Genomic DNA, 72,089 nt, shown 5'->3' on the forward strand with positions numbered 1-72,089 from the left:
TGGAACTACTGTAAACAAAACTCAAAGGAAAAAAGATTGTTTAAGTGGCAGCTTGTCTTTTTACTCTCATTTTGGCTTGTATTGTTTGCACCACTTTTCCCCACATAATTTTATATAAATCAATTATAAAGAATTTGAGATGGCCAATTTCTGTAAATACAGGTGGCCTGTGACACTGTGAATTGCATCCGCTGTTCCTAACTTTACTAGGTTCTCCAGTGCCACCCCCAACAGGCATTTCAAGATGAGCTTCATGCCCAGTGGATGCATGTTCACAAGTGTCAGACTGAGCCTGTTTCGTCCACATGACTCTGTTCTGTTCACTGAGGGCAGGACTTTGTTGTTGTTGTTATGTGCTTTCAAGTCGATTACAACTTATGGTGACCCTATGAATCAGTGACCTCCAAGAGCATCTGTCATGAACCACCCTGTTCAGACCTTGTAAGTTCAGGTCTGTGGCTTCCTTTATGGAATCAATCCATCTCTTGTTTGGCCTTCCTCTTTTTCTACTCCCTTCTGTTTTTCCCAGCATTATTTTCTTTTCTAGTGAATCAAGTCTTCTCATTATGTGTCCAAAGTATAATAACCTCAATTTCATCATTTTAGCTTCTAGTGACAGTTCTGGTTTAATCTGTTCTAACACCCAATTATTTTTCTTTCTTGCAGTCCATGGTATGTGCAAAGCTCTCCTCCAACACATTTCAAATGAGTTGATTTTTCTCTTACCCGCATTTTTCACTGTCCAATTTTCACATCCATACATAAAAATCAGAAATACCATGGTCTGAATGATCCTGACTTTAGTGTTCAGTAATACATCTTTGCATTTTAGGATCTTTTCTAGTTCTCTCATAGTTGCCCTCCGCAGTCCTAGCCTTCTTGACTATTGTCTCCATTTTGGTTAATGACTGTGCCGAGGTATTGATAATCCTTGACAAGTTCAATGTCCTCATTGTCAACTTTAAAGTTACATAAATCTTCTATTGTCATTACTTTAGTCTTTTTGACGTTGAGCTGTAGTCCTGCTTTTGTGCCTTCCTCTTTAACTTTCATCAGCATTTGTTTTAAATCATTACTGGTTTCTGCTAGTAGTATGGTATCGTCTGCATATCTTAAATTATTGATATTTCTCCCTCCAATTTTCACACCGCCTTCATCTTGGTCCAATCCCGCTTTCCGTATGATATGTTCTGCATACAGATTAAACAAATACGGTGATAAAATACACCCGTCTCGCACCTTTTCCGATGTGGAACCAATCGGTTTCTCCATATTCTGTCCTTACAGTAGCCTCTTGTCCAGAGTATAGGTTGCGCATCAGGACAATCAGATGCTGTGGCACCCCCATTTCTTTTAAAGCATTCCATAGTTTTTCATGATCTACACATTCAAAGGCTTTGCTGTAATCTATAGAGCACAGGGTGATTTTCTTCTGAAATTCCTTGCTCCGTTGCATTATCCAACGTATGTTTGCGATACGATCTCTGGTGCCTCTTCTCTTTCTAAATCCAGCTTGGACGTCTGGCATTTCTCGCTCCATATATGATAAGAGCCTTTGTTGCAGAATTTTGAGCATTATGGCGCAAACGATTTCGGATATTTGTGATGTTTGTGGGGTGTGTGAAACGGTAGACCATACCCTATGGGATTGTTCACAATATAGAGACGAAAGGCAGGTTTTTATTAGTTTGCTAGCTGATAGAGGAGCTCCGGTGGGGGACTTGGGAGTCCTTCTCAGGGACTGTAATGTGCCGACTTTAGTGTTACAGTATCTGCCATTTGGTGATTTATGCAAGAATGTAGATTGGTTCGTTTATTGCGATTAGTTTTTGTGTGTGTGTTTTCCTTCTGTCGTCAGTAGGTGGCGGTAATAGGGCCTTTTCGGCTTTGCTTCGATATAAAACCCCATAGGAAGATAAGAGCAGGCGCAGTGCAAAGCGGAAGAAGTCCCATTTCCCCCCATAGAGATAAGAACGTTAAGTTGATAGTTTCTTCTTGGGCTGAAAAATTAGACTCACGCTCAGGGTTCTTTTAAACTTGTTTCTTTCCTTTGAGGGAAAGTCCATTTTCTATACGACTTACTGCTACACTTACAGAGGAGCAACTGCCTTTCACTGCTCCGGACATCAACGCGTCCGCGCGCAGCTGAATAGCGCGCAAAGCTTCTGCATGGCCCGTTGAATGTTCTCCGGGAAGGGCGGCTCACCTCCTTTCCCTCCAGCCTTCCTGCGCGCGAATTATGAATTGATGGCCGACTGAAGACTTGCCCAGTACGATGGCGCCGTCAGCGCGGAGGTGAGTGTGTTAATTGCGCCACGTTTTCTTGTGTCGGAGGAAGAGGAGAAAGTTTTGAAAAACGAGGTAACTTTGTTACGTTTGTGGAGGAACGAAGCAAAGAGAAGACAGTAATGGATAGAATTCCTTTCGGAAGAAATTGCTTTGTAAGCGTTGTTTTTCAGCTGTGAAGCCCTAAACCGCCTAGGCTCAGGATAGCTGGTTGCCAAACTATTGAGATCTTTAGTGGGTCTGCTTACAGAATCCTCACTTTTTTTCAAGTGTAGTAGGCGGGAGCAGGGCTTCTTTCCGTGGCCGTGCCTTCTTTCTGGAAATGCATCCCCTTATTCATTCGCCAAATCACTTAGCTGTTGCTTTCTAAAAAACTTAAATCTACTGCCTTCAAGTCGATTCCGACTTATGGCGACCCTATGAATAGGGTTTTCATGAGGCTGAGAGGCAGTGACTGGCCCAAGGTCACCCAGTGCGCTTCACGGCTGTGTGGGGATTCGAACCCTGTTCTCCCTGGTCGTAGTCCAACACCTTAACCACTACACGACACTGGCTGGAAGTAGAAAAAGAGGAAGGCCGAACCAGAGATGAATTGATTCCATAAAGGAAGCCACAGACCTGAACTTACAAGATCTGAACAGGGTGGTACATGACAGAGGCTGTTCATGGACTGCCTTTGAGTCAATTCCGACTTATGGTGACCCTATGAATAGGGGTTTCATGGTAAGCAGTATTCAGAGGGGGTTTACCATTGCCTTCCTCTGAGGCTGAGAGGCAGTGACTAGCCCAAGGTCACCCAGTGAGCTTCATGGCTGTGTGGGGATTCGAACCCTGGTCTCCCAGGTCGTAGTCCAACACCTTAACCACTACACCACACTATAGGACACCACTTTTCTTTGCCTGTTTTTGTGCCTTTAGCCACCATCTTAGATTGCACTGAGGGCAATTTTTAAATAAGGGTTTAAGGGGGGGGGGGAACTGATTTTGCAGATGCCTGAAGGTGCTCTGATAGCTAATGAGTTGAGGGCTTATTGTTTGTGAGTCTTACCAGGAAAGTGCTGTTTTCATTGATAAGGCCGAGCGTGATATTGAGCTGCCGCTTTAAGCTTCTATCCTGACTCACATGCACACACACACCAGGGTTGTTGTTGTTTTGCTAAACTTGTAGTTCCATGGTCAGACAAAAACTGATGCCTATTGTGTGTTTGTATGTTTTATTCTCCCAGGAATAAGAAAGCAGTTGATTATTCTCAGTTTGGCAGTGCAGATGATGATGGTAAGTCATTCATGGTTCCATTCCTTCATGCCAAAAAGGGACAGATTTCATTTTCAATAATTATGTAATGTGGAACTCAGTGCCAAAAAAACCAGGAAGCTAGCTAAGAAGTTTAAAACAGAAATAGAATAAAATTAGCTGAATAGTAAAAATAAATATCAAAATCAAATAAAAACCAGGTCTAGCAAGACTGAAACCATTGTTAAAGCAGTATCTAACAAGGTCTTCATCTGGGGCCTAAAAATAAATAAATGTTGATGCCAGTTGAGTCTCCCTAAGCAGACATTTCAAAGACAGGATCTTCATACAAACAAACTCACCACTTCATATCGCTACCTGCCTCACCTCCAATGGCAGGCTGACCCAAAGAAGGGCCTCTGGGAAAGTATCCAGGCAAGTTCAGTTGGGAACAATGGTTCCTTGAGATCTGAAACAGTTTGTTGTTATGTGCCTTCAAGTTAGGGTTGCCAGGTTCAGGGCCTGAGACTGATCCTGTATCTTTAGGAGAAAAGAAAGTCAGCCAAATGCAGGTGTTCTTGCAACCCTGTAATGGGAAAAACCACAAGGTGGAATTCTTCCTTCCCCTTGCACAACTTTTAAAGATACAGAAGACCTCTTGGTTGCCAGGCCCAGCCTCCAAGAGGTCTTCTGTATCTTTCTACATTTGGGTGCCCTTCTCATCTATGTTCAACTTGTGTCTGAGGACAAACTTGAAATTTAAGTTAATAAAGGAGTTAATAACATGCACATAATAAAATTGTATCCAGGGCCTGGCAACCAAGAGGTCTTCTGTATCTTTAAAAGTTGTGGAGGGGGAAGGGAGAATTCCACCTTGCGGTTTTTCCCATTACAGAGTTGCAAGAACACCTGCACTTGGCTGACTTTCTCTTCTCCTAAAGATACAGGGTCAGCCTCAGGCCATGAACCTGGCAACCCTACTTCAAGTCGACTACGACTTATGGCGACCCTATGAATCAGAGATCTCCATCAGCATCTGAAGCTGTAAAGACCTTTAAAAGTCAACACCAGTACTTTGAATTGGGCTCAGAAGCATGCCAGAAGCCAGTGCAGTTGTCCAGTCAGCGTAGATGTTACTGAGGTAGATGAACCAATGGTCCTTCTCAGTATAAGGCAGCCTCCTATGCTTCTAGTGCTGTATGTCTGCTTGATACTGTGGAGGACTAGAGACACACAATAGTTTTAATAATTCTTTGTTTTACTGTAATGTTGATGGTTTATCCAGTTTTTAATTGTCTTATGCCTGCTCCTCCAAAACTGAAGAAATGCTACATACGTTAGCAGCTTATAGCTTCATTTGTAACACTTTTTTTAAAAAAATTAAGAAGTAAAAATTCAGTCATTATTGTCTGAATAAACTGTACGTTTAATACAAAAATGAAAAAATGGACTGCTCAAAGTCGATTCCGACTTATGGCGACCCTTTGAATAGGGTTTTCATGGTAAATGGTATTCAGAGGTTATTTCACCATTGTCTTCCTCTGAGGCTAAGAGGCAGTGACTGGCCCAAGGTCACCCAGTCAGCTTCATGGCTGTGTGGGGATTCGAACCCTGTTCTCCCAGGTCGTAGTCCAACACTGACCCAGGAAAAGGGCAGGGAGTGGGAGGGGAGGAGATTGGGTGGGTGGGCACTGGGCAGAAGGGAAGCCCCTTTCCTTTGCAAAAGGAAAACATTGTAAACAGAATCATTCTTTTCCAGGCTTTCCCCCACCTTTTTATTCTACAGCAGGCACATGTAGCCTCCCACCTAAATTTAAATTTTTCCCTGGCCACATCCACACCAGGCCTTTATTTCACTTTGGACAGTCATGGCTTCTCTCAAAGAATCCTGGGAAGTGTAGTTAGTGAAGGGTGCTGAGAGTTGCTAGGAGACGCCCTGTTCCCCTCACAGACCTTCAATCAGAGTGGCTGACTGTTAAACCAGTCTGGCCGCTGGAGCTCTGTCAGTGGAATAGGAGTCTCCTCTCAGCACCCTTCATAAACTACACTTCCCAGGATTCTTTGAGGGAGCCATGACTGTCTCAAGTGAAATCAAGGTCTGGTGTGGGCGTAGCCCCCTGATTAGGCAAGCCCAGTGAGCTTCATGGCTGTGTGGGGATTCGAACCCTGGTCTCCCAGGTCGTAGTCCAACACTCTAACCACTATACAAAACATGAATCTAATATACAAAACCAAGTTATACATCCTATGTTTTATGTTCCCAAAGTAACAAAGTGACTTTCAATCTGTAAAGGATGCTTAAAAAACATTTTTCAATTTCTCCCTAAATTTCCATATTTTTCCTCCATGGCTTCAATATTTCTGGAAATTTGACCTCTCTTGTGAAAAGCAAGTCTGCCGCTTTAGAAGGCTTTTTCCTGATGCACAATGAAAGCTAGCAGGGCTTGAAAAATTAGCTGGGTAGATGAGAGATATTAATAAAAATAAATGGCAAAAGAACATAGTTGGCCAGTGGCTCCTCCTTCCCAGTGAGTCATTGCCAGTTAGGAGGGATTTTTCAAAGTTCTGAACAGGTATTGCTAGACTGCTTTATGTGAGATAACCTGGCTTCTGAATTTGGGATGTTGGAGAGATGGAGTTCGTAACTCTGGGTGCAGCAAGCTTCCCCCTTTCTCCTCCCTCAGCTGAAAAGTTGCAAGGGAAGGAGGCAACACCCCATTTCAGTGTCTTTCACTCACACCTTGTAGTGGGTGCCTCTTGGGAAAGAGTAATTTCAAGTAGAGGAGTGTGTTCCTCATTCCTTTGTGCTTGTCCTTGCTCTGCCATGAATGTGATAATAATGCCTCCCTGTATTTTATTTTCAGTCATACTGGATTACTGTAGAAGATCTAAAGCTCTAGAATAGGGGTAGGGAACCTTTTTGGCTCCATGGGCCAGATCTTTATCAGGATTGGCCTCATGGCCCCAAATTGATGGATGAGCGGGGCTACCTACCTGTCAATCATGTGATGTCATTATAACATCACATGATTGCCGTGTGAGGTGTCTCACCCACCTATCAAAATCCCTGGCTGGCAGGTGCTTGGGAACCTCGGCACAAGGGCCATCGCTCAGTGTTTGGGGAAGTACTGAGTATGGGATTGGCAAAGCGTTTCTTTTTCCTCTTGGGGAGGTGGGGAGAAAGAAGCTTGTATTTAAAAAGGTTTTCTTTGGTTGTGTATGGCAAACTGAATAGGATTTAGCTTCACTCATCAGTTGACAAGTAAGGGCTAAATTATGCTCAGTTTGGCTGGGTGCACCTGTTCCCATTACAGTATGGTGTAGTGGTTAGAGTGTTGAACCAAAACCTGGGAGACCAGGGTTCGAATCCCCACTCAGCCATGAAGCTGACTGGGTGACCTTGGGCCAGTCACTGCCTCTCAGCCTCAGAGGAAGGCAATAAACCCCCTCTCAATACCACTTACCATGAAAACCCTATTCATAGGGTCGACATAAGTCGGGATCGACTTGAAGGCAGCCCATTTCCATTTTCACATGATTACTGACTGATTTTCTCTCCACATTGGACACTAATCTCAGTTTATGGAAGTCCATTTGCTTTCCTTCCTATTTTGAGGAATCTTTTTGCTCTTTTTACTTGGTAAAAAAAAATATCTGCATGTGTTAGGGAGTCACTGTCTGTGGGTGTACCAGTCAAAGAGGGTCCACACATTTTGCTGTCAGAGGGAGCAAATTGGGGCCCTGCAGAGGGTGAGGAGAATCGACTTGAAGGCAGTACATTTACATTTAGGCAAAGAAAGCCTTTTAAATGCTGGCTTCTTTCTTCCTCCTTCCCCCACCCCAGGGAAAAATTAGTCCTTTGGGAAGTGTCACTCATAGGACTTGCAAAGTGCTTTTTTTCTGCCCTCCCCTGGGGAGGGGGAGGGAGAAAGAACCCTGCATGTAGCAGGCTTTCTTTGGCTGTGCATGCCTGTTCCCTGCAGCCAGCCAAATTAAGCAGAATTTGATAGTCTCTAATCAGCTGATTGACATGTGGGGGTAGCTGGGGGAAATGGTCTCGCAGGTGAAATTGAACCACCTGGTGGGTCAAGATTGGCCCATGGGCCAGAGGTTCCCTTCTCAGCAGTACGACATGTGAGAAGGCTCTTGGGATTGTCGTTGATCACAAGCTGTATGTGAGCCAACAGTGTGAAGTGGCTGCAAAAAAGGCAAATGCTATATTAGGCTGCATTCCTTACAATACATGAACAGTACATATTATGAAAGTGTTGGATTCCTAATGGCTGAGCGTGCACTGTTGAAGTTTGTGTCTAATGTGCTTCTGCTATGCAGATGATGATTTTGCAGATGCAGCTATACCTTCAAGCAAAAAATCAAAGAGGGTATGTTCTGGGTCAATGAAAGAGAAAACGGTACAGCAAAAGAAGCCCTCCAAAGAGGAGATTCAGTTACAGAAGGCAACACCCAACAAAAGGTAAGACAAAGGAAGACAAAATTGAGAATAAGTCCATTGTGACTCTTCCTAGCATTCAAAGTAACAAAGAAATAGAATGTGGTCTGATACGAGTTCATTTTACATGTGCTTATGTGTTTGATTGTGACTCACAGGGCCAGTTCAGACACAATACTGGTTCCCTCGTAGCTTACGTTAAGAAACGGGTACCAAACCTCAGGGATGCAAGCTCCTTCCCATCAGTGGAGTGAATTTCCCTTGCCTGTCTTAACTGCTGTTCTCTGGCACTGATCTTAACCATTGGGACGGTTATAAAATCTAGAACCAGAATTTAAAGTTGGTTTCAGATCCTGAATTAGTTTTTTTTTTTTTTTTATTGGTACTGGGGTTAATAAACTTACATATGGATAATGTGTTTTCCAAAATTGGTTTTCAAATTATTTCAGAGTTGCCTTGGATCACAGACTTTATCAGAGAGACTTGGAGGTCGCCTTAGCATTATCAGTGAATGAATCACCAGGAAGCAACCATGAAGTACAAGATTCACAGGGACAAGGTGATAACGACAGAAATGCTCCTCTCTAGTACTTCTTCCTTTTTTAAAAAATAGTTGACACTTCTGGATAGTGATGGTTTGTTCCATACCTAGGTTTGGGCTGCAGTCATAGAATCATAGAATAGTAAAGTTGGAAGGGGCCTATAAGGCCATCAAGTCTGACCCCCTGCTCAGTGCAGAAATCCAAATTAAAGCATTTTTGACAGATGGCTGTCCAGCTGCCTCTTGAATGCCTCCAGTGTTGGAGAGCTCACCACCTGCCTAGGTAGTTGGTTCCATTGTTGTAGCACCCTAACAGTTAGTAAACTTTTCCTGATGTTTATTTGAAATCTGGCTTCCTGCAACTTGAGCCCATTATTCCATGTCCTGCACTCTGGCATGATCGAGAAGATATCCTGGCCCTCCTCTGTGTGACAATCTTTCAAGTACTTGAAGAGTGCTATCATATCTCCCGTCAGGTTTCTCTTCTCCAGTCTAAGCATGCCCAGTTCTTTCAGTCTCTCCTCATAGGCTTTGTTTCCAGTCCCCTGATCATCTTTGTTGTCTTCCTCTGAACCTGTTCCAGTTTGTCTGCATCCTTCTTAAAGTGTGGAGACCAGAACTGGATGCACTACTCAAGCCGAGGCTTAACCAGTGCTGAATAGAGGGGAACTAGTACTTCACACTATTTGGAAACTATACTTCTGTTAATGCAGCCTAATAGAGCATTTGCCTTTTTTGCAGCCACATCACACTGTTGGCTCATATTCAGCTTGTGATGAACGACAATTCCAAGTTCCTTCTCACATGTAGTAGCACTGAGCTAACTATCCCCCATCATATAAGTGTGCACTAGAGATTTTTCCTGGATGTAGAACTTTGCACTTCTGCATGTTAAATTTCATTCTGTCTAGACCCCAATGTTCCAGCCTATCAAGATCACTTTGAATTTTGTTTCTGTCTTACAGGGTATTAGCTATCCCTCCCAATTTTGTATCATCTGCAAATTTGATAAGCATTCCCTGCACCTTTTCATTGAAGTCATTAATGAAAATATTGAAGAGCACTGGGCCCAGGACCGAGCCCTGTAGTACCCTGCTCCTTACCTCCCCAAAGTTTGAGAAGGAACCATTGATAAGCACTCTTTGAGTATGATTCTGGAGCCAACCGTGGATCCACCTGATCCATCCAGCCCACATTTAGCTAGCTTGCTAAGCAGAATATCATGGGGCACTTTGTCAAAAGCTTTGCTGAAGTCGAGATATATTATGTCCACAGCATTCCCACAGTCTACCAGGGAGGTTACTGGATCAGAAATGAGATAAGATTAGTCTGGCAGGGTTTGTTCTTGATAAATCCATGTTGGCTTCTAGTAATCATTGCATTGTTTTCAAGATGCTTACAGATTGACCGCTTACATGCCCTACAGTCCTACATGTACAGAAGACCAGAAATAAAAAGGATTTATATATTTTAATTTTATTTTTTTTACCAAGAATATTATTAGATGAAATATTGATGTTGAATGCAAATCACAAAATACAATGTGAGCTACTCCATAGTTGGTGCAACGCAGAAGTGGAAATTCTGAAATGTGCCATTTTAGCTACAGTGAAGTACCTTATTCAAAGTTCAGTTAATTATATTGATAACTATAAAAATTAAGATAGGCCCTGTCCTACATTACCTATTCTCTATCTTAAATATGTATGGTACTGCATCCTATCTATGATTTAGGTGCAAGTTCAGGAGCACATGCTTCTGATTAGACATGTATAGGATTGCCCTGTAAGTTACAGTCCTAAATACACTTACTAAGGAGTAAAGTACCCACAGTGGGATTGCCTTGTTAATACTTGCCAGCTATCACCATTAATTTCCATGCCATTTCTCATTTCAGCTGAAGAATCTGTGAGTGCTTCCAACCTCAGTGAAGATGATTGTGGTGAATTCATTGTAAAGAAGAAAGCTATAGAAAATAGGGGGAAAGGAAGGAAGTTAAATGCTGGGGCGGAAAAGCATTCCAAATCAAAAAAGAATGCGATAGGTAAGCAGGTTTAATTATTTCCTGAGTGCCGTTAAAATGCTAAGCTTTCCTGCCTCTGCTTTTAAGAGGTATGTGTGGTATAGGTAAAATATTACTTATTTTAAACCTAAGTGGTACTTTCTCTTTGTGCCCTCTTACACTAGTGCTATGTGAAATAGTAATCAACTTCCCACCCCCGTATTTCTCAAATTTAGCTTATTGTTTAACAAAAAGGTCATGACAACGTAAACTGTCATGTAGGGGAAGGCTTGATCTAGATGCATCTGGTAACAAAGTGCATTTGCAGGTGACACATTTCTTCTGATTTATGTCAGTGTTCCCGTTCTTGCTTTCAAGTCTCCAAATGATTGGATGTTTACTATTTAAATAGGAATTTATACACTACCTTTAATGAGTTCTCAGGACAGCTTACAAAGAGTCAAAATCAGAATAAGATCAATTTGCTGCTGACAAATTCTGGTGATTAAACGGTATACAGATAGCTTAAATAAATAAAATAAAATTGATGTGCTTTTCATTCATATGTCTTTCTATTATGTTCTGTTTTCCATGAACCAAGAGTATTACATGAAAAACTAACAATATAGTAATAAAAATAAAAATTTGATTTATATCCCGCCCTTCCAGCAGGAGCCCAACACTGAAAACATTAAAACGTCTTAAAAACAAACTTTAAAACACATTAAAACAAAACATCGTCAAAAACATGACTTAAAAAAAGCTTTCAAAACATCTTCTAAGATTAAAAACGTTTTTAAAAGCAAAGGTTAAGAACATATTAAAAAGCAGTTCCAACGCAGACTGAGATAGGTCTCTACTTAAAAGGCTTGTTGAAAGAGGAAGGTCTTCAAAAGGTGCCGAAAAGATAGCAGAGACGGCCCCTGCCTAATATTCAAGGGGAGGGAATTCATAGAATCATAGAGTTGGAAGGGGCCTTGTAGGCCATCGAGTCCAACCTCCTGCTCACAGCAGGAAATCCACAGCTAGAGCATCTCCCGCAGACAGCTGTCCAGCCTCTGCTTGAAGACATCCAGCGAAGGGGATCCCACCACCTCCCTAGGCAGTCGGTTCCATTGCCGAACTGCCCTTACTGTCAAGAAGTTCCTTCTAATGTCCAATCTGAATCTACGCTCCTGCAACTTAAAACCATTAGACCTAGTCCTACCCTCTGGGGCAGCAGTGAACAAATCTGTACCCTCCTCTATGTGACAGCCCTTCAGGTACTTAAAGAGTGCAATCATGTCACCCCTCAGCCTTCTCTTCACCAGACTCAACATGCCAAGTTCCTTCAACCTTTCCTCATAAGACTTGTTCTCCATACCAGCTTCCACAGGGTAGGTGCAGCCACACTAAAGGTTCGTTTCCTATGTTGTGCAGAACGGACCTCCTGATAAGATGGTATCTGCAGGAGGCCCTCACCTGCAGAGCACAGTGATCGACTGGGTATATAAGGGGTAAGATGGTTTTTCAGGTATCCTGGTCCCAAACTGTATAGGGCTTTGTACACCAAAATTAGAACCTTGAACTTGGCCTGGTAGCAAATGGGAAGCTTTAGCACGCAATCAGCTGTAGCATGGGGAGCTCCAGCTGCCGTGCTCCATCTGATAGGGATCTGTAGCTGATTGCGCGCTACAGTTGAGCAGCTGGGGCGCAAGATCAACTGTAGCGCGGGGAGCTCTTGCACTACAGCTGATCCCTGTCAGCTGGAACGCGGCGGCTGGAGCTCCCCGTGCTACAGCTGATCGCCCCACTGGCATCACCGTATTAGCGGAACGCTAAAAAGGGGGGTGCTGACAAGCGAGGCCCTACTGTATTTTCATTTTTAGGGAGTTTGTTCTATCTCCTAGGTTATTGAGAACATGGCTTAGCTTACATATTGCTTTTTTCTCTCACTCTGTTTTGAGATGGGCCTTTTTTTAAGGGAGGCTGCTACAACATCAGGTTCGATGAGGGCTGTAGGAACTTCGATATGTATGAGCAGAACTAGGTGGCATGCAGAGTCTTCCTTTAAAGTTTACAACACACTTACATTTGTATAGATAGATTAAATGTGTATTCTGAAGCGTCCTCTGGAGAGAAAAAATGAGCTCAAAGGAGAGTGTACTGAAGATGAGCTTGTGTGTTTACTTAAAGAGTTCACAAGTGAAAAGGAAACAAGGTATGAATGAGAGATGCTAGTCTACTTTTTCTTATTGTACTTTTTCAATCTTTTTAGCTCCATTTGGAAGCAGTACCAACCAGCTGAGCAGAGTACCTGTGAAATCACCCACTCAAGGTCTCAGGCTTGGCCTCTCTAGGTTAGCAAGAGTGAAACCCCTGCACCCAAATTTTGCAAGTACCCAAGTGCATGTGATGGCTTTAGAAGGTTGTAAATTGAAATTAAATACCTGGGGTGAGGTGGAGGATTTTTTTTAAAAAAGTGGGAAATCTGTTATAGGCAATATGTTTATAATTCTGAATGGGGAACTAATGCATCTTTTTTTTTAAAAAAAAATCCATGCTGAAGTGTAAGGTTACAAGCTACTGAGAGCGCTTAAAGTAATCTCCAATAATGTTAAGACCCCTCTTCTATGCTTGGCAAATTTATCCCAGTTTTGTAGTTCTGGCCCCATGAAATAATTTTGAGTTATGGCCCAGGCAAGATTCCTTAAATTCTGTGGTGTCTATCTAGAGGTTGCATTTTTAAACATTATAAACTCTCAGTGTTGACTTGTGTACCTTGGATTTAGCTAAAAACAATCTTGAAGTTATACCTTGGTATCTTCATCCTTTCGATAAAAAAAATGTGGTTTTCAGGAATTTATACTTTTGCCCTGCCTCAGACTGCCCCGTACTATTCCCCAGATATTTGTAACAACTATTATCTGATGTTGATAAAAGTATATTATGTATCATTGTGACTTTTAAGAACTGAAATAAAATATTTGTAGAAGAAGCAAAAAAGCTGCTTGTCTTTGCCATTTTAAGTCTTCCTTGGTTCACACCATTCATACACAAAATGACTGGTTCAGTTTCAGTTTGCTTTGAAGAAAAGTGATTGCTCCAGTACTTCTGTACTCCAGTTTGGATATATACTTGCAGCACATCATTCACTTGGGAGCTCCAAAACTTCTGAATAAAATGAGCTCTGGATGTAGCTTCACATGTTGCTTTTTATTTTTTAGGTTTTTCCTTTTTTTCTTTTTTATTGGGGGGCAGGGGAGTACAAAAGGTTGCATCGTAGGTGAATCGAGTTGGATTGAAGCTAGCCAAATGACGAGCAATCTACTTCAGAGTGCTAATGTGCTGGCATAAAAGTTCTTGAATTAAGTACAGGTCTTGTATTGACATTTATCATTTGCTTTAATGTTTCCAGGATCAGAAGTCCCATCTACTTCTCTGATCCTAAAATATTGAATCAGAAGCTTTCTCGTGTGGGTTCTTAGGCTTGCAGGCTGGGGAAATAGCACAGAAGGACCTAAGATTTCATTTTTCTATGTTAGGTATAAATGGTTAAGTAAATTATACAGCCACAAAAGTGAATTTTTCACATTCCGCAATGTTAAATGGAAAATACCCCCCAAGCCATTCTGAGGCTTCCCATAAGCTCATTTCAAAACAAAACCTTGCAAAACTTACAGTCCTGAACTCAGAAATGCTTGCTTAACAACCCTGTCAATTTTCATGGTGATACCCAAAACAGTCAGAGAGAATCAAGAGTTCAAAGTCTAAAAAGAGAAAAAAACCTCAGAGCCCTTTTGGACTTTTTTCTCTGAGAGTTCTCATAATCTGTTGAAATTCATTAAAAATCAGCCATGTTCACAGAGTATCTGTAATCCTAATACTGACCTTGCCCCATACTCTGACCTTCATCTTCTGCAGTTTAAAAGTTTAAAAAAAATTGCCTGGAAGCCAATTATAAAGGCAGGAATGCTCAGTAAGAACCAACTGTGAGTGTTCTACAAGCCTCACAGCTGCTGAGCTTAGCTAATTGGGGCCACACCCACACCAGACTGATTTCACTTGAGACAGTCATGGCTTCCCCCAGACAATCCTGGGAAGTGTAGTTTGTGAAGGGTGCTGAGAGGAGACTCCTATTCCACTGACAGAGCTCCAGTGGCCAGACTGGTTTAACAGTCAGCCACTCTGATTGAAGGTCTGTGAGGGGAACAGGGCGTCTCCTAGCAACTCTCAGCACCCTTCACTAACTACAGTTCCCAGGATTCTTTGAGACAAGCCATGACTGTCCAAAGTGAAATAAAGGCCTGGTGTGGATGTGGCCAGGGACAGCTTTGGTTTAAATTTGGGTAGGAGGCTACATGTGCCTGCTGTAGAATAAAAAGGTGGGGGAAAGGCAAAAAAAAATGATATTGTTCACAATGTTCTCCTTTTGGAAAGGAAAGGGTTTTCCCCTCTGCCCAGTGCCCACCCACCCAATCTCCTCCCACTCCCCTCCCCTCCACCGGGTCAGTGTTGGACTAGGACCTGGGAGACCAGGGTTCGAATCCCCACACAGCCATGAAGCTCACTGGACGACCTTGGGCCAGTCACTGCCTCTCAGCCTCAGAGGAAGGCAATGGTAAAACCACCTCTGAATACCATTTACCATGAAAAACCAATTCAAAGGGTCGCCATAAGTTCAGTCGACTTGAAGGCAATCCATTTCCATTTTCAAACATAAGTGCACAGAAATAAATCCCATTGAACTCAAAAAGTATGCAAATGATCAAACTGGGGTTGCCATGCCCAGCCTCCAAGAGGTCTTCTATATCTTTAAAAGTTGTGCAGGGGAAAGGGAGAATTTCACCTTGTGGTTTTTCCCATTAAAGCATTGCAAGAAAATCTGTACATGGCTGAATTTTCTCTTTTCTTAAAGATATAGAATCATTCTCATGCCCTGAGCCTGGCAACCCTAGATCAAACCCACCCTCCCGTCTCCCTCTTGCCCCTTCCCTCAGCCTTCCTTTGCCCCTCCCTACCCATCCCCTTCCAATTCCCCCCTTCCCCCTACTCTTCCTCCTTCCCATGGTCAGTTTTACCTATCTTAAGCATGATTGCAGGGAAATAAATACCATTGAACTCTATAAGCATGCAAATGATCAAACCTGCCCTCCCCCTTCCTTTGCCCCCTTCCAATACGCTCCTTCCCCCTCCCCCTCTGCCTGCCCCATGGCCGGTTTTTCCTATCCTAACCATGATTGCATAGGAGTAAATCCCATTGAACTCAATATGCATGCAAATGATCAGACCTGCTTTCCCCCTCTCCTCTCCCTTCCTCCTGCCCCCTCTTCCTTCCTCCTCCCCTGCCCACTCCAGCCCTCCCTCCCTCCCCCCCCGGTCAGTTTTACCTATCCTAAGCATGATTGCATGGGAGTAAATCACACTGAACTCAATAAATATGCAAATGATCAAACCTGTCCTCCTCCCCTCCGCCTCCTGCCCTCCACATCCCAGTCCTCCCCTCTGCCTTTCCTCCCCTCCTCTTCCTTCTCCTGCCCTCCACATCCCATGTGGTCAGTTTCACCTATCCTGAGCATGATTGCAGGGGAGTAAATCCCACTGAACTCAATAAGCATGCAAATGATCAATCCATTCTCAGCAAGCTTGCACAGGATCCCATTTCTTACCTCCCAGATTAAAAAGCAGGGAAATTCACTAATAGGCCAAAATACTTTGCAGTTTAAGAATGTACCTATAGCCCACAGCTATTTCTATCAAACTTTAAAATTGGGCAGCTACAGTGAATGCACCAGGGGAGCAGGAGATCTGAACTCCTCTCTGAGATATTGTACTGGCCTACAAATTGGTCAAAATGCAAACACAATTTGGGTTGGTCTTTCACAGTCCAATCCTCTTGCTGTGTAGCTTGCAAGAATTTGGTAACATGCCTCTGAGCATATGGTGAGTGGTGGCAACACCTGCCATCTCCAAAGATAGAGAATTAACCCATTCACACCTTAAAATAAAAAGTAGCTATGCAAAGGAAACTAAAAGAAAAGGGTGTGTGTGTGGAGCACACCACTTGGCATGAAATTCAGAGTCACTTGTTTTAAAGTCATACCATGAAAGGAGAGAGGGTCAGGAAGGGAGTCATCCCAGCATGCCCCACTGGGCAGGCTAACCCTCTTAGTCCAATATGTACCAAAGTGTAGTTGTTGGGGCTTCCTCTGTTGCAATTCCCAGCATACTGCCTCCAACAGTGGAGGCAGAACTGAGCAATTGTGGCTATTAGCCATTGATGGCATTCCATTCCATGAATTTGTCCAATCTTCTTTCAAAGCCATCCAAATTGGTGGTCCTCATGGCAAGATCTCAAAGTGACCTATTTATAGGGCCTGATAAATCCATAAACGCCCATGGTCAACTGCCCTGTTACCCCTTCCCCTTTCAGAGTATGGTGCATGTTGTTGTTGTTATGTGCCTTCAAGTCGATTACTACTTATGGCGACCCTATGAATCAGTGACCTCCAAGAGCATCTGTCATGAACCACCCAGTTCAGATCTTGTAAGTTCAGGTCTGTGGCTTCCTTTATGGAATCAATCCATCTCTTTTTGCCTTCCTCTTTTTCTACTCCCGTCTGTTTTTTCCAGCATTATTGTCTTTTCTAGTGAATCATGTCTTCTCATTATATGTCCAAAGTATGATAACCTCAGTTTCATTATTTTAGCTTCTAGTGACAGCTTTGATTTTATTTATTCTAACACCCAATTAAGCAAGCAAGCAAATAAGAAGAAAGGGGTTTTCAAGGAACCTCAGGTGCTTTTAATTCAAATTGTAAATAGAGTTGATCAAAGGGGGAGTGGCAAATCTCCTCCTCAGCCTTTAGAGAAACCTTTGAAACTGACGGTTACATTTTTTTAACATAAATTCATTTAATAGGAAATAGGTTAGCAAAATCAATAGCTCAATTGATTAACAAGAATAAATTAATCTAACTATTATCATCAACATCATCATTCTCCGTTTGTTTTTAGCCAAGTCCAATAATCCAATGATGTTCCAAATTCATTCATTTTAATTCAATGTTCCAAATTCATTCATTAAAAAAAATAACTTAAATTTGTGCTCAACCTAACATCCGTCTTAAAGAAAGACCTAATCTGCAAAGAAAGTAGTTACATTGCTATGCCTAATTTACTCAAAAATGTAATGGTAATAAATGTTTTCAGAGGGAAGAGAAGGAAAAAAGCAAGACGAAAAGGAAAAACTTCAATAAACATTTGCAATCAGCTGAATGCATCAGATTTTCAAAGAGTATGTTATTAAAAGAGTTTCTTCCCTTCTCCCAGGCTTCTTTTAATTAATTAATTAATTAATTTTATTTATTTATACTTGTATACCGCCCCGTAGCCGAAGCTCTCTGGGTGGTTTACAGTAACTAAATTCTTGTTTCCTTATGTAAGTGTTCCTGAAATTAAGTAGTCCAATGAGAGCCTTCCTTTCCAATGTGCTTAAGTAGTTTCCTAATGTGGGGACATGTTATATGAAATAACTGTCGGAGAGTTGCGATGCTGGGAACGGAGATTTCTGAGCGAGCTTATGTGTGTGTGTTTGAATCCTTGCTAAGATTCTACCTTCCCTGCAAATTAGTCAGACAGAGACTTTAAGCTTTAAAATAAGAAATAACTACTTTATTCTGGAAGTACATGCTTGATAGGAAAGAGTCCTATATCTAGCTAGCTAAACTGGAGGCACAAACACTGAGCCCAGTGCTTGCCCTCATGCTTGCAGGAGAGGGAGAGACAAAGGAAAAATGTCTGCTCCCCTCTCGAGAGAAAGAAGACTGGGAAGGAGGGAAGGAACTGGGATCAACATCCTTTGCATATCAGTCTAGCAGGAAGGGAGAGACAGCAGGAGATCAAAGGGATAGGTATAGCCTAGCAACCAAGAGGTCTAACCAAAAGCTACCCTTTTAACTCCATGTAACCTCAACCCACAAGTTGGAGTTGAACCACATATATTCCAACAATAACTGGGAATTGATCAAATCATCTCCAAAGAACAATACTACTCAAGTTTGACTAAAGAGATAACTCCACTGAATGAATAGCTAAGGAATAACCTGAAGTCGTTCCTTTCACATTTCCTCACCTTAAAAGGCACCCGATGCTGGAATAGTTCATATATTAAAAAAATAAAAATAAAGGAAGATTTTTAAAAGGTTATACTTAAAATAGTTCAAAGTCTTACACAGCTTCTTGTTGGCAGTGATGCTGGCAGTTGTCAGAGGGTGAAATGGAACGCTGCCTTCCAGTTGTTTTGTCCCCTGAGTACACCTGCCATCTAGTGGCGATTGCAGTGCAGTACATGCATACACAATTGCTTCACTTTAAGTACGTTTTCACTTTACATACACGCTCCGGTCCCATCGCGTATGTTAAAGCGGGGTATGCCTGTATGTCACTGAAAGGAAGCCCTTCATATTCTATGTTAATTAAGGCTGACTCACAATAAAGGCTGACTCCCTTGGCTGAGCTGCTCTCTTAAAATTACTTGATGGCTGGTACTCGGATTAACCTTGAGAAACGAACAAGAAAAGTTCAGCTAGAATTCTTGTAGAGGGGGGCTTATTTTGGAATGTACTAAATACATTTGGTTGCTTTGCAGAGCAAATTCACTTTCTTCAAGTGCTGAAGAGCATTTAGAATTACAGGTGAAGACAGCAGTTGCATCATCCAGACCAATGTTTGCCTGAGAAAGCTGGGAAGGCCCCCAAATGGGTTGGATGGAACAAATATCAGGTGGATCCACAGTTGACTACAGCATTGTACCCAAAGAGTGTTTATCAATGGTTCCTTCACAAAGTGGGGGGAGGTACTGCGAGGTATTGCAGGGCTTGGTCCTGGGCCCAGTGCTCTTCAAAATTTTTATTAACGATTTGGATGAGGAGGTACAGAGCAGGCTTATCAAATTTGCTGATGATACAAAATTGGGGGCACAGCTAATACACTGGAAGACAGAAACAAAATTCAAAGGGACCTTGATAGGCTGGAGCGCTGGGCTGAAAACAACAGTATGAAATTTGACAGTGATAAGTGCAAAGTTTGACACTTAGGAAAACCAAAACCAAATGCATACTTATAAGATGGAAGATACTTGGCTCATCAATCCTACATGCAAGAAGGATCTTGGATCTTGATCACAAGCTGAAATGAGCTAACAATGTGATGTGGCTGCAAAAAAGGCAAATGCTCTTTTAAGCTGCATTAACAGAAGTGTAGTTTCCAAATCGTGCAAAGTATTAGTTCCTCTCTATTCGGCACCGGTTAGGCCTTATCTTGAGTACTGCGTCCAGTTCTGGACATGGCACTTTAAGAAGGATCAGGGGACTGGAAACAATGCTCTATGAAGAGAGACTGAAAGAACTGGGCATGTTTCACCTGTAGAAGAGAAGACTGATTGGAGATATGATAGCACTCTTCAAGTACATGAAAGCTTGTCACATAGAGGGCCGGGATCTCTTCTCGATCGTCCCAGAGTGCAGGACACAGAATAATGGGCTCACGTTGCAGGAAGCCAGATTTCGACTAAACATTAAACACTTCCTAACTGCAAGAGCAGTACGACAATGGAACCAATTACCTAGGGAGACATTCAACAGGCAGCTGGACAGCCACCTGACGGGTATGCTTTACGTTGGATTCCTGCATTCACCAGGGGCTTGGACACAATGGCCTTGTAGGCCCCTTCTAACTCTACCATTCTATCATTTTATGAAATGCAACAGCAATACCTGCACCTTGCCACCTGCTGCTGCCTGCCTCAACCTCCTTATTGGAAATGATGGCTGCCATACCTGCAAAGTAGGATTCCCCTGTGTGCTCCTCCATTCATGTGACTTTTCCTTGCTTGCTTGGTCCACTGATACTGCCATGTGAAAATGGGGGAAGGGATGCAAATTACCAGATCCATCCCTGCCATGGCGTAGCCTCACAGAAGAGGGTGGAGGGAGAGCAGAGGGGCAGAAGTGCCACCACCCCAATCATCTGCCACCTGACTGCAGTGCTTCACTCTGCATCATCATTCCTGCGTCATCACCTTGCATTTCTTGACAATGAAATACTTCACCACTGAAAGAAAATTCTATTCTGGAAATGGCTGAAAATTACAATAATGTTCATAACTTTTCATTTGCTAACTCCAGCTGGGTTGTTTTTAACTGTTTTTATGTTTTTAAATGGTTGTAGGCGGGAAAGAGAGATGGGGTCCGGTGCTGAGTAGCTTTATTGTATGCTCGATGCGTTTTGCAATTTGTCCTTCTTCAGGAGCTAAAAACATAAAAACAAACTAAAATCATTGTCGTGAACAGGGCTGGTTCTAAAGGGTGGCCAGGTGCGGCACTGGCCCGATGGCCCATGGAGCTACAGGGGGGCTCTCAGTCGCCCCTCCACAGCCCCACCTACCTGTCTGCTGTCTTTTACCATTGCCCTTAACGAAGATAGCGGCCACGGTTTCCCTAAGGAACTGAAGCCCCTGCCGCCATCTTAGTTGACGGCAGAGATGCGCATGCGCAGCAAGCTCGAAACCCCAAAAGAGGCAGACTCCTCCACAGAATCGTTGTGGGTGGTGATACCATGCCCCAGGAGGGACTTAATACTGGGAACGATCTATCGTCCCCCTGATCAAAATGCTCAGGGAGACCTTGAGATGAGATATGAAATTGAGGAAGCATCCAAACTAGGAAATATGGTAGTAATGGGTGACTTCAACTACCCGGACATAGACTGGCTGCATATGTGTTCCAGTCATGACAAAGAAGCAAAGTTTCTAGATATTCTAAATGACTATTCCCTAGATCAGTTGGTCATGGAACCGACCAGAGGGACGGCAACCCTGGACTTAATCCTCAGTGGGGACCGGGACCTGGTGCGAGATGTAAGTGTTGTTGAACCAATTGGGAGCAGTGACCACAGTGCTATTAAATTAAACATACATGTAACTGGCCAATTGCCAAGAAAATCCAACACGGTCACATTTGACTTCAAAAGAGGAAACTTCACAAAAATGAGGGGATTGGTAAAAAGAAAGCTGAAAAACAAAGTCCAGAGGGTCACATCACTCGAAAATGCTTGGAAGTTGTTTAAAAACACTATATTAGAAGCTCAACTGGAGTGCATACCGCAGATCAGAAAAGGTACCGCCAGGGCCAAGAAGATGCCATCATGGTTAACGAGCAAAGTCAAGGAAGCTCTTAGAGGCAAAAAGTCTTCCTTCAAAAAATGGAAGTCTTGTCCAAATGAAGAAAATAAAAAAGAACACAAACTGTGGCAAAAGAAATGCAAGAAGACAATGAGGGATGCTAAAAAAGAATTTGAGGAGCACATTGCTAAGAACATAAAAACCAACAACAAAAAATTCTATAAATACATTCAAAGCAGGAGACCATCTAGGGAGACAATTGGACCCTTGGATGATAAGGGAGTCAAAGGTGTACTAAAGAACGATAAGGAGATTGCAGAGAAGCTAAATGAATTCTTTGCATCTGTCTTCACAGTGGAAGATATAGGGCAGATCCCTGAACCTGAACCTGAACTAACATTTGCAGGAAGGGATTCTGAGGAACTGAGACAAATAGTGGTAACGAGAGAGGAAGTTCTAAGTTTAATGGACAATATAAAAACTGACAAATCACCGGGCCCGGATGGCATCCACCCGAGAGTTCTCAAAGAACTCAAAGGTGAAATTGCTGATCTGCTAACTAAAATATGTAACTTGTCCCTTGGGTCCTCCTCCGTGCCTAAGGACTGGAAAGTGGCAAATGTAACGCCAATCTTCAAAAAGGGATCCAGAGGGGATCCCAGAAATTACAGGCCAGTTAGCTTAACTTCTGTCCCTGGAAAACTGGTAGAAAGTATGATTAAAGCTAGATTAACTAAGCACATAGAAGAACAAGCCTTGCTGAAGCAGAGCCAGCATGGCTTCTGCAAGGGAAAGTCCTGTCTCAGTAACCTATTAGAATTCTTTGAGAGTGTCAACAAGCATATAGATAGAGGTGATCCAGTGGACATAGTGTACTTAGACTTTCAAAAAGCGTTTGACAAGGTACCTCACCAAAGGCTTCTGAGGAAGCTTAGCAGTCATGGAATAAGAGGAGAGGTCCTCTTGTGGATAAGGCATTGGTTAAGAAGCAGAAAGCAGAGAGTAGGAATAAACGGACAGTTCTCCCAATGGAGGGCTGTAGAAAGTGGGGTCCCTCAAGGATCGGTATTGGGACCTGTACTTTTCCACTTGTTCATTAATGACCTAGAATTAGGAGTGAGCAGGGAAGTGGCCAAGTTTGCTGACGACACTAAATTGTTCAGGGTTGTTAAAACAAAAAGGGATTGCGAAGAGCTCCAAAAAGACCTCTCCAAACTGAGTGAATGGGCGGAAAAATGGCAAATGCAATTCAATATAAACAAGTGTAAAATTATGCATATTGGAGCAAAAAATCTTAATTTCACATATACGCTCATGGGGTCCGAACTGGCGGTGACCGACCAGGAGAGAGACCTCGGGGTTGTAGTGGACAGCACGATGAAAATGTCGACCCAGTGTGCGGCAGCTGTGAAAACGGCAAATTCCATGCTAGCGATAATTAGGAAAGGTATTGAAAATAAAACAGCCGATATCATAATGCCATTGTATAAATCTATGGTGCGGCCGCATTTGGAATACTGTGTACAGTTCTGGTCGCCTCATCTCAAAAAGGATATTATAGAGTTTGAAAAGGTTCAGAAGAGGGCAACCAGAATGATCAAGGGGATGGAGCGACTCCCTTACGAGGAAAGGTTGCAGCATTTGGGGCTTTTTAGTTTAGAGAAAAGGCGGGTCAGAGGAGACATGATAGAAGTGTATAAAATTATGCATGGCATTGAGAAAGTGGATAGAGAAAAGTTCTTCTCCCTCTCTCATAATACTAGAACTCGTGGACATTCAAAGAAGCTGAATGTTGGAAGATTCAGGACAGACAAAAGGAAGTACTTCTTTACTCAGCGCATAGTTAAACTATGGAATTTGCTCCCACAAGACGCAGTAATGGCCACCAGCTTGGATGGCTTTAAAAGAAGATTAGACAAATTCATGGAGGACAGGGCTATCAATGGCTACTAGCCATGATGGCTGTGCTCTGCCACCCTAGTCAGAGGCAGCATGCTTCTGAAAACCAGTTGCCGGAAGCCTCAGGAGGGGAGAGTGTTCTTGCACTCGGGTCCTGCTTGCGGGCTTCCCCCAGGCACCTGGTTGGCCACTGTGAGAACAGGATGCTGGACTAGATGGGCCACTGGCCTGATCCAGCAGGCTCTTCTTATGTTCTTATGCACTTGTGCCATCAACAAAGATGGCGGCGGAGGCGTCATCCCCTTAGAGAAACTGCAGCCGCCATCTTTGTTAAGGGCAATGGTAAAAGATAGCAGACAGGTAGGTGGGGGGGCCACGTGCACGCACACACACCAGGGCCCAGGGCAAGCTGATGCCCAAGGGCCCCAGCATTCCTGGAGCCGGCCCTGGTCGTGAAGACACCACCATGGTCTTATATATTAACAAAATACTTTTAAAGACCACATTCCATATGACTCACTTTACATACATATTAAAATGTAAAGAAAACAGATCTCCACTGGTCCGTATAGGCCATTATCTTCGCGTTTTTATGGGGAGAGTAAGAGAGTATTATGTTGTAGCTGGCTAGCACAAGAATTTGTTTGTGAGCTACACAGTACAGTTCCATAAGGTGTCAGTTTCATGTTAATGTTTAAGGATGCAACATAATGACAACATTTTAATATGTATGTAAAGTGAGCCATATGGAACGTGGTCTTTAAAAGTATTTTGTTAATATGTAAGACCGTGGTGTTGTCTTCACGACAATGATTTTAGTTTGTTTTTACGTTTTTAGCTCCTGAAGAAGGACAAATTCCGAAACGCATCAAGCATACAATAAATCTACTCAGCACCAGAGCCTGTCTCCCTTCCCTGCCTTCAGTTTGGCACTTTCCCCCTTTTGGTTCTGCCTTTAAATGGTTGTAACCTGCCCTGGGACCTTTGGGTGAAGGGTGGGTAATAAATTCAGATTTTAAAAAAAAAGATAATCCTTTAATTTTTATAACCAAGACGATTTTGTGATTTTATTTAAATATATCATACTTCTAAAAAGTTTTGTTTATCACATTTCATTCTTTATTACATATTACAGAACAAGTCCAACACTCTATTAAGCTTCAAGTCCACTTGGAAGGAAGTTGCAATGAGCTCACTGAATTAGCTTCTAAATCAGATCGGATGTTACAATATACACACGGCTGCAACTGAAAACAGGAGTAACATGTACAATTTCCTCCTCTCCCTTGATAATGTTTAGCACAACTTACTCATATTCTGAAACTCTGCATCTTGCCAGCAGTCAGTAGCAGTCGTTAACGATATGGAATAGAGGCAGGGAAATGCACAATGTCATGGTGTCTGGACACAGGTAAGTTGTACAAAACATTATGGGGGGTGGGGAGGCTATAGGCTACTGTTCCCAGGAGCAATCAGCCTACATGAGCTTAGGACTGCAACCTGTGTGCTGAAGCAAGTTGTAACCATTTCTACAACATAAAAACACAAAATGTCAACTGTCACCAAGACACTTATTAACACCAAGGTAAGCAGATCAATGTTATACAAGATGAAATATGAGAAAAAGTTTGTCAATAAATCCCATCTACAAAAAAGGACTGATCTCTTTTTGACAATTATATTTCTATACTCAAAAATATAATGCAGCATGATCTTCCATACAACACACTAGGCTTTTCAGCCCCTGCCTTTCCTACAACAGTTCTTTCTGTCCTTCTCCAGACTGTTTCCGAAGCTTCTCTCAGAACAGCATTCAATATGGTAGGAGGGACTGCATACAGAAGGTGGGGAGTCAACAAACCACCACTCCCTCTTGTGCAAGCATTAAAGTATCTTGCGTGTTAAACGGATGTCTTTGAATCCCATCTTTTAAAAGGAACTTGCACAACAATCACATTCAGGTCACCACTAACAAGGAGGTGCTTAATGTATTAAAAGGAATCCAGTGTTGCCTTCCTGTAGTTCCTTTTTGAGACCACTCAGTGTTTGGTTGTCAGAGTGAGTGTAGATGAGACACGGAAAATCTGTGGCAGCATATTACTCAGTTGATAAAACATTTCTTCAGAAATACTCTGTAAACAAGAAGAGACAAAGTAAGCATTTTCTTGTTCTCTATAGCTCATTCTGTGCTGTGGCACCCCCATTTCTTTTAAAGCATTCCATAGTTTTTCATGATCTACACAGTGAAAGGCTTTGCTGTAATCTATAAAGCTCTAGGATGCACACCTTAGCACGGTGAGGGGGTTTGAGAGTGTAGAAGAAGCTGAGAGCAATGCCGTCAGGAGTCTAGACCAAGAGGCTAGACTCCTAGCAGGGGCACCCAAAGTGGAATGGTCAAAGCTGAGACACCAGACTAAGATGCATCCAAACTCAGTGGAAGGCAATGGTATACCTCTTACCACAAAAACCCTATGAACAGAGTATCCAAAATGCAACACGAGATAGTGCTGGAAGATAACAGATGCTATCGGAGGTCACTGATTCATAGGTTGCCATAAGTCGAAATTGACTTAAAGGCACATCATAACAATAGCTCGTCCAGATTAAGCCTCTGAGCTTCTCTTACAAGTTATTTTTATTTAATTTATATCTTGCTCTTTCTCCCCAAGGAGTCCAGCAATATCCATGCATTAGCAGGATGTTTATTTATTAGAGACTCATTTTGTTATGTGCCTTCGAGCACTGAGTTTTGAGGGACGGCCTTTTCTTGGCAGTGCCTGGGTGGTGCGATGCAGCTTCCGCTTCCTGATTAGTGATCCAACTGTGCTCACTGGGATATACAAACACTTGGATATTAGTTTGTACCCTTTTCCTAATCTATGCATTTGTATTACATTATCTCTCACTTCTGTAGAATGCTCTTTGGTCTTCATTTTCCTTCCGATCCACAGCCTGACCAATGATCCTTCAACAGTGGGGTTTTTATCCTGACAGCATGACAGAAACTTTAATGGTTCACAGGTGGAGGCCAATGGTAAGGTAACTGTGTCCTCGATAGGGCAATTTCTTTCATCTGTGTTCATTTACACTAGGAGCTTCCACAGAATAGGGGTTGAGTATTTATGCAAGCAACATGTTTCAGGTTTGTTTTGTTTCTTACAAACATTTCTCAACATAAAACCAATGTCACCTTACAATAATTGATTTTGAGTTTCAGTGTTTCAAAATAAAATACCATACAGAAAGAAATTACAATGTGCCCTTTATATTTCAGTAACATGACAGCATTGGTCAGGGGTCTGATTACTTTTGCAAAGCACTGTATCTCATTTGTATAATGAAATAAAATCTATTGATTTCATACATACAGCTATTTCACAATAAAAATATGTGTGATTCAACGTCACGTGTATTTGCAAAGTTCTGCCTGCTAGTTAAAATAGCGCGCATATATATATATGATGCTCGTGCCCCATTTTATCCCTAGAATGACCCTGTGAGCTGGGAGATAAGCAGCTCAGGAGTTCCACAGCTGAATAAAGATTTGAATCAAGGGCAGACGCTACACTTCTACTTTATTTTAAATCAACAGTAACACCATGAGTCTGGGAGAATCCTTCAGGTATTGAGATTCACAATATTTTAATTTAAAAAAGGGGGGACAATCAATGATCCATTTCTATTCTAGATTATATCAAGAACTGAAGATTTTAAAACATTAACTTACCTGGGGTACTAGGAATTGAACAGTCCGAGAAATCCCTCCATCCCATGAAGCCATTTCCATCATGAATCCTGGAACGCAAGGTTTACTTCACTTAAGATGACACAGTAAGTCATCCTTTCTATATAGCACTTGCTGCTTAAGTTCCGTGACAGTTGGAGGTACTGAGCAAAGTCAGTTAAACACTCCTAATTTCTGACTGCAGCTTCACATTAGAAAAGACCCATCTGAGTCAACAGTATAAGTTATGTCAGAGTTCCACTACTGAGACCTAAAGGACTGTGAACTTTCAGTAGTTTTGCTAGTACAACTTAACATCGAATGGAACTGGAAAGAACATCACTGGAAGAGAATGCCCCACCTCCCTACCCTACACCTCAACCCCAGAAGCATGCTTCCTGCACCCCATTGTTTTTCATGTAAGGTTTGACTACGACTGGAGAACAGAGTGCACTTTTTCTCCTTATTCCTCCTGCCTCCCACTCACCTCCATATTCATAGTGCAGAGAAATAGGTTTACATTGCAAATTACTTGGGAAGATAGGCGGACTAATGTTAGCGTATTGGAAAAAGCAAAGACCACCAGTGCTGAAACAATGATCCTCCAACATCAACTTGGCTTGACCAGCCATGTTGTTCGAATGCCTGATCACCGTCTTCCAAAGCAGCTCCTTTACTCCCAACTTAAGGATGGAAAACGGAATATCGGTGGACAGCAAAAGAGATTTAAAGATGTTCTCAAACCTAATCTAAAAAAATGTAACATGAGCATCGAGAACTGGGAAGCCTTGGCCCATGAGCTTCCCAATTGGAGGCCGGCCATTATCAAAGGTGCTATGGACTTTGAAGAAGCACGAGTACAGGGCGAAAGGGACAAACGAGCTAAGCGGAAGGCACGTCAAGCAAATCCTCATGGTGACCATCTTCCATCTGGAAACCGATGTCCTCACTGTGGGAGGCTGTGTGGATCCAGAGTTGGCCTCCACGGTCACTTACAGACCCACCGCTAAAGACCTTATCTTGGAAGACAATCTTACTCGGCCACAAGTGATCGCAAATGAATGAATGACCCAATGTACTAATAGTACTTGGTATCGCAGACTCAGAAACTTAGATCAAACAAAATGTTTATATGTTTATGGTGTGGTCTATCTGCCTGATTTTGTTTAATCGAAGACTACTTATCAATGGGAACTCCCAAAGACTTTGTTGTGGACAAGACAAAGCTCTTAGCATACTGGATTTTTTCTAAATACTTCATAAACTACAAAAAGTGAGGAGAAAACACCAATTGGTTTTAGATAAGTGGCTCCCACCTGCAATTCCTATAATAGCAGCAAAAGACAGAGAACTAATGTGATAGATAATCCAGCCTCATTGATGTCTATTTATCTGAAATTATACCATACACAAGGCACTGATGTATTTCAGCAGGAATTCTTATTATAACTGTCAACAGCCATCTGAGAAGGAACTGGTTATTCCTTTTCCATGTGCAGCCCTAAATGCAATAATACAGCAACTAGTACATAGGGACAAAGAGAATTATTACAATAGTTATTGTATAGAAATAGAAGAGGACAACAAAAAGAGTAGAACAAGAGCCCTATTCCAAAAGATTAGAGAAATTAAAGGGAAATTTAAACCAAGAGTAGGGATATTGAATAATCTAGAGGGGAATACACTGACTGACCAAGATGAAATAAAAGGAAGATGGAAGCAATACACTGAAGAACTCCATAAAAGAAATGCAAGGATGACAGATTCATTCATGGAGGAACCGTATGATGAAGAACCAGAAATTTTAGAATGTGATGTGAAAGCTGAGATTAAAATACTTGGAAGAAACAAATCACCAGGAACAGATGGCATATCAGTAGGGTTGCTACAAGTTACTGAGACTGAATCTGTCCAAATTTTGACAAAGATTTGTCAACAAATATGGAAAATGAAACCATGGCCCACAGACTGGAAGTGTTCAATATATATCCCAATTCCAAAGAAAAAGGATCCCAGGGAATGCAGTAATTATCAAACTGTTACCTTAATATCCCAAGCAAGTAATGCTCAAGATTCTACAACAAAGGCTCTTACCATATATGGAGCAAGAAATGCCAGATGTCCAAGCTGGATTTAGGCAAGGAAGAGGTACCAGAGATCACATCACAAACATATGTTGGATAATGGAATGGACCAAGGAATTTCAGAAGAAAATCACCCTGTGCTTTATAGATTACAGCAAAGCCTTTGATTGTGTAGATCATGCTTTAAAATGCTTTAAAAGAAATGGAGGTGCCACAGCATCTGATTGTCCTGATGTTCAACCTATACTCTGGACAAGAGGCTACTGTAAGGACGGAATATGGAGAAACTGATTGGTTCCCCATCTGAAAGGGTGTGAGACAGGGGTGTATTTTATCACCCTATTTATTTAATCTATTTGCAGAACATATCATACGGAAAGCGGGATTGGACCAAGATGAAGGAGGTGTGAAAATTGGAGGGAGAAATATCAAAAATTTAAGATATGCAGATGATACCATACTACTAGCAGAAACCAGTAATGATTTAAAACAAATGCTGATGAAAGTTAAAGAGGAAAGCACAAAAGCAGGACTACAGCTGAACATCAAGAAGACTAACGTAATGATAACAGAAGATTTATGTAACTTTCAAGTTGACAACGAGGACATAGAACTTGTCAAGGATTATCAATATCTTGACACAGTCATTAACCAAAATGGAGACAATAGTCAAGAAATCAGAAGAAGGCTAGGACTGCAGAGGGCAGCTATGAGAGAACTAGAAAAGGTCCTCAAATGCAAAGATGTATCACTGAACACTAAAGTCAGGATCATTCAGACCATGGTATTCCCAATCTCTATGTATGGATGTGAAAGTTGGACAGTGAAAAAAGCTGATAAGAGAAAAATCAACTCATTTGAAATGTGGTGTTGGAGGAGAGCTTTGCGCATACCATGGACTGTGAAAAAGACAAATAATTGGGTGTTAGAACAAATTAAACCAGAACTGTCACTAGAAGCTAAAATGATGAAACTGAGGTTATCATACTTTGGACACATCATGAGAAGACATGATTTACTAGAAAAGACCATAATGCTGGAAAAAACAGAAGGGAGTAGAAAAAGAGGAAGGCCAAACAAGTGATGAATAGATTCCATAAAGGAAGCCACAGACCTGAACTTACAAGATCTGAATAGGGTATTTATAACAGACGCTATTGGAGGTCACTGATTCTTAGGGTCGCCTAAGTTGTAACTGAGTTGAAGGCACATAACAACAAATATGCCTATTTAAGCAACCAAGCATGTAAGAGACATGATGGCATTCATCAAGCTTTGCTTTGACAAGGCAGAGACGAGCAGAAACAGCCTTAGGAGAGCAGGATTTTCTGAATTTGGAAAGAAGAATTAATGTGAGAGAATTGTGCTTTTGGATACCACAGAGCAAGATTTTAGCAAGTCGCTCAGGGTAGTTTATACAATCTCCCCAATATTATTAGCTTCACACAGTCTTGGTAACTAACCCATCATGCAGTGACCTTCATGACTGAACTGGGATTTGAACCCAGGTCTCCCTGATCTAAACTCAACACTCTAAACTGGGTTGCTGAATGTCATGGTTCCCTGTAAATTCTCTGATTCATATCAGGAGTAGGAGGCACCTGAGGAAGACGAGGGGGAGGGAGCTATGCAGCAGTGCCATTTTGAAGAAGCCCCCCACTGCCCCCAGATGTGCCCAGACCTGACAACGTGGGATACCCAGGGGCTGCCCCTTGCCAGCCTGTGGAGGATGCATAGGGCTCAGAGACGCAGCCTGCTATAACCGAGCAGAGGTGTTCAGATGAGAGGACATGTCCAGAGGTATCTCCCAAGGAGAGGTGGCACATCAAGAGGAGACTCCACTCCCCATGGAGAAGCGCTTGAGTTGAGGCCACAAGGAGAGGATTCTCATAACTGAGCTTTCTCTGCCTCAAAAGCTTGGTAGGTAGCTGGAGAAACCTGTTGGAACCACTTTGCCACCTTGGAATTCTTATTAAGGGAGAGGGCCTTCTCGGTGGTGGGCCCCAAATTATGGAATGATCTCTGTGATGAGGCATGCCTGGCCCCAACACTGTTATCTTTTAGGCACCAAGTCAAGACTTTCCTCTTCTCCCAGGCATTTTAGCATGTGTTTTAACTGGTTTTTAAATATGTGTTTTTAAATTTTTAATTTGTTTTTAATGTTTTAATTGTTGTAAACCTCCCAGAGAGCTTCGGCTATGGGGCGGTATACAAATGTAGTAAATAAATAAATAAACTCATCTTGGACTTGTGAATCCTGGCCTGTGTACGTAGACCAGACTAATTCCTGCCAACCCTTCACCTTGTAAGAGCTCCTAAACTGTATCTGGCTTTCCCATGCCTCTAAATCTGTACCGTTAATCTGCTTTAATAAAGTACAACTTCCTTACTTATAAGTGCACCTGCTGTCATGTTTTGGGCATAAGCCAGGACACTGAACTACAATTCCCATCATCCATGGCCATTGGTCATGCTTCCTGGGGCTGATGGGAATTGTAGTTCAGCAACATCTGGCATGCCAAAGGTTCCCCACACCTGCTCTGAACATTATACCACTCTGGTTTTCAGAGTTCAGAAATGAAGTAAATTACTACTTCAGTTGAACATAGAAAGCTGCCCCATGTTGATTTAGACCAGCCTTTCCCAACTAGTGGGCCACCAGGTGTTGTTGGACCACAACTCCCATCAGCCTCAGCCAGCATTGCCAATGGTCAGGAATGATGGGAATTGTGGTCCAACAACATCTGGTGGCCCACTAGTTGGGAAAGGCTGATTTAGACCATTGGTTTAACTAGTTCAGTGCTGTGACAGCAGCTTCCAATTATTATTAGATTTGTTATTCATTATTTATTCATTTATTGCATTTGTGTACCGTCCCATAGCCAAAGCTCTCTGTTGGTCACTTGTTAGTCCAAGGTCTCAGATGGAGATCTTTCCTATCTTTACTATTTGACCTTTGTAACCACAGATGTCAAGGACTGAACCTGGGATCTTCTACATGCAATACGTGTGCTCCCATTCCCCTTGAACTGAAACTGGCATTTTCAAAAATTAATACAGAACGTAACAGATGCACTAACCTTTAACACACTTAAATACAAGCTCTGCCCTTTTCAGACACCAAGATATTGTCATTTCCTTTAAAAAGAAAATTGATTAAATAACAATTAAATATCAGCCTTTTAAACAGAAAAAGCAAAGCGAGAGATGCAGCAAAGGACTCAAATTAAGCCGTCACAACGAGTAACTGTTTTTTCTTTTTGGTTGCAATTTCTTCATTCCCCCTACTTTAATATCTCATAATTCTAGAGTGTACAGAGTTGACACAGTCACACATTCTCTTTCCCCACCCCCAAATTTATTTATATATGCCTCCTTTCGTTTATCAGTGAGACATTTGACTACGGGGCCAATTATCTAGAGGGGCTGTGGGTTCTTCCTTGATGGAGGTCTTCAAGAGGAGGCTGGACAGCTATCTTAGGGATGATCTAGCGCTGCATCAAGCAGTGGGTTGGACTAGATGGCCTAAAAAGTCCCCTCCAACTCTGATTCTAGCAGTCAAACTATAATTACATTTTATGCTAGCAAACTCTGTTTACATCTGCTATGTTCCCATGGCTCTGTTGCCATATTTCAATAATACATTAAGCATCCCAATCATTTCAGAAGGCTGCAAAGAAACGACTCCTGTGAATTCAGTCTTGGATGCTAAAAGCAAGCCCATTTTATTTATTTATTTATTATTTCATTTATATCAAAACAAAACTACGTTAAAAACATTTTTTGAAAAGCTTTAAAAACATCTTTTTTAAAAACAAAAAAGGGTTACAAACATATTATTAAAGACAACACATTAAAAGCAATTCCAACACAGACGCAGACTGGGATAGGCCTCAACTTAAAAGGCTTGTTGAAAGAGGAAAAGTCTTCAAAAGGAGCCGAAAAGATGGATAGATTTTAGCCAGCTAAAGAACTATTATAGAATAGACTACAGTGAAACTTACAGCATTAATACTATACATGTTTATTTAGAAATAAATCCCACAGGTTTCAAGTTAGTTTACTCCCAGATACATGGGTATAGGAATGCACTATTAAATAGTTGTAGCATTCTGGGACCAGTCTACCTGAAGGCCAATTTCCTCTTATATGAACCAGGTTTTAAGAACTTCTGTGTCCCACCAAAATCTGAGGCATATCTGGCTGAAACAGGAAAAAGGCTTTTTCAGTGGTTGTGTGTGCCTAGGCTTTGGACCTTACTTCCTATAGAGGCTCTCTATGGTTGGCCCCCATTCTATTCTCCTTTTGCCAGCAGGAAAAGACCTTACCACACAGGTCTTCAACCTGCCAAGACCACTGTCAGCAGCTATATGTTACTGAGTTAATTTTGTTCTTTTTTATCTGTGATTGATTCAATTTTAACTAATTAAAATTCCAATTAATAACAATTATTAATAATTCTAACTTATATTTTGGGAGTGTTTCCTTGGACGAGAACTGGACCAGTTCCTGGCCAATTGGTCAAACTGCTACTGAGTAACTTTTGAGGACTGTGTCTCAAAGAACAGAGAGCTTAACCAAGTTGGTTGGACTTTAGGAGTGGTGGCAGTGTTCTACCTTTCAGGTTGGTTTCTACCCTGGTAATTTCACACCTACTGCACCAAGCCTCTGGTTTTCCAGGTTTTGGGGCCAGCAGTTCTTGACACCTCCAACCTCATACTTACCCATGGGATTGTCAGCTATGTCCTGCTGGTCTTGATTGTGGAGAACAAACAATATTGATTACCACCCACCACCACACATGGAATGATGATGTTCTTGTCTAACAACAACAGGGAACATTCTCTTGTACCAGGGAAAATGTACAAGGGGACCACACCACATTCTTGCATGCACGCATGGCACACTCATGTACTCACCACACACATACAGACCACGTGCATCTTTGTCTCTTTCTCATTCACATACACACTCCTGTATACTTCAGATACAGACCCACAGATACAGATGCATACGTCTTCCTTTCTGCTCGGGAGCACCTCTCCCTCTCTCACACATACCTCTCCCTCTTTCGTTCTCTCTCACACACAGACACTCACCACATACAGATCTTTAGACCAATCCCTATATATATATATATATATATTGTATTTTATGTATTTTAATTGTATTTTATGTATTTTAATTTATTTTAATGTTTTTGTGATTTTACTGTTTACAATTTTATTATGTACATGTTTGATTTTATTTTTGTAAGCCGCCCTGGGTGCCCTATTATAGCGTAGAAGGGCGGGATAGAAATATTTTAAATAAATAAATAATAATAATAATTGTTGTTGTTGTTGTCTTTATCTATACCCCACCATCCTTCCAAAACTGGAACTCGCGGCGGCTTCCAAATAAAAAACACATATAATTAAAACATACAGTCTAGATTAAAATAAAATTAAACTAATTCCAATATTAAAACCATTCATACTTATAGCTAAAAGAGAATTAAAAAAACAGTTTAAAAATGGAGGAATTTGGCATTAGCAATAAATAAATCTCTCCCTCTCTGCCCAAGTGAACCTCTCTTCCTAGACCACACATACGTAACTCATGTCTTTCTCACATTCACAGACCCCATACATCACTCCCTCTCAGAGCTTGGAAAAGTTACTTTTTTGAACTACAACTCCCATCAGCCCCAGCCAGCATGGCCACTGGACTGGGCTGATAGGAGTTGTAGTTCAAAAAAGTAACTTTTCCAAGCTCTGCTCCCTCTCTCACATAAATCACACACACATCTCTAACACACGCACACACACTTTCAGCAAAGCCTCCCTTCAGAAAAGCTGCTCCATGAGACAAAGGCTGCAATCCTATAAAACGCTTATCTGGGAGTAAGTCTCACTATATTCAGCTGAACTTACTTCTGATAGACATTTGTAGGGTTGTTTCCTGTTTCACTGTCAAACTTATGAATGAACGGACAAACTGATTTTTTTGTATAACCCAAAGTAACAAGTCTCAATATTGACTGACGCTGTTTTATTTGTGAGCTGGTAACTCACACACCTGACTCATTTTAAAGAGGTAAAATAAGCACCTGAGACTAGATTAAATGAGATCCAATGTTTATGATTCTATGAGCTTCATTCTTTTTTTTTAATGGTTAGCTGTTTAGCCACATGAGGTGGTGTGTGTGTGCAATACACAGGAACAATTAACTTCAAAAGGACCCATGGCTACTGTGAGCGGCATTTAATCAGTCTAATTATACCCCCCTTATCATACCAGATTTCAAGGTGCTGAACAATGTAACATTAGAATAATCAAAATAGAATTCAACAATATTTGTCATTACAACAAAAATTACAAGGAAAGGAAAGGCAGCCTTTAAAATAGGCTTAAAACTACATTTAAAGCCACAGGCAAGCCAAACAATGCTAAAAAAAATTAAAGCACAGGATTCCTGATTCAAAATGCATGCTCAAATAAAATTGTTTTCACCTGGCATCAAAAATACACAAACGTTGGCACCAGATGCGAGATCATGAGCAAAAAAATCATGCACTTCCCCTCCACAAACATACAGCCCGGAAAACTGCTCAGAGAAGGCAGTACAGAAAACTGTTGGGTGTAAATCAGCATCTAGGTGGGACACCCTCACTCTGCATTATGACTCAAAAACAGATCCAAACGTGTTCAATGCATTTTAGGAAGGCATACTACATTCAAACAAATGTTTTTTGTAAGCCGCCTTGAAGGCCTTTTCGCCATAAGGCGGGGTATAAATTTGATAGATAGATAAAATAGATTAGATAGATTAGATAGATTAGATAGTACTGATTCTGTGTAGACAGTCTTGTGGTTTTGCAGAGACACAACATTTTACTGTTAAGAACAAGCTTGATTAGATTCAGATCTAATCTACTCATTACTTTTCAAACTTTCTACCTTTAAATGACACATCAGTTCATCTGCCACAGAACCTCTGCAGCACAGGGGATTCTGAGACACATGTCAGAGCACATTGTCAGTTCAAGGCCTCAACAGTGATCCACACAAACTGAATGCTTGCCCTAGAAGATGGCCCCATTCTGCTATGGTGTGCTGTGCAAGGGATTATTGGTACTGGTGCGCAAGCTATAATTCAGGAAAGCTCATAGGCAATAATGACCTTCTCATTAAAGAACATCTAACAAACTTCTAAGGAAGCAAAGAATTCCCAGAACACAGTTTGAAAACAGTTTGATCTAGACTGAGAGGCCCAACAATAATATTTTTAAACAGAAAAAAGCAATAATTGGCGATAAGGCGCTTACCTCAGACATATCATGTATCAGCAGAAGAGGAATACTAACTGTAGTAATGTCATGTGTACAACACACTTTGAGGATATTTCGGAGGCCCATTATTGCAGGATCCCGGGCAGAAATATTACCTGACCTCACATTATCATCCACACAGAGGTGAAAAGTAACATGAATTTCAGAGAGATTTGAATGGCGGGTGATGTAAAATTCTCCTAAGGGAAAAAATATTGTAACCGTTTACAATAAAACTAAACAAATGAAAGGAGTAAAATGTGAAAAATGTGTTTTAGCATTACGTCAGTTCTGAATAGATATTAAATGATAAAAAAAACTGTAGTTTGCCTTGTAATATTGCAAAACCCCCCCCCAAGAACTCAATGTAAAAATTACTATAAGATACACACCACGTAGGGGTACCAAAATTAGGGCCTATGTACGGAGTAAACGTAACAAAAACAGGAGGGAGGTACCACCCATTTCCTTTTACATCATCTAAATCTCATTCCTCACTCCCCATTACAGAAAGCCTGTGTAGTAGGATATGACAGAGCTAAAATAGGTGGTCGTGTATCTATAAATATTGTGTATTGTAGTTTGTTGTATATCGCCCAGAGTGGCAGATTAACCTCTGCCAGATGGGCGTCTAACAAATCTAATAAATAAATAAATGGCAAGGACTAGGGCCGGTTCTAAAGGGTGGCCAGGTGGGGCACTGGCCAAGGGCCCCTGGAGCACCTCTTCAGGCATAGCAGAGCAATCCACTCCGAAAGTGTGGCTACTGTCAACAAGGGAGGGTACAGCATCACGGTGATCAGAGTTACTGATAACAGGGGCCTGCAGGTCCTTCCCTGTGCTGTCCATGTGCTGGACTCAGTGAGTGCCCTGAGGCAGGAATGAACTGAGGCTTCAAAGGAAGAGTGAACTAGTAACTTCCTTTGAAATAACAGTGTTCCTGCTTTCAAGCAGTAGGTGGCACTCAAACCCAGCTGAGAACATCTTACACCCCAAGGGAGAAATAGGGATACTGCTAGGTATATAATCAATCCACAAAAATTAGGGTTTGCGGACTGCTCCTAGTCAAACCCTTTGTTGATGCCTTAATCCTATATACAGGAGGCAATGCCTGAATAAAGAAGCCACTACACTTAGTGGTGGGGGAGTTTGCCATGACTTGTTTCGTAATTAGCTCAGCCTTTCAAATCCTTCCTGCAGAACTCTTGATATAAGCTCAGTGGCTCAGTCCTCTCCCCCAGTTCCAGGAGTTCTATTTTGGCTCATAATACCAGTATTGGGAAGCTCGTTGCTAGCCTCTCCTGCTAGTTTCTTCCTCTTTTACCAGAATTTACCCTTGCAAACTGAGGGGAGGGGCAGCAGTGGTGGAGGCAGCAGTGAGGCCTCAACTTTAAATCTGCATTATGTTTCTTCTTCCTCAAATAATCACTGCCCAGTTCCCACCCCGACCATGTATGGATGCAGTTACTGAACAGAGCTTCTCAAATAGACAGTCAGTAGAGGCTCAGGGAAAAGACCACCCCCCACCCTGCAAATTAATAAGGAGTATCTCAAAGTAAGAGTACAATATAAATTCTAGCAAGGAACTTATTGAACTGAACCAGCTGCGCAACCAGAACGTACCAGGTAAAATATTTGATTGGTTTTGTTCTATATTCTTAGTCTTATCTTCATTGCCACTGTTTCTGTTTCCGGAATCTGTAGATGATAAAAATGTTAGGATATCATAATAAATAACGGAGACACATTTAGTTATATACGACATACAATGGAAGATCAAATCATATCCTACACAAAGAAGAACATGGAACATTTATAACTCAAGTAATAATAATAATAATAAAATAAAATTTTCTTTTTGAGTCGCCTATCTGGCCGAATTAACGGCCACTCTAGGCGACGTACAATAACAGGATAAAATACAATATAAAACCATAACAATAACGTTCAATAATTAAGCTACCCACTCTTACATGTAATCAGCAGCATTAAAAACTAACCCACCCCAGAAACCCCATAGGCCTGCCTGAACAGCCAGGTCTTCAAGGATCGGCGGAAAGCCATCAAGGAGGGGGCACGGCGGAGGTCTAAAGGAAGGGAGTTCCAGAGGGTGGGGGCCACAATCGAAAATGACCTCTCGATTAGCACGAACACTAAGGAATAATTGACATTTGAAAATGCACTTTTTAATTTTGTGTGCCTATTTTGGAACATAGCTGATTTTCAGGAGATTTTCACAACTCAGACTTTGGGCATCAACAAGAGGACATCTCACAGAGCGCACAATCAAACACTGGGATTAGGAAAAGAACAGAAATGCAGTGTGAATGTTCTTTGACAAAGCACATCCAGTTCATCAAGGTGGAGGGAGGAATGTTCCATCTTCCTCAGTATGCAAGAATCACCACTCAACACATACACACCAACCCTATTGAATATGGAGACTTTAGTAAGGAAAGGTTACTTACTTGTTACTGATGTTTTTTGACTAGTCAAAAAACTAAACTGGGCTCCTGCTGGGAGGAAGGGCAGGATATAAATAAATAAAATAAAATAAGTCATCTGTGCAATAAGACATGTGCAAAAACCTGTGAACAATATCTTCAGAATGTTCTAGACCTTTTTGACATCAGAGTATGACCCTAGGTCAAACGTGCATGCCCCAAAGGATGCACCCCATGACTTCCTGTTCAGTTCAAAAACTGCCACAGCAATACTGACATTGATTTGCAGCAGAGAGGCACGAGGGCTGTGTGATTGCACAACAATTCCTTAAACAACTTCAGTGACAGATAAGCAATGTGTTCTGCTCTGTGGTCCCTATGCAGACTGACTTGAAAAACTAAACAAGCTGTTAAGCTGCTGAGGCACTTGGAAACTGTGTGGCCGTGGCCAGCAGCAAAACTGGTAACAAAGCTCACTAAAGAATGAAGAGGCTATGGAGGACAGCTTACATCCTGTATGGTATCCTATAGAGGACATAAAGAGTTTAGAAGATTGCCTGAATACTTGGGTGAGCATGCAAGATACATATAGGGTATGAAGGGAGTATTCAGTATCATTCTGTGCTTCAGGAAGAATACAGGTAGGATATGATGCCTCGGATGGGAGGTCATGAACCAAGCCTTGCATAGTCAAAGCAGGATTACGAGGATGCAATCTGCATAATCTGATACGATCCTGACAAACACTTGAGATTAGAGGTATTGAAAGTTCTGGTTCTAAGGGTGGCCCCCTCAGCAAAAAAAGAGGCATATTTCACATTCTCTGATGTTGCAAAGAAATCTAGGGACTGGAATACCCCAGATTTTTCACCCCAGAGGTGTGGCAGATAGTGACCATTTGAAAGAGACTGCTTATACAAAAACAATGGATGGCAGGAAGACTGATTGCTTGCTTGATGTATCACTTTCAGATTGGAAGCGAGAAAGACGGGGAGGATTGTGATTCTGTGCAACCTTGTCTGGACAAGTAAATATTTGAATTATGACAGTGGGTGGAAAATCTTGAGTAGTGTGAAGCTGTGGGCTACGCTGCTTGCAACAACTTTTTTGGCTACTAGCAACCTACAATATGGCCCCGGCATTGCACATTCCAAATGGAAAAGGATGCTGCGGTGGTTACAGTGGGATCATATTCAGGAAGGGGCGGCTGCGAGCAGACTATGTCAGGAAAGCCACTAGAGAAGAGGCTGGCGAATTCCCAGCTGGGTAAAGAGACTTCATCTGTGTATCACAGGATACGTGAAACGTGCATAGGAACCTTCCCTGGAGGGACTTCTTATGAAGCCTGCCCAAAGGCAACTTAGCCATAGCGGCTGACATGACACTGAGAAGACAATAAATAGTTGTACCACCGGAGTTGAAGACTGTCAATGAACTGTATATGCTGAATGGGAACTTCTTGGAGCTGATACAGAGTACTAAGGAAATTGAAAGAGGAAGGCAATTGCACAATACGGCATGTGGCCACAAGATGGGAAAATGCAAGAGACAGAAAAACGCACACACAGGCCTAGGTCAATTGGTTGAAAAACAAGGTGGCACCTAGCAGGTCCTGCGCTGCTGACAGAATGCATCTATCAGCAGAATGGGGTTGGAGGTAACTTTCAGCAATTTGTCATCCACCCTGCAGCCTCCAACCCGAAAATCTACTCTGGAGGGTTTAATGAAGTCTCATTGTGTCATGTTGGATTTTAACAAGCTACTTCAGGAACCAATCTTCGTGAGATATACAAAATAGATTATTATTACTTGCTACTGACCCTGTCCTCTTGGAAACATAAAAGCATGTATTAGTAGCAACCTTATTCCCTAAATGACAAACCTAGAACAACCTATGATTTAAGCACAACTAGAGTCACATATAGATCTAATCCAAGGTTTGTGCTTTTGGTGTTCAGGACCAGCCAATGGAAATAAGTGGAAATTGCATGGTGCATTGCACTCTTGCACAACACTTCTGAAATATTTATTTGCCTTTGTTTTTACTGGCAAGGACTGCATCTCTCTCACACACACACACTCTCACACACATATCTATATTTCAAGGAGAGCAACTCAAGTTGGTACTGACCATGCAGTCTTTTGGAGTTATTGCTGTGTTGCACTCTGGCATAAAGTACAATCTGCTGAACAACTTCAAGTTGCTCTTGAATCCCAGAAAAGTGAAATTCTGTGCATTCCTGGCAAACTGTCGCAAAATCTGAAGAAGAAAAAAAAGGTCTCAGTTCTCGCTAGAGAAGAAACTATTTCTGCAATATTTAATTTCAGACTGAGACAGAAATTCACGTGATCAAAAGCTTTTCTATTCGAAAACATTCCCTTCAAATAGAAGATGTTGGAGGGAAAGGTCTTTCTGGCATAAAGGATTAATTAAAATCAGAGAGGTTTAAACCAGTGATTTAAATCAGCAAGAAAGAAAATGGAATAATGAATTTAAATCAAGTTTCCTGCTGATAATTCTTCATATATTTCCTAAAAAATAGTGCAAATCATGCCGGGCCTGGCAACCAAGAGGTCTTCTGTATCTTTAAAAGTTGTGGAGGGGGAAGGGAGAATTCCACCTTGTGGTTTTTCCCATTACAGGGTTGCAAGAACACCTGCACTTGGCTGACTTTCTCTTCTCTTAAAGATACAGGATTAGTCTCAGGCCTTGAACCTGGCAACCCTACTGCAGACTCATCAGAGAGAATCTACACAATGCTAGAGGTCAGGCTACGAGCTTTAGTTGTGCCACTCAAAATTGAACACCATAACAGGGATCTGCAATTAAGATAACAGATTTATTGCAAAATGTATTTAACATATAAGACTCTGTTGTTCCTCCTGCCACGCGCCTACCCCTCTGGATGTTGCCATTTATACATGAGAGCCCATACAGGAAGACTGATAGGCTGTTGTCAAATTATTATTTTTTAGATTAGGCAAAGAAGTGGTCTTATAACTTTTAATCCCAACTCAACTAGAAGAAATCCAGTTCAATGAGGATGACTTACCTTTCTTAATGCCACTGTATGAACTGATGCGATTATCCACCAACAAGACCAGGCCACAGAGGGAAGTTGAATAGAGTGACAGTGCAGTTTGAAGCCTGTGGAGTTTGACTCCACTGCGATGACTGCGCTTGTGCTTGCAGAAGTCCAGCATGTCTGCCCTCAGTAATCTCAGGTTATGCATGGTTTTCAATTGTGCTCCTAGGTAGGGTAAAAAAAAAAAGTGTAAGAGTGTGTGTGTGTGTGTGCGCGCGTGCGTGTACGAAGGACCAAAAGGAGCTGAATCACCTTAGGAAAAACTGAATTACACGTCTAGTGAATCTGACTTTACTGCTATGACTAACTGTGCTCTATATTATCAGAAGCTGATCCCACATAGAGAGGGAGCAATAGGAATGATCAGTACTACATGGCTCAGTTTAGAGACCTACTTGGATTAACTACTCTATCAGCTTCCGGTAACTAGTTGCACTCCCTCTAAGAACATAAGAAGAGCCTGCTGGATCAGGCCAGTGGCCCATCTAGTCCAACATCCTGTTCTCACAGTGGCCAACCAGGTGCCTGGGGGAAGCCCGCAAGCAGGACCTGAAGGAGCAGGTGTGCAGTTTGGGGGTACTCCTTGATCCATCTCTGTCACTAGAGGCTCAAGCGACCTCTGTGGCCAGGAGTGCTTTTTACCAGCTGGTACACCCACTGCAACTGTTTTGGACGGTGACAGCCTGATCACAGTGGTCCATGCGTTGGGAAGACTTGGCTACTGTAATGCACTTTATGTGGGGCTGCCCTTGTATACGGTCCAGAGGCTTCAACTAGTGCAGAACGCAGCAGCCAGACTGCTCATAGGAGCAGATAGCTGGCAACATGTCACTCCACTACTGAGAATTGCACTCTTTACTGATTTGCCACCAGACCAGGTTCAAGGTACTTGTGTTAATTCACGAAGCCCTAAACAACTTGGGCATCTTAAGGACTAGCTGATTCCTTATGCGTCACATCAATCGCTGAGATCTTCAGGTGGGACATCTTTGGCGGCGCCCCTCGCCTCTGAGGTCCGTTGGCTTTCAAGAGGGACTAGCCTTTGGTGTGGTGGGCCCTGCCCTGTGGAACTCCCTACCTGTGGAGGTTTGGCGGGAACCATCTCTCTTCTTTCAGACACCTTTTGAAAACTATATTGCTTAGACAGGCCTTTGCAGTTTGAATTTTCTCTTTTTAACCAATCTGTGTGTTTGATGTTTTTATGGTGGTTTTCACTGATTTCATTTTTATATGTTGTATTCAGCCTTGATATAGTCTTATGAAAGTGTGGATTATAAATATGTAAATAAATAGCAACCAACCACACACCTCCTTTACTCCAAACGGTTAACACATATACTCTTTCAGTAACCTGGGTGAAAGGCGAGAGATGTAAACAGATAGCGACATAAGCCTAGCACAATTTCCCCAGATCAGAACAGATTCAGTAACCGACTAAATGAAGTAGTGCCGGTGAAAGCAAAGCACACCAATCCAGAGAGACTTGTACAATAAACACTAACGCGGCAGTATGATAGTAACCAGAGCCATAACATTTGGTGTAAAAGATGCAAAAATATACAGAATACAACCAATCCGACTTTAGGAAAAATAAGGAAGTTAGCATCTGTCTGTTTATAAGAGATCTAGTTTTTGTTCATTTCAGTTTAGAAAATCAACTGGACTATCGGAGCAGTATATAATATTTGCATATCTTACTTATCTCTCATTGGCACAGTTTTTAAAGTTAACTAGCCGGTGTGGTGGTTAAGGTGTTGGACTGCAACCTGGGAGACCAGGGTTCGAATCCCCACACAGCCATGAAGCGCACTGGGTGACCTTGGGCCAGTCACTGCCTCTTAGCCTCAGAGGAAGACAATGGTGAAATAACCTCTGAATACCATTTACCATGAAAACCCTATTCAAAGGGTCGCCATAAGTCAGAATCAACTTGAAGGCAGTACACACACACACACACACATTTTCTGGTGCATGAGACTTGCTTTACACTAAGAAAATTTAGTGAGGACAAATCTGTACTTGGCACAACTTTTTAAATATGTTGTAACCACTACAAGCAGAATTTTTCAGTGAATTTTTACTCACTAAACGTAGGCTCCTAAATATATATATCTCAACATAATTTTAGATAACAACTTACTGCATGTTCCAATGTATGGCAATTTGTGGCCTGTATTCAATATGTATATCGAAGCCATTCAATATGTATATGCACACCATGTTCAATACACGGACTGGGTTTAAATACATTAACACATAGGTGTGAGAATAGGCTGTATGTGTTCAAACTTTCACTTACCCAAATGAATAGTGAAACTTTCTTCCAACTGTCTCTGGTCTTCAAAAAGTCTTCCATTGCTTTCTACGGATTCCCTCCACTGATTGGGTTGAACATTTATTTCATCACTGAAATCAAAAAAGGAAAGAAAATGAAGACAGCCAGCTTCCTGTCCTGTCCCCCCCCCCATATTTATTAAATTGACAAGAAGAGGAATTTTACTTAATCACATGAAACTTCAAAAGCTTCAAGGGTAAAACCATAGGGAGTCAGCCTGTCATTCCCAAAGCTATCTATGCCATAAGAACATAAGAACATAAGAAGAGCCTGCTGGATCAGGCCAGTGGCCCATCTAGTCCAGCATCCTGTTCTCACAGTGGCCAACCAGGTGCCTGGGGGAAGCCCGCAAGCAGGACCCGAGTGCAAGAACACTCTCCCCTCCTGAGGCTTCCGGCAACTGGTTTTCAGAAGCATGCTGCCTGACTAGGGTGGCAGAGCACAGCCATCATGGCTAGTAGCCATTGATAGCCCTGTCCTCCATGAATTTGTCTAATCTTCTTTTAAAGCCGTCCAAGCTGGTGGCCATTACTGCATCTTGTGGGAGCAAATTCCATAGTTTAACTATGCGCTGAGTAAAGAAGTACTTCCTTTTGTCTGTCCTGAATCTTCCAACATTCAGCTTCTTTGAATGTCCACGAGTTCTAGTATTATGAGAGAGGGAGAAGAACTTTTCTCTATCCACTTTCTCAATGCCATGCATAATTTTATACACTTCTATCATGTCTCCTCTGACCCGCCTTTTCTCTAAACTAAAAAGCCCCAAATGCTGCAACCTTTCCTCGTAAGGGAGTCGCTCCATCCCCTTGATCATTCTGGTTGCCCTCTTCTGAACCTTTTCCAACTCTATAATATCCTTTTTGAGATGAGGCAACCAGAACTGTACACAGTATTCCAAATGCGGCCGCACCATAGATTTATACAATGGCATTATGATATCGGCTGTTTTATTTTCAATACCTTTCCTAATTATCGCTAGCATGGAATTTGCCTTTTTCACAGCTGCCGCACACTGGGTCGACATTTTCATCGTGCTGTCCACTACAACCCCGAGGTCTCTCTCCTGGTCGGTCACCGCCAGTTCAGACCCCATGAGTGGGTATGTGAAATTAAGATTTTTTGCTCCAATATGCATAATTTTACACTTGTTTATATTGAATTGCATTTGCCATTTTTCTGCCCATTCACTCAGTTTGGAGAGGTCTTTTTGGAGCTCTTCGCAATCCCTTTTTGTTTTAACAACCCTGAACAATTTAGTGTCATCAGCAAACTTGGCCACTTCACTGCTCACTCCTAATTCTAGGTCATTAATGAACAAGTTGAAAAGTACAGGTCCCAATACCGATCCTTGAGGGACTCCACTTTCTACAGCCCTCCATTGGGAGAACTGTCCGTTGATTCCTACTCTCTGCTTTCTGCTTCTTAACCAATTTCTTATCCACAAGAGGACCTCTCCTCTTATTCCATGACTGCTAAGCTTCCTCAGAAGCCTTTGGTGAGGTACCTTGTCAAACGCTTTTTGAAAGTCTAAGTACACTATGTCCACTGGATCACCTCTATCTATATGCTTGTTGACACTCTCAAAGAATTCTAATAGGTTACTGAGACAGGACTTTCCCTTGCAGAAGCCATGCTGGCTCTGCTTCAGCAAGGCTTGTTCTTCTATGTGCTTGGTTAATCTAGCTTTAATCATACTTTCTACCAGTTTTCCAGGGACAGAAGTTAAGCTAACTGGCCTGTAATTTCCGGGATCCCCTCTGGATCCCTTTTTGAAGATTGGCGTTACATTGGCCACTTTCCAGTCCTCAGGCACGGAGGAGGACCCAAGGGACAAGTTACATATTTTAGTTAGCAGATCAGCAATTTCACCTTTGAGTTCTTTGAGAACTCTCGGGTGGATGCCATCCGGGCCCGGTGATTTGTCAGTTTTTATATTGTCCATTGTATATTGCCAGGGGCTTTGTGTCTTTTCAAGCACTTCATTGCCTCTTGATGCATGGTTTTTTTAAATAAAAGTTTTCACAGCCCATATTGTTGATTACATAGTTGATAAAATAAGAGCCCATATACATGTTTTATATAGTTGTGCTCTTTTTTCTGCAACACCCATGCAAGAAGGCAAGAATTCTCACTAAGTATTCAGCAATAAGTCTGGTTCCAAAGAATCATAGAATAGTAGAGTTGAAGGGGATCTATAACGGCATCAAGTCTGACCCGCTGCTCAACAGAGGAATCCAAGTTAAAGCATACCTGTGGGTGCTGGGTTGGTGACCCCCACAGTAACAGATATTGCAACATCCTATCCAGGTCTCTCCCTCCTCCCATATGTCTTCAGTCCACATACAATGTGGACTTTCTACTCATTGGCTGTACTGGAATAAAATAACAGTTGCATAAGTACCCCCATTCAACACTGAGAGAAGTAATGGGACATCTCCTTCCTCTCTCCCCCTCTAATCTGCTCTGGACAGTCCCCCTAATTAGTCACTAAGAGGTATAATCTCTATTATCATCATCATCGTTATTTGTATCCCGCCCTTTTTCCAAACTGGAACTCAAGGCAGTCCATTTCCATCTCTACTCAGCAATTAAGAAGTAAACAAAGAAAGACGGGTACCCAATAGTGGTATTGGGATTTTTCAGGTCCTCGTGAAGTTTTATCACCCATTCCCGATATTCCTGTTTCTGGATAGCTGCAGTTTGTTTCAGTTCATTGTTCCACTTGTTCTCCAACACCTAAAAGAAGATATCTACTCAGTCTATTGATGAACAACAAACTATTTGGCCAATTTATTCCAGTCGTGTAATTTTCCTTACCTGCTGGGAGTCAAAGTGCTGAGCTGCCAGCATGTTTATGTCTTGATCTGTTAATGACTTTCCTAGTTCTTGCATCATGTTATCCATCTCAGCACCTTGCCTAGAGCAAACAATCTAGTCAGGAATATATTTATAAAGATAGTTATGTATCATCTTTTGGCCCCGAGAAGGGCGCTCAATCGTAAATATACATACTAATATAATTAAAACTGAGAATAAAAATATTAAAAACAGTATAGTAAAAAAAAAAGCATTTAAAAGGATCAACACTAGAAACCCTTAACAGCTTGGTGGAATAAAAGATTGTTGTTGTTATGTGCTTTCAAGTCAATTTTGACTTAGGGCGACCCTATGAATCAGCGACCTCCACGAGCATCTGTCGTGAACCACCCTGTTCAGATCTTGTAAGTCTAGGTCTTGTAAGTTCAGGAATCTTTTTCTACTCCCTTCTGTTTTTCCCACCATTATTGTCTTTTCTAATGAATTCTGTGGATTTCCCCCCCCCCCCCAACTGAGCTCAGTAACATGCCCCTCCGTGTTGAATCGGGAGGGCCTCTGAAAGAAGATGCCCTTTTCTCTCCTAACTTTTGGCACTGCAAGGTCACAAACTGACATGGTTAATAGGGTCTGGTAAAAAACAAAAGTGCACATGCAATTATGGACTTGTCTGTATTTGAGCTGGAACTTCCTTGAAATCCATATTCCACCCTCCCCCCTCCGGTATAATGGAGTCTCTCTTAAAGCCTCTCCAGGCCAGAATCAAAACTTCCTTCTGAGGTACAGATTATCCATTTTTTGTTGTTGTTGCTGCTGTTATGTCCCTTCAAGTCGATTAGACTTATGGTGACCCTATGAATCAGTGACCTCCAAGAGCACCTGTTATGAACCACCCTGTTCAGATCTTGCAAGTTCAGGTCTGTGGCTTCCTCGATGGAATCAATCCATCTCTTGTTTGGCCTTCCTCTTTTTCTACTCCCTTCTGTTTTTCCCAGCATTATTGTCTTTTCTAGTGAGTCATGTCTTCTCATGTGTCCATTCCCCAACCCTGGTACTGTCTAGATGTTCGGAAATGCACCTAACATCAGCCCCAGCCAGCACGGCCATGCAGCAGAGCAGGGCACCAGGCTGGAGAAGGCTGCATCATATCTGCTAGATACAATTGTCATTACTTTTAATACAACTCCAATGCTAATCCATATTGTTTGTAAGTTGCTTGAAGACCTTCAGGTAACAAGCAACTAATCAAACTAAATAATGATAATAATGATAGATTTAAAAAGTGTATCTGCATAAAAAAACCTGTGGCAGAAAATATGTTTTGCACTCTGTTGTTGTTGTTATGTGCCTCCAAGTCGACTACGACTTACGGTGACCCTATGAATCAGCGACCTCCAAGAGCATCTGTCATGAACCACCCTGTTCAGGTCTTGTAAGTTCAGGTCTGTGGCTTCCTTTATAATATCAATCCATCTCTTGTTTGGCCTTCCTCTTTTTCTACTCCCTTCTGTTTGTCCCAGCATTATTGTCTTTTCTAATGAACCATGTCTTCTCATTATGGTTTTGCACTCTACATGCTGTAATATTAATTTAACATAGGCTTTCTACCAATATAATGAATCTTTTAGTTCTAACTATAAAACTTCATGATCTGCTCTCATGAAGTGTTTTAAGAAAATTCCACCCTACGTAACTAGAGGCTAAGATCCAAAGAACCATGATCCTAAAACTACTTTCATTAGCTTAGGGAAGCTTATTGAGACCCAGTATTTAATTGTTTTTATAGAACAGTGCCACACACACTCCACCAATCCCCATGGCAAAGGGAAATTTCAAAAACTGTTTGATGGGGACAGTTCATTAAGCGGGGGGGGGGGGGAATAAGTTATATAATGAGCCTATTAGATGGATTGATTCCATCAAGGAAGCCACAGACCTGAACTTACAAGATCTGAACAGGGTGGTTCATGACAGATGTTTTTGGAGGTCACTGATTCACAGGGTCGCCATAAGTCATAATCGACTTGAAGGCACATAACAACAAAGGTTGCTCTTTGGTTCCTGGTAGTATTTAAATCTCAGGTGGTCCTTGAAAAATATTATTTTATTTTCTTCTCTCTCTTTAAAATGATTTTATGATTAATGGAAAATGCCAGATTTTAAAACAGATTTCAAGAATACCTTTCTCGTAATTTTTTCAGCTCCACATCACTTTCACTAATTAATTCTGAGATGCTAACAAAATAATTGTGTTCCAAATTTAACAGGGTTTCAGAAGCAGGAGAATGGATAAGATTGTGATAGACATCTGCAAAATCTTCATCCCAGCTTGGGTCTTCTGGTCTTGCATGTTCCAACGTTGCCTGGAAAATAATAAAATTACACATGAAGACTATTTCATTTGAAAAGCCTTTTTTTATTGTTACACCGAATGGTTGTCCATGGAAAATTTTTGTTTTGATGTATTTTTTTTAATTTGAAGTTTGTGACACCATGGTCAGTGCCCTACCTGGCTACATGCTAGCACTGGGCCTGGTTAATGGCTTGGGATGTGGTTTATGTTCAAGTTAACCATCCTTGTTACTGCCAGAGAAGGCTGGAGGCAAATAACTGAACCACGGAAAAATGGAATAGAGAACTGATTCTCTAATTATGGATCCTTATGTAGCCAAAACAGCAGTAGTTGGCTCATACATTGGCTGCCCATTTGCTACCGGGCCAAGTTCAAGGTTCTAGTTTTGGTGTACAAAGCCCTGTACATCTCAGGACTAGGATACCTGAAAGACCATCTTATCCCTTACATACCCAGTCGATCACTGCGCTGTGCAGGTGAAGGCCTCCTGCAGATACCATCTTATCAGGAGGTTCATTCTGCACAATATAGGAAACGGACCTTTAGCGTGGCAGCACCTACCCTGTGGAATTCCCTCCCGTGAAATATTAGGCAGGCACCATCTCTGTTATCTTTTTGGCGCCTTTTGAAGACCTTCCTCCAACAAGCCTTTTAAGTTGAGACCTATCCTAGTCTGTGTCTGTGTTGTTGTGGTGGTGGTTGTTGTGGTTGGTTGTTGTTTGTTGTTGTTATTATTATTATTGATTGGATTTCTTAGTCGCCCATCTGGCTGGCTATCCAGCCACTCTGGGCGACGTACAAAATAAACATACAGATACAGTAAACATTAAAAATCTGGAAACAAGAATTGTTAGAATCTCTTGTTAATATGTTCTTTTTTCAATAATGTTTTTAACCCTTTTTAAAAAATGTATTTAACGTTTTTTTAAAAAAATGTTTTTAACGTTGTTTTAATGTATTTTAAAGTCAGTTTTTATGATGTTTTAAAGTGTTTTTAGCGCTTCTGTTTGCCACCCTGGGCTCCTGCTGGGAGGAAGGGCGGGATATAAATCAAATAATAAATAAATACATCTCATTAGAGAGTACAATATCCACTAAAGCTGCAATCCATGTCTTCTCAGAATTAACCTCCATTGCGTGCAGTGGGACTTACGCCCAGGTAAGTGTATATTGGATTGCAGCCTATAGTATTAATATGCTATATGGTCAGACAGACATTCCAGGCTCAGTCTTCTAATCGTGTTATGGATACTTCTTACCTCACTGTAGGTTTTGTCCCAAGCATTTGCCAGCTGATGTAAATCTACTTTACTGGACTTCACAGCTTCCAGGGCTTCTTCTGCTTCTATATCAAAATCTTTTATGGATTCCTCCTCAATGAATCTATTAAGGGATACTTTTAAATCTGAAATATTTACGGGGGGGGGATCGTGCATTAACTGAAATGTGCATATTAAGTTACCCTTAAAAAAATCGTTTAACACATGACAAGTACATTCAAATAATTAAGCACAGAGATTATTTATTTATTTGTTACATTTCTATACCACCCCATAGCCGAAGCTCTCTGGGCGCTTTACAGCAATTAGATTACACAATATCTTCACTCAAGATGACATATTAGCCTTATTTTTCTGAAGACAGATTAACAGAACCCTCCGCGGGTGCCCACCTTATAATAAACTCATGCGAGTTAATGCCCTGGTTTGCACGTCATACGAAAACACAAGTTTGAAAACAAACTGCTTTTAACATGTCTTACCAGCTTGCTGGTGTATACTGCTCAAAAATTCTTCCAGCACTCCCTCCCCACTATGGAGGAAAATAAACTAGAGCCTGGCTTTTCATGTCATCTGAACTTGGGGTTGGCTTCCTCCAAACAAACCACAGGCAGTAACCAAGGTTTGTTTGGAGGAAACAAGCCACAAGCTGGGCTCAGAGACGTGACAAACCACAATCTGCCTGGTTGCATCTGTGGCACAGCAGCAGCAGCACAAGCAGGGGTAGGAGGTTTCAAGTGGCATGCTCCAGTACATTTCTGGGTCTCAGTTTGTTTTAAACTAGGTTTTAATGTGACATGTGATCTGGGGCAACTTGAACATGACTTAATTTCATAAGTCCAGAGACCTTTGCAATTGCATACATTACTAAATAATGTATAGCTAACAGGGCCGGCTCCAGGCATGCCAGTGCCCTTGGGCCCCAGCCTGCCCCGGGCCCCTCCGCTCCCCTTCCGCGATCCACAGCACCATCCGTGGATCGCAGGACAGGAGCTTCTGAGCTGCCCACCATCCCCCCGCTTCACCTACCTTCCTCTCTGCTGCTTTTTGCGGCTGCGAGCCAGGGTTGCCATCAATCAAGATGGCGGCCGAGGTTTCCCTAAGGGGCTGAAGCCTCTGCCGCCATCTTAATTGACAGCATGCATGCATGTGCATTGCTGCCATCAACCAAGATGGTGGCAGAGGCTTCAACCCCTTAGGGAAACCTCGGCTGCCATCTTGATTGGTGGCAACCCTGCGTGCACAGTACACGCAGCCACAAAAAACAGCAGAGAGAAAGGTTAAGTGAAGCGGGGAGATGGCGGGCAGCTCAGAAGCTCCTCCTGTCCTGCGATCCGTGGCTGCTGTTGTGGATCACAGAAGGGGAGCGGAGGGGCCCCTGTAGCTTCAGGGGCCCTCGGGCCAGTGCCCCACCTGGCCGCCCTTCAGAACCGGCCCTGAATCCAAGTTCTGTGAAGGTCCCATGCAACTAGGGAAGGCCAGTGTAAATAATAAATCCTTACCATTTTCTATGAAGCATGGCAAGCTGTGAGGGAGCATTAGACGGTTATGGAAATGGCTAGCATTTTCTTTCACTGGGAATTTCAGTGGAACTGTAAGCACAAAATGCTGGTTTCCAGCGCTGAATTCATACAAAAATTCTCTTTCCTTACTACAGATTGTTCCTTGGTTACTCTTCATTTTAAAGGCTTCCTGCATTCTAGCAAAATGAGATTATACCTTCACAAAAACACAAAAAAAGGCAGTAAGTGAAGAGTTTTTTAAAAGTGAAAGAAAAAAGCATGGATTTAAGACATTAATGAGAGCACTTAGGCTTTTTTCAGCATTTAGTTCTTTTTAAAAAAAAAGAAGTATCCTTTCTTGTTTTTTTGGCTCTATACAAATTACTATTGTAGCCAATTGGATTTGCCAGATGTCCCCTGGTCTACAACATGACCCATCCGTAAGATATTACACTGCTGTTTATTTTAAAAGTGTCCTTTTTGTTTTGTCTCTTTTAAAGATCTGATGAGGCAACCAGGACTTCCAGTTTAAAACCCAAGTTTACAAACAAGATGTATCTTAAACACATCCCCGCACCTTAGACACATTCCTACCATTTATCTTTGGTCTTTTTTCGTAGGGTTGCCATATTCCAATTCCACAAATCCAGGCAGGCTGATTTGCATGAATCAGTTGCATAGTTTGCATGTTATGCAAATCATGTCCTGATTAGGCAAATTAATCATATTAAAGGTTGCATTGTCCAGTTGTTTTGTTTTTGTGCCTAGCAATTACCACCAAAAACTGGGCGAGGATGTGAAGATTTTTTAAAAATCCTTCATTTTCAACCTTAAGTGCCTATGATGGAATATTAATTTATTAAGAGGATATATATTCTGCATTTCCACTGTTAAAAACGGAGTTCAGGGCAGCTTACAAACATAGTAAAAACAATAAAAATGCACAATCAATGTAAAAGCATAATAAAAACACAACACACATAAAACAAGTCAATGCAGCAGTATAAAAATCGTTCTACTTTTAACGCAGATAGTAATCAAGATTTCACTATTATCAGTTCTGTCAATCATCTTATCTAAAGGGAACATGTCTGAGCATGTAAGAAGGGTCTTTAGTACACCGATTCTCACATATCCAATCAGAGAGAGGGGAAATGCAGCCTTCTATGATAAAGGCTGGAACATGATGGAGACTTGGGTGCTGGCACCTCTTGTTTAAAAAAATAAAATAAAAATGCAGTGAATTCTAGAGAACTGGCCAGCTGTGGTAGCATTAGACAGGGTAACTGTTCCATTCCTATTAGTCTTAAGAGGGGGAAGGTTACACACACACACCACTGCATTGAATATATGCATAGAGAAAGGGAGCACCCCTGTATGTTTGTATATATATACAGTAGGGCCCCACTCATACAGCGGGTTACGTTCCGGACCCCCGCTGTAAAGCGAAAACCGCTGTAAAGTGGATCCCATTGACTTACATTGACCAAAATGGTGCCGGCGGCAAAAAAACGCCGTAAAACCAGAACAAGCGCTGTAAAATGGGGCCTTTCTACAATTCACAACCGCTGTATTAGCAGAACACTGTAAAGCAGGGCCCTACTGTAGATGCACACACACACACACATATCCAGCCCTGGGTAGATGGAAGTAGGGTGGTCTTTGGTGGAGAGATGCCTGCCAGTCATTTTGAAGAAGGATATGTATCAAAAAATTACTTTTTAGCCTTTTCTGAGTTGCTGAACAGAGCCTCTGTCAGGCAACAGGGTGAGTGAGGCAGCATTCCAATGCAACTTCACTTAGGAGTAAGCACCATTTAACAAGGTGGGTGCAGGGCTGAAAATGCAAATGCTAGTATCACTGCCTTTTCTACAGAGAGGTTTGCTTTTATGTCTTGTATCTGTTCACGGGAGGGAGTGTTTAGTGGAATCAAACCCTTTTATTCCATCCTCCATGATGACAGGCAGACCCTCCCATTGCATTCGCCACTTAAGACACACATCCTGAGAAATGCAACTGAGATGAAAGCGGCTTCTCCTTGCTGACGCAACCAGAAAGTGTATGGGTAAGGGGTGGAGCAGCTGCATGTGTTGATCAAGTGGGCATGAGCAGTTTTCTAACCTGCTAGATTCTGCATATGCAGCAGGCAGGCGGACTAAAATTCTTGATTTTTCCAGGACAACTGTGGTGTTCCTCCTTGGCTAAGAACAATGGACGGTGGGAATTAGGGTTGCCAGGTCAGAAGCATCCCAAAACCTGAGGTTTCAGGGGCAGGCCCAAGTGATGTCAGGGGCAGGCCTGGGTGATGTCACAGGGCAGGCCCTAGTGCTGTCATTAAGCATGATACATTAAGCATCAATCACAGTTGCTTGGAGCATAAAATTAAAAAAAATTGCCTGATTGGAAATTAAGATAGAAATCTTAGCTAAAAGATGGAGCCTGGGTAGGGAACATTTAATCTAGCCCATTTGCTTTTGGCAAGAAGGGTTTAAGTGCCCTCAGGCCAGGCCAGTCACCAGAAGGCCACTGTAGGAAAAAAGCCTAGTGCTGTGGAGATGTTAGATGGGAGCACTGAGGAGTAATGGATGCCCCCAAAGGCTGCAATTCTCAACACACTTACTAAGGCACTAAGCCTCATAGAACTCAACAAGATTTACTTCTGAGTAGATATAGTTTGGATTGTGCTGTTGGTAAAGCTTGACTAGGGATTAGGGTTGCCAGGATCTTGGCCTGAGACTGATCCTGTATCTTTAGGAGAAGAGAAAGTCAGCCAAGTGCAGGCGTTCTTGCAACTCCGGAGGGAAGGGGAGGGAGAATTCCACCTGCACTTGGCTGACCTTCTCTTCTTCTAAAGATACAGGATCAGTCTCAGGCCATGGACCTGGCAACCCTACTAGGGATCCTCTGCAAAGACATCCATATCAAAGCAGGGTTGGCAACCCCGTCTGGAATGCCCTGTCCTTATCTTTTAATGTGGCTGCTCCAAACTTCTTTACAGATTTGACTCTTCACTTCAGAAAGAGGTATGAGAAATAAGCAAGAGTAAGAAGATTCAGCCAACCCAATTCCAGTGAGTAATAACTGACAGAGAGAAAACACAGGCAGCAGCTTGGGAGCAACAACTGCAGCCACACTTCCAAATATGTGAATTCTCTTTTACCACTATTGGGCAAGAAACAAACCATCATACAACCAACAAGGTGCATCATCAATGGGTTTAAGAGGGTTGAGCTGAGCGCATGGAACCACTGCTGTTGCTTCTATGGCTGTAACTGAGTGAGGTTAAAGATAAGTGAAATGCAAATAGGAAAAAAACAACACAAAAGGCAGTATCACTTTCCTAAATGTAATACCATACCAACCACAACAAGATTCCTATGAGTAAGGCAGAAAACTCAGCATCCCACAACCAGTCAGGATTCATAAGCAGAAACCCAAACTAAAAAAATCCTAGCAGCCAGTCAGCCAAGGTCACAGAAATCCCCATGCAGCACAACCTGACCTGGGGACTGCAGTTAACGCAGAATGCTGCAGCACAATTGCTGACATGAGTGAGATCCTATCAGCACATAATACCTCTGCTCTGAAATCTGCATTGGTTGCTGATTTGCTACCAGGCCAAGTTCAAGCTGTGCTTTCCATGTTATGGGTGCCACATAGTACTTGTTCTGCCCTTGTAAGAAATCAGTCCTGTAAAGTGGCAGCGCCTATGCTTTGGAACTCCTTGCCTATTGACATTAGGCAGATGCCTCTTTTCAGCACCTGCTAAAATCATTTTTGTTTAGGCAAGCCAATAATTTTATTGTTTTAATTCTTTCTGTAAACCACTTTGAGATTTTTTTACAATAAAGCAGTATATAAATGTTGTAAGTAAAAATACATAGATAAATTTTGGAGTCACTTTAGCCCTTGAGTCTCTTCCCACTTTAGGAACCAAAGAATCTGCCTTATACTGACTCAGGCCAGCAACCCTAATATGCACCATTTAGGCACACTTCAGGGCAAAGCGCTTGTTCTTATCCCTAGCAAAAGATCCCCCTCCTCTTGAGGAGGTGTGTTTCATGGGACATATGGGTGGCAAGTTCACACACTCAGGTTTCCAAGAGCATGTAACAATGCTAATGTAACAACCATAGTGTGAAATCAAATACTTATTGGGACACAGTATGAAGAAATATTTATATAAGTATGACTATCAAATATGTTTATTAATAACACAATCTGTAAAGATATTTATGGCGCAATCCTATGTTTTTCTACTCAGACACAAATCCCAATGTATTCAATGGGGTTTGCTCAAACAGGGAAGCGTACAGAGAACTGCAACCTCAAGTGATAAGGAACTTGTTCTTTCAACAAGCCTTTCAAGTTGAGACCTTATCCCAGTCTGCGTCTGTGTTGGAACTGCTTTTTAACATGTTTTTAAAACTTTTCTTTTTTAAAAAAGATGTTTTTTAAAGCTTTTTAAAAATGTTTTTAAAGATGTTTTAATGTATTTGAAAGTCTGTGTTTATAATGTTTTAAAGTGTTTTTAGTGCCTTTGTTTGCCGCCCTGGGCTCCTACTGGGAGGAAGGATGGGATATAAATCAAATAATAAGTAATAAATAAATAAACTTCATTCACCCAACCCAAAATTCAGAATGCCTCTTTAAGCTCTTGCTTTATGGTTATTGGATTTTAAAGGGATTTATTTCAAATACATACAGCCCATATAGTAGTTTATTGTCAAACCAGTTGATCATTGCAGAATATTTTTTAAAAAATAAAATCAGTATTAGCTTCCTACGAAATTATAACAGTGACTAAGTAAGCCCTGCCTAATTGCTTTAAAAATAGGATTGGATGGGGAGAGAAAGATATACAACACAAACACAATTCTTTCCTATATTCACTCAAAAGTCCCATCAATTTACAGCACAATCCTAACCATGTTTACTCAAAAGTAAGTGCTATTGAATCCAATGGGATTTACTCTGGGTATATGGGATTAGAATTGCTTTTATTCCCAGAAAATCAACTATTGGGAAGGTTTTCCAAACACTGCCCTCTTCAACAGCCCAGGATTTGACTCCTACACACAAGAGGGGGGAAAACTGAAATGTATGTACTTACCCAATTTATGAGATTTTCAGATAAGGGGGGGGGACCACCATTTTCTTACGTTGCAATGAGATCTTCTAGCACTGCCTGAAAGTCAACCAAAGACAACCCTGGCTTCACTTACTGGTTCTCAAGAACCACCTAGAAACCTTTTTTTTTAAAAAAAATTGAACCTGAGAGTCCTGGCCACCTAATGGACTAGGAGGGGCACTGGGTGACATGGATAGAATCCGAGTAAAACTCGGCTAACCGAGCAATATGCCAACCCTACTTATTCTCCCCCCACTCCATAATCTGTGATCACACAACAGCAGCCCCAACACAACTGCAGGGCGGGGGGGGACGAGGAGGAGGAGAGCGGCGAGAGATAGAGAGACTCAGTCCTCTAGTGGGTAAAGGAACCGAATTCTGGTTCCTAGAGAGGCAGGAAGTGTGTGTGTCGGGGGGGGGGGGAGAATAATGGCGGAAAAGGGGCGGGGTCTAAATTCATTATCCGGGAAGAGAAATGGGCCACGAGGAGGAAGAGAGAGCAAAGAGGTGCATGATTGGAATGAGGGGAGGGGTTTGCTGTACTGCCTTTCTGCCCCACAGCTGGCGGGAGACCCCTTTTGGATTTCTTAAACTGGAAGAGGGGCTGGTCAGTCTCCCTCCTGCCAGGCAAGGAAAATGGAGGGATGGAGAGAGGAATCTGAAACTGACCAGGCTCTGAATGGGTTTCTAGAAGCTTTCAAGGCAGAGGATGGAGGAAATGGGTGAATAAATGCCCCCTCCTCAGCTGGGCTCCAGGGGAAGGGGCTTCTCCAGACATCCCCTTGGGAGTTTGCTGGAGGGGGAGATCGAAGCCCAACAAGGGTGGATCCCAGCTTATTTTGCAGGATTGGTCCATCTGCAAGGGTGTTGGGATCTGTCTCTGCTGGCACGGCCAGCCTCCCCCCTCTCTAAAGCACAATAGGTGGGCAGTGGTCGCAACATCCCTGTAAGGGGATCTTCTCAGTTACTGTCTCTTCTGTCTTGGCAAAAACCATCACTGTGGCGCTGGCTTTCCTGGCCACAAAGCCAGGGAATAAGGTGAGGAGATGGCTGGGGAAGTGTCCAAGTTGTCACCTGCACCACTTGGCTGAGCATCTCTCCCCCATTCCCTGAATCTGATATGCATTCCCAATCTAGAGAGATCATCCGGCCATTTAAAAAAAAATGTTCTGCAATGCCCAACTGGTTTTGACATTAAACTATTATATGGGATCTATATATTTTTATATCTCCTGTGTTTGTGTGTGTGTGGTCTTCCCAACAACCCTGTGAGGTAGGATTGTCCAGGGCAGCTCACAAGAAATAAATCCCTTTAAAATCCAATAACCATAAAAAGTATAAACAGTTGCAAAACAGCTTAAAGTAGCATGATTCTGAATGTTGGGTTGGGTGAGTGTTCCTTATCACTGGAAGCTACAGTCTGTGCATGCTTCCCTGTTTGAGTAAGTCCCATTGAATACATTGGGACTTGCTTCTGAGTAAACAATCATAGGATTGCACTACAGATATCTTTACAGTTTGTGTTAAATAATAAACATCTTTGACAGTCATGCTTATATAAATATTTCTTCTGACTATGTCCCAATAGGTATTTGATTTCACACTATGGTTGTAAATTATTACTTCCTCTACATTTTAAGTGTGCCCTTCTTACTTAGGGTGGTCATGGTTCCTCTCTGCTGTTTTCATCCTGAGGGGCACATTAGGCTGAGAGATGGAGAGCAGCCGGTGGTCATCCAGTAATTTTACAGCTCATTTCCATTAAAAAAAATAATTAAAACGATTTACGTGCAGGCAATATTTATTGAGTAGATCTACAAACTACATATACGACGCTGAAGTTGGTTCCTAGTTCCCACTTCCTTATTTGTGTGAAATTTAAGTCACTAACAAAGAAGAAAAGTTGACAGCTACAGCAACGTCAAGCCAAATTTAAAATGCCCCTGAACCCCAAAATAAATAATGGGGTACCTGTATGATATATCGCTGTAATCAGGAGATTCTCCCCGTCAAGACTGACAATAAATTTATACAATCAAAATCATCAGGATTCTGATATCATAAATACATAATGATATCATAAAATCATAAATCATAAGTAACTAGGGGTACACACCTCAAAATCTGCTCTGGGCCAGGACAAATCATATACCCCCGGAAAGGGGAGGCTGTCCCCTACGAGATGCCACTGCGTCCCTCCTGGCCCAGAGCTTCTGCTGGGCTCAGGGCACGTGAGAGTGCATCTATCCAAAACCGAAGCAGACAAAAACATACAGGAAAAAATAAGTAACTGGGGGTACATGCCCCAAAATCTGCTCTGGACCAGGACAAATCATATACCCCAGGAAAGGGGAGGGTGTCCCCTATGAGATGCCACTGTGTCCCGTCCAGCCCAGAGCTTCTGCTGGGCACCAGGCACTCACGAGGGCATCTATGCAAAATCAAACTGGACAAAAACAGGCAGAAAAAAATAAGTAACTGGGGGTACACACCCCAAAATCTGCTCTGGGCCAGGACAAATCACATGCAACAGGAAAGGTGAGGGTGTCCCCTATGAGATGCCACTGCGTTCCGCCTGGCCCAGAGCTTCTGCTGGGCGCAGGGCACGAGGAAGGGGATCTATCCAAAAACAAAGCAGACAAAAACATACAGGAAAAAATAAGTAACTGGGGGGACACACCCCAAAATCTGCTCTGGGCCAGGACAAATCATATACCCCAAGAAAGGGGAGGGTGTCCCCTACGAGATGCCACTGCGTCCCGCCTGGCCCAGAGCTGCTGGGCGCAGGGCACGTGAGAGAGCATCTATCCAAAACCGAAGCAGACAAAAACAGGAAAAAATAAGTAATTGGGGGTACATGCCCCAAAATCTGCTCTGGGCCAGGACTAATCATATACCCCAGGAAAGGGGAGGGTGTCCCCTATGAGATGCCACTGCATCCCGCCTGGCCCAGAGCTTCTGCTGGGCGCAGGGCACGTGAGAGGGCATCTATGCAAAACCGAAGCAGACAAAAACATGCAGGAAAAAATAAGTAACTGGGGATACACGCCCCAAAATCTGCTCTGGGCCAGGACTAATCATATACCCCAGGAAAGGGGAGGGTGTCCCCTACGAGATGCCACTGCATCCCGCCTGGCCCAGAGCTTCTGCTGGGCGCAGGGCACATGACAGGACATCTATCCAAAACCGAAGCAGACAAAAACATACAGGAAAAAATAAGTAACTGGGGGTACACGCCGCAAAATCTGCTCTGGGCCAGGACAAATCATATACCCCAGGAAAGGGGAGGGTGTCCCCTACGAGATGCCACTGCATCCCGCCTGGCCCAGAGCTTCTGCTGGGCGCAGCGCACATGACAGGGCATCTATCCAAAACCGAAGCAGACAAAAACTTACAGGAAAAAATAAGTAACTGGGGGTACATGCCCCAAAATCTGCTCTGGGCCAGGACAAATCATATACCCCAGGAAAGGGGAGGGTATCCCCTATGAGATGCCACTGCGTCCCGCCTGGCCCAGAGCTTCTGCTGGGCGCAGGGCATGTGAGAGGGCATCTATCCAAAACCGAAGCAGACAAAAACATACAGGAAAAAATAAGTAACTGGGGGTACATGCCCCAAAATCTGCTCTGGGCCAGGACAAATCATATACCCCAGGAAAGGGGAGGGTGTCACCTATGAGATACCACTGAGTCCCGCCTGGCCCAGAGCTTCTGCTGGGCGCAGGGCACGTGAGAGGGCATCTATCCAAAACCAAAGCAGACAAAAACATGCAGGAAAAAATAAGTAAATGGGGGTACACGCCCCAAAATCTGCTCTGGGCCAGGGCAAATCATATACCCCAGTAAAGGGGAGGGTGTCCCCTACGAGATGCCACAGTGTCCCATCCGGCCCAGAGCTTCTGCTGGGCACCAGGCACTCACGAGGGCATCTATGCAAAACCGAAGCAGACAAAAACATGCAGGAAAAAATAAGTAACTGGGGGTACACACCCCAAAATCTGCTCTGGGCCAGGACTAATCATATACCCCAGGAAAGGGGAGGGTATCCCCTACCAGATGCCACTGTGTCCCGCCTGGCCCAGAGCTTCTGCTGGGCGCAGGGCATGTTGGAGGGCATCTATCTAAAACCAAAGCAAACAAAAACATACAGGAAAAAATAAGTAACTGGGGGTACACGCCTCAAAATCTGCTCTGGGCCAGGACAAATCATATACTCCAGGAAAGGGGAGGGTGTCCCCTATGAGATGCCACTGCATCCCGCCTGGCCCAGAGCTTCTGCTGGGCGCAGGGCATGTGAGAGGGCATCTATCCAAAACCAAAGCAGACAAAAACATGCAGGAAAAAATAAGTAAATGGGGGTACACGCCCCAAAATCTGCTCTGGGCCAGGGCAAATCATATACCCCAGTAAAGGGGAGGGTGTCCCCTACGAGATGCCACAGTGTCCCATCCGGCCCAGAGCTTCTGCTGGGCACCAGGCACTCACGAGGGCATCTATGCAAAACCGAAGCAGACAAAAACATGCAGGAAAAAATAAGTAACTGGGGGTACACACCCCAAAATCTGCTCTGGGCCAGGACTAATCATATACCCCAGGAAAGGGGAGGGTGTCCCCTATGAGATGCCACTGTGTCCCGCCTGGCCCAGAGCTGCTGGGCGCAGGGCACGTGAGAGAGCATCTATCCAAAACCGAAGCAGACAAAAACAGGAAAAAATAAGTAATTGGGGGTACACGCCCCAAAATCTGCTCTGGGCCAGGACTAATCATATACCCCAGGAAAGGGGAGGGTGTCCCCTACCAGATGCCACTGCGTCCCGCCTGGCCCAGAGCTTCTGCTGGGCGCAGAGCACGTGAGAGGGCATCTATCCAAAACCGAAGCAGACAAAAACAGGAAAAAATAAGTAACTGGGGGTACATGCCCCAAAATCTGCTCTGGGCCAGTACTAATCATATACCCCAGGAAAGGGGAGGGTGTCCCCTACGAGATGCCACTGCATCCCGCCTGGACCAGAGCTTCTGCTGGGCTCAGGGCACGTTGGAGGGCATCTATCCAAAACCAAAGCAGACAAAAACATGCAGGAAAAAATAAGTAACTGGGGATACACGCCCCAAAATCTGCTCTGGGCCAGGACAAATCATATACCCCAGGAAATAGGAGGGTGTCCCCTACGAGATGCCACTGCGTCCCGCCTGGCCCAGAGCTTCTGCTGGGCGCAGGGCACATGACAGGACATCTATCCAAAACCGAAGCAGACAAAAACATACAGGAAAAAATAAGTAACTGGGGGTACATGCCCCAAACTCTGCTCTGGGTCAGGACAAATCATATACCCCAGGAAAGGGGAGGGTGTCCCCTATGAGATGCCACTGCGTCCCGCCTGGCCCAGAGCTTCTGCTGGGCGCAGGGCATGTGAGAGGGCATCTATCCAAAACCGAAGCAGACAAAAACATACAGGAAAAAATAAGTAACTGGGGGTACATGCCCCAAAATCTGCTCTGGGCCAGGACAAATCGTATACCCCAGGAAAGGGGAGGGTGTCCCCTATGAGATACCACAGAGTCCCGCCTGGCCCAGAGCTTCTGCTGGGCGCAGGGCACATAAGAATGCATCTATCCAAAACCAAAGCAGACAAAAACATACAGGAAAAAATAAGTAACTGGGGGTACATGCCCCAAAATCTGCTCTGGGCCAGGACTAATCATATACCCCAGGAAAAAAGATGGTGTACTCTATGAGATGCATGTCTTTCCCAGCTAAAATAATGAAGAGTAAATATGGCAAAAGTGGTACAGAAAGCGGCGGCGCACCTGATTAAAGGCAGCTGCTGGCGAGATCATATCACTCCAGTGCTAAAGGAGCTGCACTGGTTACCAGTTGCTTACCGGGCCCAATTCAAGGTGTTGGTTTTGACCTTTAAAACCCTATACGGTTTCAGCCCAGTCTATCTAAAGGAGCGCCTCCAGCAACATCAGCTATGCCGCCCAACAAGATCAGCCTCAAAAGACCTTCTCTCCATCCCATCAGTCAAAACAGCCAAACTGGTGAGAACGGGAGAGAGGGCTTTTTCAGTTGTGGCCCCCACCCTGTGGAACTCCCTCCCAAATGATCTCCGCCATGCCCCTTCTATGATGAGTTTCCACCAGTCCTTGAAGACCTGGCTCTTCAGGCAGGCTTTTGGGGTGGGCTAGATTTTATCTTCATTGTTTTTAGATTTTCAATGTCTAGGTATTATATGCCTATGTTCTACGTCGCCCAGAGTGGCTGGACAGCCAGCCAGATGGGCGACTAATAAATTCTATAAATAAATAAATAATTTGTGGTGACCACTACAAAATCTTCTGTGGGCTATGAAAAATCATTCACTTGAGCAAAGTGAATAGTGTCCTCCGCGAGATGCCACTACATCCTGCCTGGCATGGTCTGTGGTCATACGGAACAGGTATCGCCATCTATGCACAACAACAATAATCAAGCTATGTAGAAAATACATAAGGAACTGTGGGATTCCACCATCAAACATGCTTTGGGCACTGCAGGTCATACACCCATGCATTCTGGAGAGGGTTCCCACCCAATTCAGAATTTCTTGTATCTGTATGGCACAGACAAGGGCATATATGTATTAGAAAATATAGCAAATATGTACAGGAAAAGAATAAGGAAATGAGGTGCTCATCACAAAAGATGGTTTGGGGCACCATAAAACATACTACATTGCACCTGGAAGAGTGTCTTCTCTGAGATGCCATCCATGAATGCTTTTGAGTGTCAATTATGAAATTACATCTTCAAGAAATCATTGTTGTTTAACCTGCCACGTTTTACTTCTGTCGCCAATACCAGTGTGTTTTTAAAATAATAATATTTGAGCTGTAACAAGGTGAGTAAGAGGGTAGACCGATACAAAAATTAAACATAAAAAAATCCCATCTTTCAACAACCCTTTTAAGGAGAGACCTTGTCCCAGTGTGCATCTGTATTGGAATTATATTCAAGATGTTTTCAACAATGTTTTGTATTTTTCAGAAGGTGTTTTTCAATGTTTTGTATTTGATTTTGTAAAGATCTTTTGTTTTTAAGATGTTTTTAAAAGACTTGGGGGGGTATCACTTTTTTGCCACCCTGGGCAAATGTGGTGATGTTTGTGCAACAGAGGAGTTGTTCCAAGACTTCACAAAGAAAAATAGTACTCCAAGTCATATTGTAGCAATGAGGCTATAAAGGACCAAACAATAACGATGATGTGCCATGTGCAGTTAAGAAGGTCCTCTTCTAAATCTACTACTATTTCAGAGATGTTTGAAAACCAGGAGATTATTTCGAATGGGTGAAATTGTTTAATTTCAGCCCATGTGAAATGGTGTTGATTTTGTAAACTGCAAAAATGTTCTAATATATTTCTAAGCAAAATGTTTTTTACTGTTTTACCAGTTCTGATAAATGTGACTTCCTTATTTGTTTTTTAAATTAAGTCTGCACTTGTTTATATGTTCATTTCTATACTTGGTTCTTACCTGTTGGAGAAATATAATATATATGTGTAGTAATTTATTTAGAGATATAATAAATCAAATGCACAACAATTCTTCTCAAAGTATGACTCTACGTTATCTGGTGCCATGGCAGATGGAAACTTGGCTAGACCACCAGACAACGATTCACTCAAGAAGCATAAAGATGTAATTTCATAGATGAGACTCTAAACTATGCATGGATGGCATCTAATAGAAGACAGTATCTCTGATGTGTGGAACTATGATTCATGGAGCCCCAAATAATATTTTGGAATGGGCATCCAAGTTTCTTATAATGTTTCCTATAGATTTTGGCTATTCTTCTGATACATAAATTAATGTTGTTGGTGTTGTTTAGATTTATTCCCTGCAGTTAACTAAAACGTTTCGGGCGGATCACAAAAGTTATAAAATGCATAATCAAATACAGTTCAAAACGCTCTAAAATCAGAAATGATAAATGACCTTGTCTGAGCTATAACTGAACAAAAAGCTCTGACCTGGGTGGGAACCAATGCCATCTTGTAGAAGACCCTGTCCTGTATGAATATGTGCATGGATCGTCACCTTGCAGTGGTGAGTGGGCTTGCGTGTTCCAATGAACCCTGTGAGCGATCCTGTCGGGAGTCATGTACTCCCAGCGGGGTCATCCATGGCGGTAAGGTCAAGGGAGAGGAACCAGACAAAGAACGATCAAAGAAAGTCCTCAACGGCAGAACAAGTGGAGGATAACAATGTGTATGTCACAACGGCTGTGAAGGCGGATGAAGGCTGCAACAGATAAAAGACTTCCAATCAACGTGGTATCCATGCCATTGGATCAAAGCCTTTTTCTATCAAGATTGTGTGTTGATCGTCGTGCACCGATCTCCCCACATAAAACAAATTCACGCACAGGCGTCTTCCAACCAAACCAAACCAAAAGTCCCATGGCGATCGGCGGATGGCAACGGGGGCAGGACTGTGAAATCCGGAAGCCGCTAGTCATGGACCGGCACATGGGCAGTGGATACAGACTCAGTCATCCTGGCTCAAGGACCGAGGCAGTTGAGTAGTTCGGCAGCTGTATCCACGACTGAGCATTCCTATTCAGGATCCACTCTGCTCACCCCTTATGGGGAAGGTGCTAGAAAAGGTGCCCTAAATATAGTCTGCCTCATCTCTCTCCCTGTCTGGATTACTGCGTCCAGTGGTGTCACCACTTAGCAGTCGCAAAAGACAAATGAACTTTGGAACGTGGAATATACGGACATTGCTGGACAATACAGATAGTGAACGTCCTGAACGCAGAACTGCCATCATTGCGAGGGAGTTGAGATGTTTTGGTATTGACATAGCAGCACTCCAAGAAACTCGAAGAGCAGGAGAGGGACAATTGAAGGAAGAAAAAGGTGGTTACACCTTCTTCTGGAAAGGACTGCCTGAACAAGAACGACAAATACATGGAGTAGGCTTTGCTATTAAAAATGATCTTGTGAACCTCTTGTCAGAAGTTCCTACTGGCATTAATGAACAACTCTCAACTCTCTGATTAAAACTTGCCAAAACCCAGCAGGCAACTACTCTAACTGCTTATGCACCAACATTAGATGCTGCTGAAGACATCAAGGAAAATTTTTATACCCAGCTGGACACCATCTTATCAGAGATACCTAAGGAGGACAAAATTATCCTCCTGGGCGATTTCACTGCAAGAGTTGGGCGTGATTTTGATTTATGGCCAGAAACCATTGGGAAAGAAGGAGTTGGCAATAGCAACCTGAATGAAACTCTACTTCTGACTTAATGTTCAGAGCATAATCTTATTATTACAAACACACTCTTTCACCAGAAAGATAAATTTAAAGCATCATGGAAGCACCCTCGGTCGAAGCACTGGCATCTCCTGGATTACATAATTATCCGTGCCAGAGATCGTCATGATGTACTCTTTATCAGGGCTATGACGAGTGCCGATGACTGCTGGACAGATCACCGATTAATTCAATCCACTATGGCCATTAATATTGTTCCTCAACGTAGGCTCCAAGGAAGAAAACCAAGGCGTAAAATGAACATCCACGCCCTTCAAGCGAGCTTGCTTTCAAACAACTCTCAAGAAACATCTACCTACGGAACTCCCTGAAAATGTTGAGGAACACTGGATTATACTGAAGACATCCATTATTGCAGCATGTGAACAAACCATTGGATACCAAACTAAGAAACATCAAGACTGGTTTGATGAGAATGATAGTGAGATTGAACATATCATTGGCAAGAAAAGGAAAGCCTTCCAGATATGGCAAAAAGACATTAACTGTGCTGCTAAGAAAAAAATCTATGCTAGTGCAAAGGCCGAGGTCCAAAGAAGAATTAGAGAACTTAAGAACGCCTGGTGGATAAAGAAAGCTCAAGAAATCCAACATTTTGCAGATGCTCATGATGCACAGGGCTTTTTTAATGCCACAAAGGCCATCTACGGACCAACAAATTACAGTACAAATCCCTTACGTTCAATAGATGGTACCAAACTTCTAAAGGACAAAGAGTCTATTGCACTGCATTGGAAAGAGCATTACCATGATCTCCTTAATCGTAACTCTATTGTGGCTGATGAGGTCTTTTCGCAAATCCTGCAACAACAAATTAGAGATGAGCTTGCAGTATCCCCTAATTTGGATGAAGTCAGTAAAGGCATTAATCAAATGAAAAATAACAAAGCTAGTGGACCTGATGGGATTCCTGCTGAAGTCTTTAAAGAAGGTGGGCATGAACTTACACAACGACTTCATAAGCTCATCGAAAAAATTTGGATGAGGGAGGAGATCCTGGAAGACTTTAGGGATGCCATAATTATCACTCTTTTCAAGAAGGGTGATAGAACAGATTGTGGGAACTACCGAGGTATCTTTCTTCTTGCTACCGCAGGTAAAATCCTTGCAAGGATTCTTGCAAATTGCCTCCTACCTATTTCAGAAGACATCTCCCTGAATCCCAAAATGGTTTCCACCCTTCCAGGCGGACAGTGGACATGATCTTCACTGCACGACAGCTTCAAGAAAAATGCAGGGAGCAAAACCAACCTCTGTATATGGCATTTATTGATCTGACTAAGGCCTTTGATACTGTCAATCGAACTGCCCTCTGGACCATCCTTCTGAAAATTGGATGCCCTGATAAATTTGTGAATGTTTTGCGACTCCTCCATGACGACACGAGGGCAACAATTTTGGATAACAACAGCTCTCAAAGTGATCCATTCAAAGTGGGATCAGGCATCAAACAGGGATGTGTCATTGCTCGGACCTTATTTGCTATTTTTATCGCCATGATTCTACACCTTGTTGAGGGGAAACTTCCCACTGGCGTGGAAATCACATATCGAACAGATGGAAAGCTTTTTAATCTCAGTAGGCTGAAAGCAAAAAGTAAGGTAATTACAACCTCTGTCATAGAACTTCAATATGCCGATGATAATGTAGTCTCCACACATTCAGAGGAAGATCTTCAAACTAATAATAATAATTTAATTTTTAGGCCGCCTATCTGGCCAAAGCCACTCTAGGCGGCGTACATATTACATTCAATAAAATACAAAATACAGTAAATACAATAAATACAATAAAATACAAATAATCATCAGTGACAGAATAGCAGCAATTGTAATACATAGCAGCGGGGATTGAGTATATAATTAGCCCATCCCGATAAACTATCCTAAATGTCTTTGCAGAAGCATATGAAAAGCTTGGCCTCTCGCTTAACATCAAAAAAACCAAAGTGCTTCATCAGCAAGTGCGAACCAATTCCTCTGTAGCACCGTCAATCCAGCTTAATGGTGCAACGCTAGAGAATGTCGATCAATTTTCTTATCTTGGCAGCCATCTCTCTGTAAAAGCTGACATCGATGCTGAAATTCAGCATCGTCTGAGCTCTGCAAGCGCCGCATTCTCCCGAATGAAACGTAGAGTGTATGAGGATTGGGATATTCGCAGGGAGACCAAAATGCTTATTTACAAAGCCATTGTACTACGGACCTTACCGTACGCCTGTGAAACATGGACCATCTATAAACGCCACTCCCAACTTCTTGAAAGATTCCACCAACGCTGCCTCCGGAAAATTCTGCAAATTACTTGGGAAGATAGGCGGACTAATGTTAGCGTATTGGAAGAAGCAAAGACCACCAGTGTTGAAGCAATGATCCTTCGCTGGACCGACCATGTGGTTCGAATGCCTGATCACCGTCTTCCAAAGCAGCTACTTTGCTCCCAACTTAAGGATGGAAAAAGGAATATCAGCGGACAGCAAAAGAGGTTTAAAGATGTTATCAAAGCTAATCTTAAAAGATGTAACATGCATTAAGAACTGGGAAGCCTTGGTCCATGAACGTCCCAAATGGAGGTCGGCCATTATCAAAGGTGCTATGGACTTTGAAGAAGCACGAGTAGAGGGCGAAAGGGACAAGTGAGCTAAGCGGCACGTCAAGCAAATCCTCATCGTGACCATCTTCCATCTGGAAAACGATGTCCTCACTGTGGGAGGTTGTGTGGATCCAGAATTGGCCTCTACAGTCACTTACGGACCCACCGCTAAAGACCTTACAATCTTACTTAGCCACGAGTGATCGCCAATGAATGAATGAAATGAATGAATGAATGATATATAATACTTCAAATAAAGTTTTGGGGTGGGCACCACCAGATCCTTTTTTCCCCTACCTAATTTAAACATTTGGATGTGTATAGTTGCCCAGATCCACTCCTTCTGCACACAAGAAATTCTGGGCAAGTCAGGAAGCCATGGATTCTTGTAGATAATGTTTTTGTCCATTTTAGTTGTGAGTACATGCCATCATACGTGCCCTGCGCCCTCCACAACCTCTGAGCTAAGCAGGACGCACTGGGATGTTATAGAGGACACCCTCCCCTTTCCTGAGGTGTATGATTTGTCCTGGCCCAGAGCAGATTTTGTGGCGTGTACCCCCAGTTACTTATTTTTTTCTGCGTGTTTTTGTCCAGTTTGATTTTGCATAGATGCCCTCTCACGTGCCCTGCGCCCAGTAGAAGCTCTGGGCCGGGCGGGACGCAGTGGCATCTCATAGGGCACACCCTCCCCTTTCCTGGGGTATATGATTAGTCCTGGCCCAGAGCAGATTTTGGGGCATGTACCCCCAGTTACTTATTTTTTCCTGTATGTTTTTGTCTGCTTCGGTTTTGGATAGATGCTCTCTCACGTGCCCTGCGCCCAGCAGAAGCTCTGGGCCAGGTGGGATGCAGTGGCATCCAGTAGGGGACACCATCCCCTTTCCTGGGGTATATGATTTGTCCTGGCCCAGAGCAGATTTTGCGGCGTGTACCCCCAGTTACTTATTTTTTCCTGTATGTTTTTTCTGCTTTGGTTTTGGATAGATGCCTTCCAACGTGCCCTGCACCCAGCAGAAGCTCTGGGCCAGGCGGGATGCAGTGGCATCTCGTAGGGGACACCCTCCCCTTTCCTGGGGTATATGATTTGTCCTGGCCCAGAGCAGAGGTGATGTAATAGGTTTCGGAGACAGAGACGGCCTATCTGGTGTTAAGTGAGCAACAGGTTTTGATATAACTTAACCAGGGTTGTCAATAGTTGGTTGCTTTCTGTTAGGAAGTCTTTTACTTTTTCCATCTCTGACACCAACATGAATAGCCAGCCCAAAAGAGAAGACCCCAGCCCAGAAAGATCGACATGATCTGTTAAGCCATGGGGCACAGAGGGAGTACTAGATGAGCTACACATGCCCACATCCTTTTCAGGGCGGGGATTCATCATTGGTGACTTCTTTTGTTCAGGTGAAGAAGATCGAAATGCTACAGGATTAGGTAGAATATCTCCTGGACGCACTTTAGGGGTAGTTTGAAAGTCCTGTGGCGCTTCAGTCTCTTGGGTTCCTGCTGCTAGGCATCCTGGCTCTTTAAGCTCTTGCTTCTCCGCCTGCTCAATCTCGTCAGCTAGGCTTACAGCCTGGGATTCACTTGTATTCCACTGAATGTTGTCCTTGTAGCAAAAAGAGCATTCAGCGGGTATAGGTTGGATGGGAGTAGAGAGCCCCTCGGAACACTTCATGCATAGTAAAAAAGTGTGTGACTTTTAATTGCCCCTCAAAGGGCTTAGGTAGATTTTTCCGGTTTTGGAGAGGGGAGGGGGTTAGAGCCGATTCTCCCAGCCTCTCATGTCGTCTCGATCCACATCGCCTTGGCGGGGAGGCTCTCAAAAGGTGGCATTAATGCAGTGCCGTATTGTGTTTGCCAGGATGTAAAGGAGCTTCTACCTAGCTTGCCAGTGCCTGAGGATTAATCTCTTACAGGCTTGGGCATACCAGGTGGATTTAGTCGATATAAACCCTACTTGGGTTAAATTATGGTAACCGGCATAACATGGTGAAATTAGAGTCAATCGGCTTTAACGAGTCCTATGAGATATAAACTTTGCAAGATATAAGCCAACGGTAAGGGGACATGGGAGTAACGTGTTGTCAGAAGATATGGCGCTAGCCCGGCGACTCATTCGCTGTTTAGAGTAGGGCTGCTTTGCCTGATACCACTTTCTTCAATTAACAATTTAATAGGCACTGCAGAAGAAGACCTCATCCCCTAGACTGTCCCGCAGGCTCATAAAAAGCTCATAAAAGGCTCGTAAAAAGAAATGGGTATTACTGTTAGAGTGGAAAGTGACCATTTCCCCCTATCAATGGAAATGAGGTTATTATATTCAATCCCCCCCTTTCCACAATTAAATCTGGAAGGCATTCAAATCTCTGAACGGAGAGTTCGATGGTCTATGACCCTGTGCTCCTCTGTCTCGGAATTTCTGCATAGTAATCTCCCGGCTTTAATCAGACAAATAATACCGTCATCCGAATCAGACGTTTCGAAGCCATACCAATCAATCGTGTCCCTACTGAGACCCTTGCTGACTTCA

The 72,089-nt window shown here is 42.7% G+C and overlaps 2 protein-coding genes across 5 annotated transcripts; one reads left to right on the plus strand and one right to left on the minus strand.

Moving 5' to 3' along the window:
* The first annotated feature begins 1,916 nt into the window (after positions 1-1,916).
* Positions 1,917-13,489, plus strand: LOC133381702 (RAD51-associated protein 1-like). Of its 2 annotated transcripts, none has more exons than XR_009761710.1 (6): positions 1,917-2,361; positions 3,513-3,562; positions 7,853-7,994; positions 8,420-8,529; positions 10,409-10,555; positions 12,771-13,489. XR_009761710.1 is itself a non-coding variant. In XM_061621107.1 (6 exons), exons 1-6 carry the CDS (start codon positions 2,276-2,278, stop codon positions 12,968-12,970), a joined length of 669 nt encoding a protein of 222 aa, XP_061477091.1. In that variant the 5' UTR covers positions 1,918-2,275; the 3' UTR covers positions 12,971-13,489. The 2 variants fall into 2 exon arrangements, 1 of the variants encoding a protein (XP_061477091.1); XM_061621107.1 differs by having other exon boundaries at positions 1,918-2,295.
* An 11,118-nt stretch (positions 13,490-24,607) lies between these two features.
* Positions 24,608-58,047, minus strand: C3H12orf4 (chromosome 3 C12orf4 homolog). Of its 3 annotated transcripts, none has more exons than XM_061621094.1 (15): positions 57,622-58,047; positions 52,509-52,725; positions 50,986-51,131; positions 49,555-49,736; positions 47,377-47,476; positions 47,177-47,295; positions 44,524-44,630; positions 42,192-42,389; positions 41,270-41,398; positions 39,163-39,207; positions 38,318-38,392; positions 36,692-36,894; positions 32,462-32,519; positions 27,301-27,368; positions 24,608-25,705 (listed from the first exon to the last, which is right to left on the minus strand). In XM_061621094.1, exons 2-15 carry the CDS (start codon positions 52,702-52,704, stop codon positions 25,613-25,615), a joined length of 1,719 nt encoding a protein of 572 aa, XP_061477078.1. In that variant the 5' UTR covers positions 52,705-52,725; positions 57,622-58,047; the 3' UTR covers positions 24,608-25,612. The 3 variants fall into 3 exon arrangements, with proteins under 3 accessions (XP_061477078.1, XP_061477077.1, XP_061477080.1); XM_061621093.1 differs by having other exon boundaries at positions 39,163-39,210; XM_061621096.1 differs by lacking the exon at positions 39,163-39,207.
* Positions 58,048-72,089: the final 14,042 nt, after the last annotated feature.

This window comes from Rhineura floridana, chromosome 3 (assembly GCF_030035675.1).
Source record: "Rhineura floridana isolate rRhiFlo1 chromosome 3, rRhiFlo1.hap2, whole genome shotgun sequence".
Lineage (NCBI taxonomy): Eukaryota > Metazoa > Chordata > Lepidosauria > Squamata > Rhineuridae > Rhineura > Rhineura floridana.

What these genes read in the sequence shown, in the direction of transcription:
- LOC133381702 (XM_061621107.1), top strand. Translation starts at nt 2,276, where the DNA reads ATGGCGCCGTCAGCGCGGAG. An exon ending in TGGCAGTGCAGATGATGATG is followed by an intron (nt 3,563 to 7,852) that starts GTAAGTCATTCA and finishes TCTGCTATGCAG; the next exon opens with ATGATGATTTTGCAGATGCA. An exon ending in AAGGCAACACCCAACAAAAG is followed by an intron (nt 7,995 to 8,419) that starts GTAAGACAAAGG and finishes AAATTATTTCAG; the next exon opens with AGTTGCCTTGGATCACAGAC.
- C3H12orf4 (XM_061621093.1), bottom strand. Translation starts at nt 52,704, where the DNA reads ATGCAGGAAGCCTTTAAAATGAAGAGTAACCAAGGAACAATCTGTAGT. An exon ending in TAACTCCAAAAGACTGCATG is followed by an intron (nt 39,211 to 41,269) that starts GTCAGTACCAAC and finishes CCTTCCTCCCAG; the next exon opens with CAGGAGCCCAGTTTAGTTTT. An exon ending in TCAAAAAACATCAGTAACAA is followed by an intron (nt 38,393 to 39,162) that starts GTAAGTAACCTT and finishes TATCATCTACAG; the next exon opens with ATTCCGGAAACAGAAACAGT.